Source organism: Numida meleagris, chromosome 1, assembly GCF_002078875.1.
Source record: "Numida meleagris isolate 19003 breed g44 Domestic line chromosome 1, NumMel1.0, whole genome shotgun sequence".
NCBI classification, from domain to species: domain Eukaryota; kingdom Metazoa; phylum Chordata; class Aves; order Galliformes; family Numididae; genus Numida; species Numida meleagris.
The window spans coordinates 29,730,016-29,802,104 of record NC_034409.1 but is presented as its reverse complement, the minus strand read 5'-3'; the positions used below and the strand labels follow the sequence as shown (position 1 = coordinate 29,802,104).

The 72,089-nt window shown below is 38.9% G+C and overlaps 2 protein-coding genes across 4 annotated transcripts in view; both read left to right on the top strand.

Annotated features, from left to right (window-relative positions):
* The window catches only part of YAF2 (YY1 associated factor 2), a gene marked incomplete at its 5' end in the record, with an annotated part of 33,545 nt that extends 18,009 nt beyond the window's left edge, over positions 1-15,536 (top strand). Inside the window, 2 exon segments of the mRNA XM_021384961.1 lie at positions 4,262-4,414; positions 7,059-15,536. Of these exon segments, the coding sequence (XP_021240636.1) occupies positions 4,262-4,414; positions 7,059-7,296 (391 nt within the window). The 3' untranslated portion in view covers positions 7,297-15,536.
* On the top strand, positions 22,197-52,794 carry GXYLT1 (glucoside xylosyltransferase 1). Of its 3 annotated transcripts, none has more exons than XM_021384958.1 (8): positions 22,197-22,485; positions 29,975-30,067; positions 36,945-37,119; positions 38,021-38,146; positions 38,959-39,210; positions 48,700-48,823; positions 49,146-49,318; positions 50,780-52,794. In XM_021384958.1, the coding sequence occupies exons 1-8, from the start codon at positions 22,289-22,291 to the stop codon at positions 50,939-50,941; spliced, it is 1,302 nt and encodes a 433-aa protein (XP_021240633.1). In that variant the 5' UTR covers positions 22,197-22,288; the 3' UTR covers positions 50,942-52,794. The 3 variants fall into 3 exon arrangements, with proteins under 3 accessions (XP_021240633.1, XP_021240634.1, XP_021240635.1); XM_021384960.1 differs by lacking the exon at positions 22,197-22,485 and adding an exon at positions 24,911-25,461; XM_021384959.1 differs by lacking the exon at positions 29,975-30,067 and having other exon boundaries at positions 22,198-22,485.

Here is a 72,089-nt window from a genome sequence, read left to right as displayed (position 1 = left end):
TCACAGTTTGTCCTCTCTAGAGCTACTTTGACTGAAAAGTACCTCAGGTCTGTCAGAATTGGAGTCGTGCTCTGAGTAGTGCCAAAGACTGCTTTATGGACTCCTCTTGGCTGTAGAAGCAGCACTGTGCAAGCGTGGTTGTGCTCTGCCTAAAATAAATTTGTAGAATCATAGAATAATCTGAGTTGGAAGGGACCTACAAGGATCAAGTGCAACTGCTGGCTTCACCCAAAAATCAAACCCTATATCTGAGAGTGTTGTCCAAATGCTCCTTAAACTCCAGCAGCTCAGTGCCATCCCTGCTGCCCTGGGCTGAACAGACTCAGGGACCTCAGCCACGTACATCTTGCCCTTTAGAACCTTCACTATCTCCACAGCCCTCCTTTGGATGCTCTCTAATAGTTTTATGTTATTCTTACATTGTGATGTCCCGAACTGCACGCGGTGCTTGAGGTGAGATTGCACAGACCCCAGGATACTTCAGCATTAACCCAGCATTGTTGTCCCGTGGCATGTTTGATGTACAACCTAGATGACTGAGAGTTTACTGCACTTGTGCTGCAGAAGTTATTACATTGTACAGAGCTATTTTTCAATTTGTTTTCAAAGCTGACCTGCTTTGCTGTACTTGGACCAAGTTTCTCGCCTTTTCCAAAGGGTCAGCATTCTTTTTACACAGATTGTTGATGGCTGTCCGGTGAAGGAAATTAAGGAAGATGTCCCAAATGACTTACAAGCAGCGAGGCACTGTGTGGAGCCCTGGAAAAGGAAACGACTTGGGGCAAGAGCTTCAGATGTGATGCGGGTCTAATGTGCTGCGTATATTCTTGGATGAAAATTTTTCATCTCTAGGCTTGTGAGCTCTATGGTATAAAGCGCTGTGTGTTTTTTCCTCCTTCGTTTTTCTTTTAAATATGCCAACAACGGAAACGAGCCCATTTCTGCCTTTGGGAGAATCTGTGCTGAATACATTTCTGCACAGAAATCCTAAAGACGCAATTCTCTGCAGCTTCTGTAAATGTATCACCTAAAACAGCAGCAAAATCAAATCCTGTAAAATAAAATGTAGTCACCATGAAATTCACCCCAGCTGGGAAGGACTGTTAGCTCTCTGTTTTTGTAACAGTGTATACCTCTGCTGATTAGTGTTCCACATACGACAACCAAAGTGAATTATTAAATAAAAATGCACCATTTTGAGGGGCTGACCGTATATCTAAACAAACAAGATGTGTTGTATTTATGAACCCTTTTGCCTGCAGTTTTGGATTGTTCAGTTGTGAAGTTGCTCCCAGTGGGAGAGGCAAAAACGTGATAATCTTAGTACAGAAGTTTATAGAGCTTCTTTATGAAAGCCAGTTAGCTCAGGTGCTCTTGAACATGCTCACAAAGCAAATTACCATAAGTATATTGATAGTTTAAAAGGCAGACTTAGCACTTAGCTGTAACAGCCTATTACAAGGAGTCTTTACTGTTTTTGAAATCCAGTAATTGAAATTGTTGTATTTTGGCAAATTACCAAAATCAATTTCCTGTTACAGGAATAGATTTTCATATGTTTGACTTCCCTGCAAGAAACGCTTTCTCAGTGTAAGTTCTTTCATGTTTGAATGACATGGTTCAGCTACGACTAAATCTCAAACAGTTCTATTGGTTTGAAATTCCATGAGTGGTGAGGTTACTTTCTGAAGCCTGCGTGCCTTGCAGTGCTCAGCTGCGTTTCAGTGGCCCCCCTCTGAGTACCTAAGGAGGGGGAAGGGAAGGAAGGAGCCTTGAAAGATGAAATCACTGTTGAGAGATGTGAATTTGTTCTTTTCTGTAGCGGTTTTATTTTTTTTTTATTATTTTTTGTCTTAGTTGACTTATGTTCCTTGTGGCAGAGATCTTCTTTTTATTTTTTTTCTCTCTGTATCGTTTTATGGTACTAGGTACTAGATAAATGAAGTTCTAAACTTAATTTCCCAACTGTACTCTAACAGAAATATTTTATGTAGGTTGCTCTGAAAGTAATGTTTTCTATTTATTTCCATGGAAAGTCCAACAGATACAAAGAACCCAGTAATGCTGTTTGGTAGAACAAATTCTCAGCTACAGAAGGCTGTTTTTCAAGATAGTCACCACCATTAACTATGCATGTTTGCCAGTGATGAACAAGAGTCTGCATACTGTGCTGATAAAAATCTGCATGGCTATCTGGAACATGGCTTGTCTTTCACATCATTGTCGCCACTGCTGAAATAGGCAACTCACCACCTTACTGTGCTCGCATCTGCTGTTTGGTCTCCATAAACATTCTGCAAGTGCCATTGAATTTCATTCTGCCATTTTTTCCACGTAGAGGAATTCAGTGACACACCTTTGCTTCATCTGCACTTCCATGTCAGACTACATTGTGTCAGACTGCCTCTGCCGCGCAGAAACAAAATGTGCTGGAATATTGATGGGAAGGTTCAACCTCTACTGCCATACCACCAGCATCTGCCTCTGATGTTGTGAGCCAATATAACAAAATAGGAGGCATTACTATCAGAGCAGCCCTAGTTGTATGCCCTCTGTGATGGAAATTGCTCCAAATTGAGAACTTGTGGAATCGATTTTTTTTTTCCTCTTCCCCCCTCTTTATGAAGTTTCTATGATCATGGTGTTGTCCACAACTCTGGGCAATAATTAATTCTGCATCGAGAAATCCACTACTGTCTTATTTAGGTAACACGTCAGATTATTCCCTCAGGTCGCTGTGCAGTATTGGTGTGATTGTCACCCGGCCATCATGAGAAGTAGCGATTCACTTATCCATCTCCTGGAGCAGTCTTTCAATCAAGAGAGATGATAATTTTGTTTCTACATCACAAGTGTTTTCCACCTGAAGTGATAAGTTTGTGCATCAACTACAGCTCTGTTCTTCCTGTTTTCTTATGAATTACCATGACAGAAGTTGAAACAGTTCTGAGGCAAGTTTTCTTGAAAATGTCCTGTGTGCTGACTTGTTACAGCCCATTGGATCATTTCACTGATTTTGGTCTCAATACAGTGAGTGGTTTTCAAGGTACCACTTGCAGTACTCACCTGAAAAGCATATACTCTTAAGTTTGATAGCTGACGTAAACTGGCTTTTTGTCATTAAGTAATCCATTGCTCATCTTTTTGTCTCTGTGAGTTAGTGTGGACTTAGTTCACGAGTGGGTATTTAGTTTTTGCTCTGAAGTTCTGTTGCGTTGATGTTTTTCATAGATTTTTTGCTTTAATTCATTGAGAACTTGTATCTTCAAAATCTATATAGAATAACAAAACTCATTTTTATGCCAGGATGTGAAATTTCTTAATTAGAGAATCTCAAAATAAAGCAATATACTTGAATTCTAAGTACTAGAATGTTTCATTTCAGGTTAGAATTCTCCTGTTCCAATACAAAATATAATAAAAATGAACCAGGTTCAAAATAATACTTCAAAAAAAATAAAATAAAATAAAAACAGTAAACTTCCGAAATTATTTTGCCTGCTGCTCGTCTTCTCCCTTAGTTTTTAATTTGCATCAAAGTTTTGAAAAGAAACCTGTGTTGTGTGTCCTGATGGAACGTGGTCAGATGCTTCTGATATCGGCTTTTGGAGTACACATGTTCTGACAGCTATAAGTACTTCAATACATTTTTTTTTTCTGTGAAGAACTTGATAAAAAATACACAACAGGATTTGTCATTGTCATTGCCTTCAGGGAATTTGTTTGAGTTGAAACACTGGAGTTCTGGTCTGTAAGGCCAACAGTGGATTTAGCTGTGATACCTGAAAGGTCAAGTTTTTCCATTTTGAGATATGGATTGTGTGCTTCGGTACTGCAGTACACTCAAAACGTGCTTCCTCTTCATTTGAGGGGACTGGGAGTGGGTGCTGAAGTACTCCTCCAGAAAGCTTCATGGTTTGGAGCTCATTCCATGCAAGTCTGGATATAACACTTAGGAGAAGAATGCACATTGTAAACTCTTGTCTCTAAAACCTTAAAAAACAAAAACAAAGCGAACCTCAACTGCTGTATTTATGGATAATGCAAGTGAATCAAAAGGCCATTATGGGATTAATTTTGATATGCTATGTTAATGAAGTACTGTCAGCTATATATATATATTATTTTGTTGGTGGTGGTGGTTGTTTTTTTTAAATTGAGTGTTAATGTTAATAACTGCAGTATAGAAAGTTTTAGACTATTGTTGTAAAGTCTAAGCTTTATGTGTATATACATACATTGTGTATATATGTGCACACAGGAAACCTCGACCCGTCTCTCAGCTGGTTGCACAGCAGGTTCCTCAGCAATTCGTGCCCCCTACACAGTCAAAGAAAGAGAAAAAAGACAAAGTAGAAAAGGAAAAAAGTGAAAAGGAAGCAACTAGCAAAAAGAACAGTCATAAGAAAACCAGGTAAAAATTTTAGCAACTTTTGCTGTATTGGTAAAACATAGTAAGAAAAGAAAATATGAAAATAAATGTTCTGCAATTTTACTGCTTTGTAAGTCCTGTGGCATACTCTTTCAACAATAATGCTAAATTTTTGAAGTTCCATTGTTGTAGGATGCCTATTATGCACAAACTGCACTTGCAGTTTGTAATTTTAACCAGAAGATGGAGACCAGCTGGATTTAGAAAGAGTGGGGTAGTTTTTTTAAGGGATTCAACTGTGTTTTTCACACCGCATAAAATTGTAGATGTTCAAAACATGATTGCTAGGCTCAGGAAGAGATAGGGAACTGGAGGGACTAATTATCATGGAGAATATTGCCGGGGGAGGCAGGAAGAGTGGAGAAGAAATGGGGGTAAAAGGAGACAGGGGGAAGAGAGACGGAGGGAGAGACTGTACCGCATTGCAAGAGAGTGGGAAGGTGACATAGTTACAAAGAGATTTTGAAAGGCTGAACTTGGGTAGAAATTAATGCGACAGGGTAAGATATGTATATTACCTAGTGATAGAAATCCCAGTGCTGCATGTGGGACACTGAAGGAAAGTCTCGGACTCTTGGAATGGAAAACACAAAACATTACAGTACAGGCAAGCCATTGTAAAAGCCTTGTTCTTAACCAGAAGGCTCCAAAGTGGGAAACAAAAGCAGCAAATTTAGCCCCTAAACCATCACAGCCTAAGCATAACATTATTGCAGCAGAAATGTGGTGCCAGAAAGCTCAGCAGTATACAAGACATGTAGTCTAATCAAAAGTGGGAGGAACTATTGATTTTTTTGGAAGCATTCCAGAATAGTCCGGCCAAAGAAGATCCTTTGGGATTAGTTATGCAGAGAAGTAGCAGATGCTTCTCTTGTGCCTGAAATAGGATCATCAGGATCAGAAGTAGCGAGAGATTGTGAGTCAGGAGAGAACAGTCTTTAAAATAGTTACGGTTAGGATTAAGGAGACTGAGACGTTCCAGCAGGAAGAATGCGTAATACATTTACATTTTTCTCTAATACTCAAATGTACTATCTATCTTACCACATGTAATTGCAGCACTTCAGTTAAGGAGTACCTAAAATTAAAATAGTAAGTTTTTATGAAGCTAATTAAATATTATAAATGGAAATAATCATTATTGGATTGCGGTAGTACATGAAAAATGCAAAAGGGAGGTAGGGAGAGAAAACACTTAAAAAATAAATAACTAAAAAATCTTGGATGAAATACTGGTATGGAGATTTGCATTAAGAATGGCTATTGGAAAAAATACTTAAGCACTTCAGACAATTCAATTTTTCACAGATTTGATTCACTAGATACAAATGCTTAATTAGTTTAAGCAGATTCCTTCAATATCCTTTTGGGAAGAGGATATCCTTTTCTCATTGCCTGAAAACTTGTTTATTATTACTGGAAACAATCATAAAATCTGAACGTACACTAAATATGATTAATAAGCTTTAGGCATATCGCTTATGCAGGTTGATAATGCTGAACTCTTCTCTCTGTTCCCATGCTACAGAGCAGCAGCTTCTCAGTTCTTTTAGATTCTTCAGCCACGCTACTTCAGCCCCAAGGGAACAAGATGTCAAATCCTTGCTCTATTCTAGCGGAGGAAAAGCAGGAGGTGTTTCAGCTGAAGTGGCTGGGAACCAATTCTACTTCAAACAAAGTCAGATGATAGGGTAAAGGTTAGGACTTTGCAGTTAGCGCACCTGCTAACATATGATGTCATATGAATTTGTTTTATTGCAGCTTGAGCTGGTGAAAGCTGTGGAGTCAGTTAAGTGCATAAAGCTATGCTATTCAAAATTGCTTGTATAAATTCACCTGTCTCATGACAGTTTGCCACGGTAGTCAAAGGAAAATTGTGAATTTAAAGTCCTTTATGCTCATCACTAGCAAAAATGTGACGGCGGAATATCAGTCAGTGTTCTTTTATGACTCTCCATGTTGTGAAAACCAAATAATCGAAAGAATAGATGAAGAGACTTAATTTATCTATGCTGTATGATTACTGAGCTCTTTGCATATCTTAAATCACAGCATGTGTTAGGGATGCCTGAATTATTCTGTGAAGGCCAGTATAAATACTGCACTAGCAGTCTTAGTGAGATTTTTAAATGAAATACAACTGCTGCACTTCTGGAATGTGAAATTTGTAGCTAAAACTGTATTGGTGGATTCAAAAGGCGCAGGTGAGCTTTTCGGACACCAGCATCGTCATTACTGGTCATTTGCTACCTAGAATCTGGGTCAGATTTATAACTTCTTCCAGCCTCAATAATGAAAACCATAATTGAACAATAATTATTAAACCTTCACCCGTGCAACATGTGCAACTGTAACACAGTTAAAATATTCACATGGTAAATTTTCATATAATCTTAGCAGAAGGTGGAAAAGGAGTTATTTTCACCTATTTAAAACTTCAACTAGTGGGAAATACTCTACCGTAAACGCTTGTGCTACATTGTCATCTTATGTGTTAATGTGTTCCACAAAGCAGTGTTACGCAGATGTTACTTGTATGTTCTCCAGAGATCCTAGTAAGAGGGAGAAAGATAAAATAATGAGATGATGTGTGTGTTTCTAATATGATTTGTTATGCTTTATTTAGGCCACGATTGAAAAATGTGGATCGAAGTAGTGCTCAGCATTTGGAAGTTACCGTCGGAGATCTGACGGTCATAATTACAGACTTTAAGGAGAAAACTAAGTCACCACCTGCTTCCAGTGCTGCTTCTGCAGATCAACACAGTCAGAGTGGCTCTAGCTCTGATAACACAGAGAGGGGAATGTCCAGGTCATCTTCACCCAGAGGAGAAGCGTCATCACTGAATGGGGAATCTCATTAAAGTTTATTTCCTCCAGTTTCTTTAGTCTCTTCTCTTTGAAACATGCAAATACATAACTTCTGCCACCTGTTACCACATTTTCATGACAGATTATCCGTGCACAATTGGTATGTTTACTGAAACATAATTTATGCAGTTTAGGAAGAAGAAAAACAAGTCCAGTGGTAGAAATAATTTAAATGCAATCTAAAAATGCTTACGAAGCATTTTCAGACCAACCGTTTAATTTTTGTGTGTAAAGGTGCCATGAAAATGTGGTTTGAATGTTCATACACAGTGTTATTGGTAAGTCCATTTTCACTTTTAGTTTAGTGAATTCTAACAACTCTTGGAGTCTCTACTATTGGCATGTACTGAATTTAAGTTTTTATAACATAGTTCAAGCTGCCTAAATATGTATTATCTGAGAATTGTGAAACATAGTTATATGTATGCAAGTCAAAGATCAACTTAATCAACTATTGCTGCAACAGAATTTTCATAATAATTATCTTAAAAACACCTGCTGGTACTTGGTGTGGTTAAATAGGAAAAATGTTATTAAATAAAACATTTGTATGAATTTTTGCCAATGTTTGACACATTTTACTAGATTACTGTTAATGAATTATGTTAATGGTTTTACCAATATTTTTTCACACTTAAAACACTTATTGAAATGTTTACAAGCAAATACAAAAAAAAAATTAGAAAATACATTCTAAACGTCGATTGGTTAATTCTGCAATTCAGGAAAAGTAGTACATTGTCACTATACACTGGTATTCTATGTTGAACCTCAGATGACTAAGCCTTTGGCAAAACTAACATTTGGAAATGCAAAAGTTTGATAAAGCTTTAAAAATAACTGAAGTACAGTTTTTGTTTGTGCTTAGTGCTCTTCTCTTGCCCCAGATTTACCTAGCATTATATAATCAGTTACCATTTCATTACAGAAATACCAGATGTTGCGTAAGAATAAAGAAATAACGATACTATTTTTTTTTAATTTTGGATCAACTTCTTTTGATTTTGATTTGGCCTATTATAAAGTATTATGTCATAAATCATGTATAAATACCCCACAGTATCCTACTTTATGGCATAAACTGTCAATATTTTATGCACTTAGCAATATACTGATACAGAGCAGAACTATTTGCAGTCCCATCTGGTATTATGTAAAATTACCAATAAAATATTTTTGTGAATACAGATTTTTGCATTTTTGTTTACAGCCAATAAGTGTTTTGATATACACACATTCAATCCATGTATAGATTTAAATTATAGATTCAGGTTGAGTACAAAAGTCCATTTAGCTCCTTTCAGTGAGATAGTCCACTTACACTCCTGTGATTCTTCTGTTTTTTTTTTACATTCAAAATATATAATTTTAAGCCCATGTGAAAGTTGGATGGACCTTTTTTGTTAGTGAATCCTAAATTATTCCCAACATGTGGTACATCTTCCTAACAGCTAAAATAATGGATTTTTGTAGCCCCTGACAATTGTGATGTTTGGTGGTTTCTTGTAGTAATGTATTTTTCTGTTTTTAATGCAGTACTTCTACAGGCACAATAGTACTGTTCTATTTTGTAAGATGCTAGTTGTGAAATACAGTTAGTTGCATAAAATGAAAGTCTGATGTGATATCTGAGAACATACATACCTCATTCCTTGGTGTTGCTGTTTAAACTTTTTAGACATCAAATGTTAATTATAGGCTATTTCAGGTAGATAACTACTGACCTGTTTATTATGTATTCTGCTTTATCTTACTAAATAGGATGTCTGTTCATTGCAATTACTTGGCCAAATCTTAGTATCTTTAAAAAGAAAAAAAAAAAAAAAAGAAAAAAAAAAAAGCATTTCAAGGTTCTTAAATGTTTTGGGGGCTGGGCTGTTGTTCTGAATAACATATACTAGTTTTTAGAAGAAAAATACATGCTTCTCAAATTTATTTTTTTATGTTTTATTTTTAGGTGGGACTATTTGCAGAATATACTGGTGTAATGGATTACAAGAGAACTGAAACTGTTTAAAGTAAGCAGTTTAATGATAGAATCACATTGCAAGATGTTTCATGAAATGTGTTTCTAGTTTAAAGTGTAATGAATGCTAACACATTTCAGTATTCCTTGCAAACAAATAATAATCTATTACCAGTACTTCACTAAATGGGATATTTATTTTCATTTAACATTATGTGAATAAACCACCCAGCACTACCAACAAGAGGTCTCTTTGTATCTTCGGAAATAAGTAGCCATTTGGTTTGGAAGGAAGGGAGGATGGAGGGGACTTTACTATGTTTCAACTGTCTCTAGAGAATAATCTCATGAATATGGTACAAGTGTAGTTACAATCAAAAAGAATGCAGAAAAGTCTTACGGAAATCACCGTTCTTTATGGAATGAGATGTAGAAAAGCAATTTGTGACTACAGATATAACAGATGAAAGGCAGGACAGCTAGGATCTAAAATCTGAGCTGTGGTGGTTCTAACTGAAATACTGCATAGCCAGTGTTTAAGTTGCAATGATGCCTGTTTTGGCATTAAACAAAGTTAAGATAATTTTTTGTCTGTGATTAAAGGGATGTGACAAGACTGACAACAGAGTAGACAAAATCCTAAGTAGAATATGGCAATTTGTTCATAATGTTCTAATTTAAATGAACTTCACTTTCTTAATTTCTAAGTAATTTTGACTTGTAGTAATCCTAAGATGCTTTTCAAAGTGTAAATATATTTAAAAGCATCTTTAGTCCATTTATAAAAAGTGAAAATTTAATGTTGTAATGTATTTTGATTAGCTAATTTACTCTGTGACTGTTCTCTCCATAAGAATTGTTGTTTGTAAAATTCTGTATATGCACCAGTCTTCAACAGCCATACATTCTGGGTTGCTTACGAAGTAATGATGCAACAAAGGCAAGCGTGATAATGTTCCATGTAAATGAGTTCCTTTATGTGATGATTGTCTGGCTTCAGAAAGGAATAGGGGAAGGAAATGGGGAAAAATGGCCAATAATTAATTCACTGATAAAGTGTATAATAGTCTGGTCTTTAATCTTCTTAACTTTACCGCTAACTGTAGGTGGTGTAAGGAAAAGATACACTGTTAGTAGGCAGATCTTTTAATCTCTTCTGAAGTTAAGTTTGCATCTTGGAAAGAAACAAAACTTGTTCTGCTTAGTAGTAGATCAAGGTAGGCTGTATGAGGTATTGATTCTAACAGCAGTTATAACAAAACCAAACAAAGAGAACCCTTCACCTCTCAAACATTCTCACTATTAAAAGTCTCTAAATTAAGGCTGCAGTTTTAAATTTAAGTTTTAAACTATTTAAAGCTTCTCTAGATATTCCCTGTTTTGTGGCAGATTGTAAAATCTCAAAAACCGTTTGGGTTTTATAATCTGTGCACTTTTAAAAATACTATGGATAGGATATTTTTTGGTATCCATATGAGACAGAATACTTTTTGTAATTTGTTTCCACCAGTTCTTTAGAGTGGTCAGGCAAATCTTCTAGACTCGATATGTGTATGGCTCTGCATCTTAGGTTCTTCAGTTTTTTTCTCTTCTGTCTCAAAAGCACGATGGTTTTCCATATTATGCTGATTGACTATTGCTTTGTTATACAGGAGGAATTTGGCGTGGAATTGTCTATTGTGTACTTCTATGTACATCCAGCGTTCTTTAACCATATCTGAATCCTCTTCTCTGTCACATACCTTTAGTTGACTCTGCTGCCTGTTAGGGAGTCTGGGTGTGCTTCCCTTCAAATATCAGAAACCATGTGGAAAAGGAAGTACGACTTAGAGTTTCTCCTCCAGCAACAGCAAGCACTGTACTTGTAAGTTTGTCCTGTACTAACTCAGGAATAAGGTAGATAAGATAGAAAGTGAATGCTGTTTTTGGCGGTGGACCAGTCAAATATATTTTGCAAACACATTCCTCTATCTTAATGTTAAGATTTGGGTGTGCTGGAAGTACCGTTTGAGCTTTTGAAGGTTTTTCTTGCCTGAATTCTGCCGCCAACTTATGACAAAGCAATCTTAGTTTGAAAGAGTATAACCTCATAAACGAGCAAAAGCTGTACCATAAAATCAGTCAAACTTTGTTGGTTGTCTTTCGTACTGCCAAAATTCTAACAGGGAGATAGAGATTTTTCTAAGATACTGAGTTTAGTTCAATGTCTAAAAAAAATTAATGCTTTAATAAGAATTCACAGGATTTAACTATTAAAATAAAAATGTACTTCACAAATTAATCACATATCAATACTTCACAGGAATTATTGTAACTTCCTTTCTAGATGGGTATGAATGGAGTAAATGGTGCAACAGCAAAGGATATAGCTGTACCCTTGCTAGTAAATGGTACTATCCAACAGAAAGTGACTTGCCTTAGACTTTGTGCAGGAAGATTGTGTTATGTCTGTGTACAAAGCCTAGGAGTCCGTGTGTATCCCTCTCTGCCTAAAGTATACCACTGGTTTCAAACAGTGAAAGAAAATGCATCCAACAAAATAAATCAGCTACACGTCCTGGAGTCTTATTTATGCAGGAGCTGTGTACAGTTGTTGTTTAACCATACAGGTGAAAAATACCTCCTCCGTATAATGCCTAATCCCTCAGAAGTTGGTTTCCATCCTAATCTAGCCCCTTTTATTATGGGATATATATCAATGTCATCCAAAATAACTTCCTCTGTCCACTGATGCAGGGAATTGTTACGAGCAGGCAGTTCAATGTGCACAAGAAGTTTTAGCTTTACTTTTAAGGAATTAAATATGAAAGATGAACGTCAGAAGCTCCATAGCTCAAATTAGTATTGGTAAGTGTAGTCACAATTGATTGGTGTGTCATTTTGTGTTTGTAAAAGACAAAATGATCATCTAACCTAATCACTCCTTTTTCCCATATGTTTGAAAAGAAAATGACCACCAGAAATGATACTTTTCTGGTAACAAAAATGTAGTGAATGGTTCCAAGATCCTTTTTTTTATTATTATTATTTTTGTGGAGAATATGGTATGTCTTGATGGAGATAGGAATATCCAAGCAAGAAGTCCTTCAGGAATATGTTTCAAGATCTGGCCCAGGTGGAAAAGTTACATCTTTAATTACACCAGTCTCTGTTTATAAATTCTGATTTTAGTTGAAGTGCTTGCAAGGTGAACAAGCTCCCTTAAACTTAACATCTTAAATGTTTCTTTAGACCAGCTGAGCTCTAATTTACAGTGGACATGCTGAGAAGACAACTAAAGAAAAGAGCACATTAATCTATTTTTGCATTACCTGCTAACTGCATACTCTTAATGTTCCTTGTGTGAAGAAGCGAAAGTGTAAGCAGAATGTATGTAAGCAGCACTAATAGAATCTGACTCTATACCCCCTTCTCAAGCTCACTGGAGTCTACAGGCTGCAAATTCTTCTGTTTCAAAGGTAGTCACAGGCACTCGGTCACTAAAAAAGGGTGGAGCTGTTCAGTCACTTAGCATCAGTTAGTTAAGCAAAGTCAGTGGTCAGGCCAATATTCTACTTTCTGAACATCCACTTTGGGACTAAAGGGATCTAATTTGTGATTGATATGCATCCAATACATAACTGCCATCCCTGAACCTGAAATAATCTATGTCAAGCTGATTATTGTTTGCAGAGAATAAATCAAAATGCTTCAATGCAAAGCCCAGTTGTTGATGGCACAGATCTCTAAGCAAAAAAAAATTTGCCATCTGACTGATCATCTCTTGCTGTAACAGCCTTCAGCTGTGAATTAATCTAAGCAAGGAAAATCTCTTAAGATTACATGTGTTTGTTGAGTCTCATTAGTCTCACCTTTAAACAGAATGCAGAATTCTGATTCCTTCTGTCTTTATTTTCATTGAGGTACATCTACAGGGTAATTGGATGCAGTGAGTTTGAAATAATTTAATATGCTGACTTTTCTAAGTAGGAAATTTGACTGCTATTCACAGTTCTTCAGTGGTATGTTGGTTTCTGTAAAACTAGCAATATTATGTGGAGCTTGGAGGTCATCTATCAGTATTGTCAGTCATCCATGGTTCTACATAATTGACTTACTGCAGATATTTTTTGCTGAACAAATTTACGCTGATCCTAAACTATTTAAGCATTCTGGTGGAAGTAGCTGGCTTTCTGGGATGCCAATTACTGGTCGTCACAAGTATATTTCCGTGAAGGGTCTGATTCTACTGTGAGGCTTCCAAATGCAGAAGAATAAGCTAAATGCTTTTCCACTGATGGAGGTGTAATGCTGCTAGGTAACTAGATCTGAAGTTTTTTTGCAAGGTTCAAGAAAATACTCTTGGTGCTGGCTGGAGATAGAGATCTCTGGATGAGCATGCGCAGACACTGAGGACTACATTTCCCACAGAAATTGAGCAGGCAGCATCAGTTTCTAAAATGCAAAACAATTTCCAGCAAAAAGACTGAGAGTAATAGGAAAAATGGGGAAAAAAAATGTTCAGAATAATACCTAGAAAAGCTACTACATAATGGCTTCTTCTTGAGTACAGTGTTTTCTTCTACGTGTACAGTATTGGAGGTAGGGAGTATCTCACACTTTGTGTGTTTTCTTTATGGCTCTTGATACCTGTTGGTTCAGTGACTTTCAGCCAAAAGACAGATAATAGGTTTTTGTGAATTTCATGATTCTCTCTTCTCTCTTGGGTACAGATCATGTATGGTAGGGGCAGTCATTCTGGTTAAAGAGCTGATGAGGAACAAAATAGCTTCCTCTTCTACATTTAGATACTGCACAGTTTTAAAGGGTTTGATTCCTGGGCTACTAGAAGAGGGATAACTTTGTGTTTGAAAGGTAGTAAGGATCCAGACTAGAATGGATGTGGCTCCTGAAAAGAGTTTTGTGGCTGGTAGTTCATATGGCTGTTTTCAGTGATTAATCTACACTTTAGCCAGTTAATCTTGATGTGTTGATAGGGCACCCTCACAGACAGATCAAAACTACCAACAGCACTGTCAGATGCTCTTAACATTTATTAAGTGCCTTATACAGAGCATCAATGAGGCAATGATTCAATTGGAACAAAGTTTGTAAGAGATTTACTCCTCTGGATGGAGTCACAAGTTGTCGGTTGTAACGAAGGTGATGTTCGTGGTTATAACGCTAGAATCTTATGTTTTATTGCTCATACAAATACCTAATAAGAAACAGTCCAGAAATTTCAGAGGCTTTCAATTCGTGAAACGTGTTCTTTGGAGGAGATTTTTTTTTCCTTGTGGTCAGCTGTGATAGTCTGCTTGGAATATCACAGAAGTGAATAAAACTTGAATATTTCTGGATGCTTTCACACTTCTCAATTTCCCAATCGAGAGTAGTACTACCTTTCTTGGGAAGGGGTACATAAGTTGGTTTTATTCATAGGATTTGTGTTTATCTAATATTGTTTTTAAGGGTTTTATTGTCAGAAAAAGGGCTTGTTATTTTGAAAATAAAAATCTTACCTGCCAGGTGTCTTCCCCAAAATGAGTAAGTGCCTTTTCTGTTCTGACTCTTAGAAGTATTTACGTTGTCAGATTGAATCTGAATGTCCTGGATAAACCAAGAACTAAGTACCAAGTGTTACCAATGGTTTGAAATCCTTTCACTGAAAGAGCAAGAGACAGAATGTAAGCCACTTGAATTATTTTGAGACCTGATGTTATCAGAAGTTTTATAACTGCATATGAATAGTATACTTCTAAGAACAATGTAACTTTTCAGGAACTTGATATTGATTAGGAAATAAATATTTATTAAAGTAAGTATATTAAATAAATATTTATTTACCAATTTAAGTAAGAGAAAATTTTACACCATGGGGGCAGCTGTCTTGCTGTGAGCAGTCCTGACTACTTAATGGAAAGTAAACTGAGGCCCTGAACTCCGACTGTGAAAGAGTGCATTTGGTGAGATATTGGGACTGTGAATCTTAGGTCTACGTTCTAAGAAAGTAATTCTTCCCACCTAAGTTTTAACCAATTCTCAAGCAGGAAAGAAGGCATGAGCAGATGTCAGTAAGAGGCCCTCTGGTATTATTGGTGCTGCTTCCTATCTCTAGAGGATTTTTTTTTTTTTTTAATCTTTGCTCAGGACTGGTACAGCTGAAAGTATATTTTCCCTTCATTCTTAAGCCTAGATTTTGAATGGAGTTTCTCTGAGACACTTTTGTAGTGAAATCGTATTCCCTACGAACATTGAAGACAAAAATAAACATCTCTGTGAACAAAAGATTGTGTGTGGTTGTAATTTTTTAAAATATATAATTTTATGATAATTCTAAAGGTACTCTAAAGCCAAATGTAACCATTATACTGGTCTGCACTTAGAAGGTAACAGTCAGAAAATACAGCGTACATCCTGAGATGCCGCACAATTTCTGTCTGGTAAACTAAGTTTGGTCCCAGTGAAATGCTCCTTTAAATAACCATGGCAATGCAGTGCCGTTAGCCAAAGTGTGTGTATAGTAACGTGGTAAGACGCTGCCTTAAACTGGCCTCTTCCTGACTTCAGTTCAAAGACAACATTAAAGGAGTTAAAATTCTGAAAGCTGAGGGGAAGGGGCGAGAAAGAAAGAAACAGTAGGAATCCGCGCAAAGATGGTTTTCCAGAATAAGTGCCACATAGTCAGTGATAATGGAGCTGTTTAAAAGTGAATCGTTCTATCGCTATTTCACAGCTTTTGATAAACATACTCTTAGTTTCAAATGAGCATAAATGGATGTGTTTGAAGCCCGCTGTAGTGACACACATTTAAATAAGTTCTGCAGGAATAAAGTAATACTTCTTGCCTGCAAAGAATCTAACAAGAAGGTACTTCCAGTGAAAGTGCTTCTGTGTACACTATATTCAGTCTTGGCTGGCAGTGGTGATGCTCGGGGTAAGTCATGATAAATAATAAATTGTACAGAACTCTTCTCTGAAAGTGTTGCTTGAACTGGCTAAGAAGTAGTGCAAGAAATATAGGTGGGCAACTTGGGAATAAGCTGTAGCAGATCGTCAGATAAGGAATCTATTCCCAAAAGGCCAGGTGGGTTCTGCTAACTTACTGGCATGGGTGATTAATTAGCTCTTGGAGCTGTGATGGAAATTGAGGTTCTCTGTTGAGTGCTCCTTACAAGGCAAGGAACTATGAAAGCATTCATTGTATATACAGCTATTCTTTTTTTTTTTTTTTTTTTTTTAAAGAAATTCTAAAAAACAAAAGGGTCTGTATAGGTTATCTCAAGTTATCTTCAGGCTACATTCAGTTCCAGTGTTGAATTGTCTAGACTGTTTGTCATTTCTGTTGCTTTGCAGCAAGAGGCTGAGATCCTACGAGCCACCGTTGAAAGAAGCTGGTTCCCTCATAAATGGTTTCCCATTTGTGTAGCGGTTGACGGAGTTGTTGGCCCTGGATATATACGCTCATCCTCACTCCATGTAGGCAGTATGTGGGGCTGATGCATCCTCAAGTGCAGAAGGCTTGTAATGTCATCTTGTGAGTTCTGGGTATAATCCCAAAGTCCAGGCAGCATGTGGTAGCAAAACGTTGACATAAATACCAAGATTTGTATTAGCAAAAATACCAACTTATACAAAGGGCAGCAATCTTCAATGCATTTGAGATGAAATTGGTATCTGATATCAGAATAGGGCTATTATCACTAATTAAAGGACTCTAATTTAGTCTATTTACTTGTCTATTTTAGAAGAACAGAAGGCATTCAAAGGAGGAGACCAAGTTTTAAAGCCCTTCTATTCATTTTTGTTCCCTCTGTTGACTGTTTAGTAAGTCCACTACACAATTACGGATCTGATGATCAAAACAAATTTCATAAATTCCACACACATGTTTTGGCAGCCATGGGTGATAACAACATTCTGTTTGTGCCTGGACATAGCTTAGTACAGTCTCCAGTTTTATTTTACCCTTTCTTGACCTGAAAGAAAGTAAGAGTAGAAGATACAGATATAATCTGACTTTGAATAATTTTAGCAGTAAAGCAGCCCCTGGTGAACAGGATGTGAAGAGAGAGGTACATTAGGAATTTATTGGCATATCCCTCCATTAGTTTCAGTGTTAAACTCTACTTGCAGAGGAATGGGATGTTGAGCAAATTAAAAAGATAAGAAGTTGGCTTGGCCAGAAATTGACTTTTGATTTTTGAACAGAGGCAAATGGCTACCCTATCTGGCTCACTGCTTATGTATCTGGCTTGCAGTACTGATTTTCAGAGCCCGTGGCAACAATCCTAAGCTTCTGTTTCCTCTTCGTAGTGCAGCTGGTGGTTGCCATCTAACTTTTTTTTTTCATGTTGGCTGTTTGCTAGATGCAGTTTCATTCTCCTAGCCATGGCCACGCAGGCTTTTCTATGTCATTAAAATGTATAAAATACATTTATGTCAAATATGAAAAAATAAAGAAGCAGCGGTTTCCAGTCTGTAGTCCAAGGATCTCACGAGTTAATGTGTTCCTTCTGTAAAGGAGCCCTCAAAAAGAAGAGTAGGATGAGTGTGATTATTATAAGTAGCATTAAATTCACTGTGTAGAGTCTGCACTGTTACTGTAAAGTGGAAAATGTGGAAAATACCTCTCAAGATTAATTTCAAATTAGTTGATGTACTTCATCTTAAAAATTGAGTCATAAAACCATAACACAAAGTTGCTATTGTGTGTGATTAGTTAGTCAATATTTATTCCATTGCAAGAAAAAAAATGCTGTTGGATTGTGGAAGACACTGATGGAGGTGTCAAGTGACTCAAAGCACTTGGCGCTGTATCAAAACATAGCAGGACAAGTTAAGGGCTTTTAAACTGGAATAATTTCATATGAACAAAGAAAGAAACACAGCCATAAAGCCAGGCCAACCTGCCTTATTTCTGTATTTTGGTATATGGTACATAAGTAGTATGACTCTTTCCAGGAGTATTTTAAACGCAAATAGCTGTTCCAGATGGTTCTTGGAGAATTTTAGGTACGGCAAAAGCCCAACAGTGAGAATCCTCTTTGGACTCATCTTTTGGATTTCCCTATTTGGAAAACATTACAGAAAAAAAAAATCTTCGACATAGAAAAATACATAAAAAGAAAATTCTGTCTACGCTTTTAGAAAGTATTCTTTCTGCTTTTTTAATGTAGGGGAGCACTAAAAATTGTACTAGGTTACATATATAGATGCATGCTTATTTATTTATTTAAAACAAGGAAATTGAGCAAAGAATACAAGTATTTTGTAACTTACAACTTTTCCCAGAAGACTTTACATAAATTGTAATACTGATAAAATAATAATACTTTATTGAAATTGGAAGGAACTAGGGAATTTTATAAAGCATCGCACCACTTCCCAATTTGCTTGCAATTGAGTTTACTTAATTTTGTGTACTGTTGTCCTCAGGTATGTATAATCCTGATACCAAAAGTAGCTACAAAAATATTGTAAGCTTCTTCTTACAGGATAAGCTGGTTAGATGAACTGCAGTGCAAAATAAGGAGAACTAAAAAGAGATGGAATGGGTGAACACAGTAATATTCTAGCAATCAATAAAAAATTAATGTTGAGAAATTTTATTAACTTTTATTTATTTGGGCTGCTGTAGGGAAATTCAAAGAGTAGATACAGTAAGAGTGGAAGGCAGCTGTACCAAACTAAATCCTTGCCTTAAAAATGAATTTGAAGGGAAGAAAAACGATGTCTGGCAGCAGCAGCAAAGGGACACTGCTCCAAGAAGTCTGCTGATGCCATATGCACAACACGTGGCAGAAAGCAGTTCCTCCTTGCTCACCAGCCTTACAATCCATCATAGCAAAGTGTTGACACTGCAGGTTGTAGGAAAGGGCATGTGAACATCAAAGGAAATGTCTTTGCCTTTGAAAAACCCTCAACTGGTCTGCACGCTTGGCAGCACTGACACGAATCTGTCAGCGCAAAATCTTATTGCTTTGCCAACTTAACTAATGTTTTAACTTCCAGAAAGTACAAAACCAGATGAAATGCTACAACCGCATCTGATTAGGACTGGGCTTTTTAATTAGCAGAAAGTTTGTATGGAAATTGATTTCTCTCTTTGTTCTCTGAGTTGCATCAGATAATCCCCTTCCATAATTGTGAATTATATCTGTATTTCAGTTGATCTAATTTATCTCTTGATCTGATGCATAGTTAGGATTTTGGTTTAATTTTATGGCAGGTACTGACTGATTGCTTTTATGGCCTCTGAACACACTAAAGAGAAGCATAAGGTATTTATTCTTTTAAACAATGGATTATCCTAAATACTTAATACCAGTAGTTTGCTAAGCTTTCTGTTTTCTGGATTTCAGTTCTTTTCTGAACATAATAAATAGAAACCTTTAAGAAACAAAAGTTACTGTGGCTAAGTAACTTTCGATTCCATTCGGGAAAAGGGCTTAAAGATTTAGAATTGGTAATAAATGGAGATAACCTTGTATCTAATTGTGTTTTTTCTTGTTTTAACAATAAAAGACTAGTAAATGTTATAGCACAGTGTTATATATCGTTCATTTATTATGATGAGTAATAAAGGTATATAAATATTTATTCTTAAAGAATTTTGAAGGCTACATTAGCTAATTGTGTAACTATCAACACTGCTTTTTCTTAGTGATAGAACCCAGGTATGACATTTCAGTCTCTTTGACTTATCTTTGGTATTCACAAGGCCGAGTTTGTAGCAAGAAGCATTTTGCCTTTTACCAGACCTACTGATAGATTAAATTGACAGGTTCTGCAGTGTGAAAAGGGCTTTTGTGTGTGGAAGTTTATCTGTCCTTTTGTGTTTTTTTTTTTTTCCTACCCAGTTGCTTCAGATATCGTAACAAAAGATACCAACTTTTTCCCTGGCCTTGCCTCAACTATATTTTTAGACCATGGAGATACATTCTCACTCATTTATTATTCAGGTATTCCTGGACAGCATGAAATGAAGAGAATCCTACAAATTCTTATTTGTGAAATGCTATGATTGATAATCCAAAAGGATTTTTTTCTCCCTATCTCATTTCTCCTCAGCACTCCTTATTTTCTCTTTTCTTGTCTAAAATATACTTTCTTCTTCCGACACGTGAAAGCACTGCTGCTGCCCAGCTGCTGCGTTCATTCTCAGTCCCTTTGTAACACCCCATAGACCTCATTTTTCCTGACTTGAACACTCCTCAATTCAGAAGGCAAGTGTCACACTGCAGTGGGGACTGACCCGTCTTCTCTTTTGTGCTCACTGCCAGCAAAGGCTCCTTTGTATCTCCCACTCTGACTCATACATTGCTATGAATTTGCCTTTAAAATTGTCCACCTCCCACCATGTATCTCAGATTTCTGATTATTTTCTTCAACTATCAGTGAAATATAGCATCATCCCCTTCTCTTTTTCTTTCTTATGCATACTTTGATCTCTTGTATTAAACAGTAAAGCTCTTCTCAGCATTAAGGGCAAGAAGTCAGGGCTTTGTTTATCCATGAAAAATGTTATTTATGACCTGCCATAGGGACTTGTTCGTATGTGCAGGGGGTTGTGAAATGGGACAGTGGGTGAATTCATGACACCAGCCAGCATGCGGATATGCAATGAGAGCAGTGAGCCAGGTTTAGATCACAAGCACACACAGAGAGAAGCTGGCAGAATGGCAGAGTTCATCCCCCATGATAGTAAGCCTGGAGGGACAGAAAATGGGAAAGCCCAGCCGCAATGTCAAGTGGCACATTCAGAACTGGATTTTTTTCTGTCGTGCATGATAGCACATGGACCTCAGTAGCATAAATTTCCCTTAGTTTGTTAAGCAAATTCTTTCTAGAGAGTCCTTTTACAACTTCTTCCTCATTTTGTCAATGACTTTCCCAATGAGTCCATCCCTCTTGAGGTCCCTGCTAGCATTCTGCCATTTTGGCCCTGGATTTTGCCACTGTGCCCTTGCTTCGCAGAAGGCCAATGGCACCCCGGGTGCATTATCACCACCAGGCTGAGGGAGTGATCCTTCCCCTCTGCTCCACACTGGTGAAGTCACATCTGAGGAGCTGGATCCAGTTCTGACCCCTCACACCAATACAGGGGAGACCTAGGCATATTGAGCCCAGTGAAGGGCTATGAGGATGAGGAAGGACCTGGAGCACCTCTCCTGTGAGGAAAGGCTGAGAGAGCTGGTAACTCAGCCTGGAGAAGAGGAGGCTCCGGGGAGTCTCAACAATGTCCATAAATAACTGAGAGTGTAAAGATTGAGCCAGGCTCTTGTCAGCGGTGCTCAGTGCCAAGACAGGAGGCAATGGGCACAAACAGGAATGCAGGAGGTTCCCTCTGAACACCAGGCAGCACTTCTGTGCAGTGCAGGTGATGGAGCAGTGGCACAGGCTGCCCAGAGGCTGTGGGGCCTCCTCCTTGGAGATCTCCAGCAGCCGCATGGACGTGGGCCTGGGCATCCTGCTCTGGATGCCCCTGCTGAGCGGGGGCTGGGGCAGATGGACCCTGCAGTGCCTTCAGCCTCAACCACTCCATGACCTCATGAGTTCCCATCATTGCTCCTCACCCTCCCTGGGTCTTCAGTTCTCTTAGGTTCTACTTCTTCCTCAGTCTCCATTTCCCTCCTTGCATTTCCCAGTGACCCTCCTGATACCTGTACTCAAAACACAGCAGCATATCCAGTATTTCATGAGAGCCACCTTTTTTCCTCACACCTTGTTTTTTGCGGCAGGACAATTTTGGCACTACATCTCCTCCAGCTACCGGAGTTGCCATTTGACTTTCTTTTAAACGGAGCCAAACCCCCCGCCAAACTCCAACCGAGCTTCCACAGACGCTCACTAGGACGCACGCCAGCAGCGCACCACTTCCTCCTCCCGCCTCGTGGCTCGCCCCGCCCCGCCCCCCAGGTCCCGCCCCCGCATGCCGGGGCTCGCTCTGCCGCCGCGTCGACTGGGGCTCGCGCTGCCGGTTGGGCCCCGGCTGCCGCCCGGCGCCGCCGCCGGGGCCGAAGCCGCGGCGTTGGAGGATGCGGCGGTTCGCGCGAGTGGCGCTCCTGTGCCTGGGCTGCGGCGTCTGCTCGCTGCTCTACGGCGTCAGCCAGCTCGCTCTGTCCCTGGAGCAAGAGGCCGGCGGCGCCCGGCAGCGGCAGGCCCGGGACTCGGCCGCACCCGGCGGCGGGCGGCAGGCGGGGAGCGCGGGCCGAGGCGAGGAGGGGGCCGGCAGGTACGGGCCGGGGCCGCGGGTTCCCCGCATTCCTACCGAGGGGGCGCGGGGCGCGCTGCTCTCCGGCCGCGGGCGGCCCCGAGTGCTCGGAGCCCGGGCCGGGAGCGGCCTCCCGAGGGGTGCGGGGTGAGGCGGGCTGTGCCGTGCTCCGAGCTGGGGTGCCGGTGAGCGGCTATTCGGCTCTGGAGCGGCGGCGGGTAACTTTGTGAATAGTTCTACCAGCTTCAAGATTCAGTACCAGCTCTCCTGTCGCACCTCTGTTCTTTGTGTTAGCGTGAACAGGGTCGTGAAGCTGTATGAAAGCTCATGTTTTCCCTTTCCGTGCTTTCCCACCCCGCCTGGTCACACTGAGGTCCCTGCAGACGGGTTCGGCGGCGGAGCCATGTGGCTGTGCAGAGCGCGAGCAGCCCGGGTGCACAGCGCTGGCACTGAGCGCACGATTCGCTGTGAGAAGAGGGAGTTTAGTCAAGCTTTACAAAAGCCTCTCCTAGGCTGAAGCTGTAGGAAAAATTAGGCCCGAGCCTTTCTGGGCCAGCCTGGCCTGTGTAAGTCCCAGGGCAGCTCAGGGCAGTGTGATTTGGTGGGCTGAGGCTGCCCGCCTTCCTAGTCTGACACTTCACACACCTGGCTGCCGGCCTGCTTGAGAACTGTGCTAGTTCTAAAGAACGTGGTAATTGTAAAGAAAAGCTAGCTTTAGCGGTTTTATATAACATTCAATAAGTTTAATAAGTCAGTCTTAAATAGAAATAGGAAGGAAGAGGTGTTTGATATAACTTGTATTAGTAAACTTTGGCGTTACTTTCAGGTGCGTCGTGGTCCTGCTTTTAGCAGAACAACCACATCCGTTTTAAAGCAAGACTTACTTCTTTGTTAACGTTTGTAGTAATACAAAGATACCGATGGAGAACTCCAGTGAGGTGCAAGAAGCTTCTGCTTGCTGCATTAGGGTGGAATGAGATAGAAATCTGCTCTGTGTTGCAATGCAGAAAAGCCTCGCAGACTGAGGAAGTTATCTTCAAAAAGTTTAAGCGCCATAAATAATTCACAGGTGTATACTTTCATGGAGATATACCTCTTTGCAATATCAGATGACATCCGTGCGAATTCTTTGCCTACAAACTAATGCCAAAATAAAGGCTCTGGGTGAGCATCTACCCATTGTGAGTTGTTGGAGTTTCTCTGCTGTGTCTGCAAAACTCAGGGGCAGGTCAGAGCCTTAGCACTTAGTCTGCTAAAGGCCTGTAATAAGAGAGTTTAAGTGACTCTTTAAGGAAAAATTCCATCCTGTGGCAGTAAAGGAATGCCCCACTGAATCGTCCTTTAGATGCTTATTTCAGTCATTCTCAGGTATTTAATCATGTCGTGTTCTTGTGTGTAATCGATGAACACATCTTCATGAATGTGTTGGCGGTGGTCAGATCTTATACGTCAGCTGTTTCTGTAGTGGAGATGGAGGTTGATAGCCACAAAGCTGCTTGATGCCCATTACTGGTGTCTTGCGATCATGCCCAATACTAAAGGGTTGTAATAGCCTTATGGAACAAATCATGTTCAGGGAACCTTTTAATCCTTCCTGAAGTTTAATGCTTCTTATGCATTTGTGGGAACTCTCAGCAATGAGGTACTTCAGCTGTTTTTACTGTTAGCTGTAAAATGCAGTTTAGCGAAGCAAATGTATCTATCATCTGAAGGCATTTATGCACTCAGCAGTGCTTTCGTCTTCTCTAAGCTGAATAGAGTTTTCCCAAATAATCTAGTTTAGTATATGACATAAAAGCAGAAGGAGCTCAGTCATATTTTGCAGTGGAAGGAAAAAATTAAAGATTTCTGGTGGTTTTCAGAAGCTTGCGAACATGAGAAGTGCAAGCTTCGAATAAAGCTTCAGATTACCACACCTGCCAGAATTTCGCAATAATGCTGATGCTTCTCAGTAGAGAATCTTTAATTAGAAAGGAAGTACCGTGTTGAAACTTGAATGACAAGTTGAGGCAAGATCCTCCAATAGACATAATAATTCAAGGGAGATCGCTGGGTAATCACTTCGGTAATGAGCTGTTTGTTTCAAGGGCTGCGTTAGCCGGAGGAACAAGATGACTACAGACTAAAAGCTGCATCTTGAAACTTGGTATAAAGAGCTGCAAAGCTTTTTTATGAAAACAACAACAAAAAAACACAACCCAGTGAGGCTGTGGGTGCCCCCTCCCTGGAAGCATTCAAGTCCAGGCTGGATGGGGTTCTGAGCAACCTGGTCTAGTGGGAGGTGTCCCTGCCTACAGCAGGGGGGTTGGAACTGGATGATCTTTAAGGTCCCTTCCAACCCAAACCATTCTATGATTCTAAAGTGTTTTGAGAGTTTTAGGTAAATCCTGAAATTGGGTCTTAGCTGTGAAGAAAGATTACCACTGATGGTGAATTGTCCTCCTGCTTCTCCATTCCAGTGTGAGAAGAAACAGTGAATAGTAAATACTGTCATATGTAACAGCTAAGTGAACAACGGATCTGAACCTGGAGAAAGGGGGTATTGAAGTGTCCACATTCTGAAGATACAAAGTTGGTCAAAAGCCAGTGTACGAAGTCAGCCTTTTTTAATTTGTTATTATGATTTGTGGATGAGGATGAAAGCTGTGGGGAAAAAAAAAGGGAAAAAAAGTGGATAAGTGCACATTTGCAATGTCTGTCATAATTAGTATTATAATCTGCTGTCTGTGGAGTGTCTTTTCAAGTCAGCTCTCTTGCATGTGCTTTCGGATCATTTAATTAGCAGACTGTACCTGTGCATATGAGAAGTGAATCTTTGTTTGATTTTTATCAATATTGCCACCAGTTAAGCAGATAATCTTCATCTTTCCATTCAGGTCCAAAAGGAGTGCTGTTCTGAAGGCAAGTTTGTGAAACAGAGCAGGAATCCATCAGTAGTCAGCTCCATGAATTCAACGAGGTCAATGAACGTGACCCTATTAAACATTAAAAAAAAATGTAAACATTTTTCCATTGTACTCTAGTGTAGCACTGTTATGAAGCTAGCAATGTTCTGTCTATGTATGTAGCTGTCACTGTTCTGTGATACATACCTGATAGCAGACTGTATCTTTTTCTTGCTGTATGACTAGACTGGCAAAGAGAGAGGTAAGTGGATTTCAGTGTGTGGAAAAGTGTAAGAGGTATACCCACAAGCTTAGGCAGCAGAGTAGGATGGCAGCAGTGGGTAGGCAGATGCTTTGGTCTGTGTGAGAACTTAGCCAGCAGTTTCACCAGAACACTCCTCGGCTGCTCTTGTGCCTTGAGGAATTACTTGGTCTAGAAACATTTCAAAATGCGAGCAAAACTTTTAAAAGGGTGAAACGTGGAATAATTTGAAGTTGAAGCTTCATTTAAAAAAAAATAAATTGGCTGAGTTTGTCAAACGGCAAAGCTAACTAACAAATATTACTTTACACAGACATGTTATAAGTTAATGGGTTATTGCCAGGGTTGTCCTGTGTTGCATGCTTAACGTGTGCTGTTAAAATACGTTGGAACAAAGAATAAGTTCAGGAAAAGCTATTCAGAAGAATCAGGACTTCTCAGAGTGTTTCCGTGTTGAATTGGGAAACTCGTTGTTTCCTAACTTTTTGCTCCTGTGTGAGCAGGAAGGAAATAAAAACGTGGCCTTCCTGTTTTGCTGCAGCAGTCTCTCTGGGTTAGTCGATGTTTGCTGTTGATTAGATTTAGCTTGTTAGTGCAGTGCTAACAGCAGTACAGCAGTCATGACCCAAGTTAGGTGACTGCAACCCTGAGTTGCTGTGCTGCTAAGTTCTGTGAACTTACAGCAATATAAAAGAAAGTGTCTGTGCTGGAAAGCCTGGATGAAAGCCATGTTCTCCCTTAACAGTAAGCTCACCAGTGTACTTAACAAAATGATTTTTTTTATCACTAATTTCTGGGAGACTCCTTATGATTGGAACTTCACGGGGCCTCTGTCTTGGTGTGAGTAATGCTTTGCTATATATTTTGCACATAAATTTGGAATTGTCCCAAATCCTTCCCAGGTCATAACATAGACACTTCCACTGTGTCTATAAGACTGAAGTTTTTATTATCCATTTTTTGTTGAAGCTAAATTACCCTTTAGAGGTCTTAAATGGCTTGCTGTCTAAAGGAGAGGTACCTTGAATTGACACAGATGCAATGTATTTTAAAACTCTGTATTTCATTGTTTTGGTATTTTTGGCAGTGGTTGGTGTTAGGACTTGTCCAACGCAGCAGTCTGATGGAGGGGTGGCTGCTGCAGCTCCCATCCCTGAGGGCAGCCGGTAGCAGAGCTCAGCACTTATTCCCAGCAGGGACACAAGCCCATACTACATATGTACACATGTGGCTGGCTACAGACATCAACATGGAGAAAACAGCACTTGTGGAAGCACGAACAGCACAGGTGGCCTGATCTTAGTCCCTTCTCTGCTTGATGAGCATGAAAGCCTCTTAGTAAAAAGTGTATAAACGAACTCAGCACAGGTCCTTCTAATCACTAGCCTTAGATGCTTGGTCTGTGCAGGAGCTGGTGCTGACCCTCTGGTCTCCTCCCTACTGCTGGCCTGGCTGTGCACACCCATAAGGCTGGCAGGTCTGCTTTGGTTGTTGGTACTCAGAGCTCCGCAGTATACATATGCATGCACAGCTGTGGGGCTGTGGATCCCTCCAGTCACTGGCCTTAGACTGTCTGGCAGCTGGGCTGCATGGTCTCCTAGTTGCTTCATGAAGGTGGGTGTCTCACTTGGCTGATTCCAGGCATATGACTGTATCATTTGCCAACCTCTAAACCTCTTTTGGACACTTTTAGAGCTGGCTGGTACCTCCTGGTTCTTTCAGCAACCGTCTCACACTTCGAGATCTCTGCAGCCTGGCTCAGCCTTACAGCCTCTCTGTTACCTGGCTGACAAGCCTATGACCCTGCTTGTCCGTGAGTCTGGCTTGGGACTTGCTAGTGACAGTGCCCCAGTATGCACACCCACACGCTGTGTGCACTCAGGTCAGGGCTCTCCAGTTTCTGGCACTGCAGACAAATGGGCTGCTGTGATTGGAGACTGCCTCTTGGACTTCCACGCATGCATGTGCACACAAAATAGAGCACCCCTTCACCCAGGAATACAGAAATAGTGTTTATTAAGGAGGCTGGTGATCAGGCTCACAACACGGCCAATTCTACTGACTGACAGCATGTTTATGTGTTACTGAACCCCCTTCTTTCTGTGTTTGCTTTCTCACTTCTCTCCGGTTCACCTTGATGCTTTGCTTTCCTTGTCTTTGGTCATTTCCCTGAGGCTCCCCAGCCCCTTACTGCAGTCTGTTTGGCACAACCCGAGAATACTCTTCGTCAGGTAGCCTGGAGCACTGCCTTTGCCCTGCGTAAGTGGCAGGGTTCCTTGGGCTGTCTGCCTTCTATCCTTTAATTAACCTTTAACCGCATAACCAGGAATGGAGGGGAGCAAACTATCCCCTAGTGCTGAAGATAAGTATTCCTGCCTGACCAGTACTCTCTCAGTGACTTGTTTGATGAACAGGCAGAACGCACCTCCTTTGCTTTATAAATCATGTGGGACACCTTATTTGTCATCCAAGCTTTTCTCATGTATTATTGTAGCTCTTAATTAAAAAAACAAACAAACTTCATGGATATAATTTCTGAATGATCTTGTCAATACCAAAAAATGTATTCCGTCAATTTCAGTCTCTTAATCCACAGTGTGTGGAAGCTGTAGGAACACGGCAATGTGTGATCAGTTGAGAGAGGCTTCTGTTTGCAGGAGACAAGTCTTAATGTTTGGTAAATCATGCATGCACCTCAGTAACACTTCTGTTTCAAACAAACAAAATTTGTGAATGAAATCGAAGGCTGACAACCTTATCATAATGCTAAATGGGATTTTGGAAAGGCCTAATGTGGCAGAGAAAGCACTTTGGCATTAATTCCAGTTTGCCTTTCGCCGTGGTAGACTGGGTAAGACAGTAGCTCTGGGCAGCTAAGAAAAACACAGCGCTTGTGACAGCTGGAAGAAGAATCCTTGTGATAATAATAATACAGTAATCTTCCAAACCAGAATACTGTTTTTGAGAATCTATTAATTTGTCCTCAGAATAATGAGAGGCAGTTACTACAGAAGGGTGTGCACTGGAGATCATGAAGATTGTTCTTCAGATAAGTGCAAGAACTTGATGTGCCGTGAAATTGTTGCTGTTTTTTTTTTTTTTAAAAAAAAAACAAAAAAACTTCAAGAGCCCCAAGGATGAATCTAGGTGGAGAGATATTTATTTGTGGAGATCATTCTGTTGTCATGAAATAGAATGATTCCTATAATCTTGCCAACACATGGATCCACAGGATATGAGGGTTTCCTGTGATCTCTACCAAAGACCTCAGCCCCGCCAACAATTAATGAGACTTTGTGTAACACTCCTGTGTGTTTATCAGCTCAATTTTCTGCAGTGTCAAGAAAAAAGATTATTCAGTTTGCCGTTTTTTGTTATTGCAGTAATCTTTTAAGTGCAATTTTCACAAGGCTTTGGCCTGTGTAGGTATCAGATAACCCAACCAAGATAGTGCTAATTCATTTCAAACTCACGAAACAAACTTCCAGTGCAGTTTTGAGCTGTAGTCTTTAAGCTTTCCACCGCTCAGCTTTTTCTGTGGTTTTGCTTCATGAATACTAGCTTTTAACAAAGATGAACACCACTGGCATTATGTTACCACGCATAATGATGAAGCATAGGAAGTCACCCAAGAGTGTGCACCTCTTGCTTTGCAATATTCCACATGCTCATTTAGGATTTTTAATCTTGATGTTGATTCCCTCACCAGAACCATGGAACATGCACTTCTATTGCTCTTTTAAAATACTTCCTACGATATTCTAGCATAAATTTAATAGCAGACCTTTTTAGCTGTTAGTGTAACACAAGTGAACAAATGACTGATCTTGGTATTAGTACAGAGAAGGAAGACTTGTCAGGTGTGGTGATTATTTCTGTATTGCAGTAACCTTTTGTAATGAAATTGGTGCTGAAAGTTCTGTTATTTTTTTTTCTGTAAGTTTTTCAGGTTTGCCCTGGAGAGTCATGGGTTAATAGGGATTGTGTTTAAATGGATAATATACACTTGAAAATGAAATGTTCCAACTTCTCTGCTTGCAGTAGACAGAGATGCTGCAGTGCTGAGGGATCTTTCCAGCTTTAAGTGTTGCCTTTCGCTCTGTCACCTATAGACTTGCGCTACGCAGGGAGCATAGAGTGACCTTCAGAAATCCCCCCCCTTTGTTTCTGATGGGACCATACTTCCTTAAAAGAATCCTTCTGGAATGGCACCTCCTCTTATATTATCCAAGCCTCATTATGTAGTGAGTCTTCTGCCAGGTGATTAACTGATCAAATTATGTTTGAGCTACAAAATAATCCTTATAACTTTGCCATATAATCAGTAACATTTATATAGGTTATTTTTGTCTTATCCTGTTAGGTGTAAGAATTTGTCTGTATCTTTCTGGAATTCCTATTGGATGCTGCCCTCTGATGTTTGTGGAGTGAACTGCTTTTGGGAAGCTGCTTTTAGGTAGGATCTATTATTAAATAGTTCTTTATTTTTTGATTGCAGACAAGTGCAGCTAATATAATAGTGTTTGTGACTATTTAGTAAGGTGACAAAGCAAAATATTTTGATTGCTTCACATACATTTCGCATATTTATGTTACAGTTGTCTTTGGACTTTCTCCTTCTGTTCTATGATATTTCCAAGCACTATTCATTGAAGAAATGTAATTACAAAGAATAGAATATATATTTTTTCAGTTATGTTGCTTTCTTAAATAAAGACTTGTTAACATTGGTAAAAAGTCTATCTGAATATAATCTTAAAAATTATTGGTGATTTATTTTTGACAAAACTTGGTGCATAGTAGTACTCATGATGTAACTTGCAATAAAAACTGGCAGGTATGTTTAGTGAAGTCCTGAGTTTTTCATTAAAACTCCACATTATAAAGAATATGAAGAAGATATTTAATCCAAAATTACTGAAACAACTACTTTAGAATGTAATTTAAAATACACTACATTAAAGCATATACTGCATCCTTATAGTTTTATCTTTACCAAGACATTTAAATGTTTTGATGTGGTTGTTCACATGCCTTAAAGCTGTCAGATTACAGTAGCAGCTTGTAAAGAAACTGAAGAAGCCTTAAGCTACTTGACAGGTATCTTCTCTAACCCACGTAGTTTTCCTCAGTACATAAATTTGATTTTAAGTTAATTTTTCTTATATTTAGAATTCAAATGATCATCCACTGAGATGGTTCTTTTCCTTTTTGTCTAAAAGCTTTTTTTTTTTTCTAAAGAAGAAAAGGAAAAAAAATGTTTAGCTTCACAAGACTTAAAATACTATTGAAAATTATGATAGTGGGAAAGATTGTATCTAGGTCACTCCTAGAGTAATGCCTCTTATTTATTTCCATGGAAACTACAACAGATACAAAGAGCACAATAACACTGTTTGACAGAGCAAATTCTCAGCTACAAAATGTTTTTCAGTGTTGTCACCACCATTAACTATGCATTTTCATCAGCAGTGAAGAAGAGTCTACGTGCTGCACCTATAAAAAATCTGCACCAGCGGAGGTTACCCACTGTCACTGTTGCCACTGCTGAAAAACACACCACCCTCTGCCCGTGTGTGCTCACATTCACTGTTTGGTCTCCATAAACATTCAGCAGGAATTGATGAATGTCAGTGGGTGCCATTTTTTTCTGCACAGAGGAATTCTGTGACGCACCCCTGCTTCACATGCACTTCCATGTCAGACCCCATTGTGTCAGACTGCCCCTCTGCTGCCATCTGTCACACGGCAACAACATGTAAAGGAATATTGGTGGGAAGGTTCAGCCTCTACTCCCACACCACAAACATCTGCCTCTGACACTGTGGGCAGTGGAGTACCCACATAAACTGGGACTGCTGAGTCTTTTCCCCTCCTCTAAGATGCCAGTGTGTCATCTTCCTTTGGCACAAGGATTCATCTGAGTTTCCTTCAGCTATCTGAATGAACTCAGTTCACATATTTTCCCCTTCAGGTTAGCCTTCTGGGAGTTTAACATCATGAAGCTTAGCACTAGGTGTTATCAATGCTGTTGTCGTGGGGGGTGTAGTGGCTTAGCCTGTGCTATTTGGAGAGATGGGATGTAATGTAACCTCACTGATCCGTGGAGAGCTGAGCCTGTCTAACTGTTGTGCACTGCTGAAATAGGAGAGTGTCACACTGCCTTCTGACCCCTTTGCCCATGATAACATCCCCAAACACTCTACACGACATTGTAACACATCAAACAGCAAAAAATTTCCAGATCTTCTGCCAGGCACAAGTTAAGTAGTGGGAACTTGGAACCAGAAATAGAGAAGTACTATGCAGTTCCTTTGTGTGTACATTAAGCTATAATGTATGTATATATCTACATATAATCTATTCTATTATATATATTATATATTCTATTATATATTTATACACACATATTCCATTAACAGTGCTGTATGTGGCTGAGAAGGCACATCTGTTGAGGTATGCATTGATTATGGCCTCACGGGGCTAGTGCACTTTCTTTCATGGTGAATCCTAATACGTGCAAAATCTTGTGTGGATAGATTTTTGAAGCTGAAAGTAAAAATACTACTTGAATGTGGAAAGATTATGTGATGATGTTCAAGTTAATAATTTCATGTTTCAAATATTTCAATATTTCATAATTTCAAATATTAATGAAATAGATTATTTAATCAACACGTTGAGTGAATCCCCATATGTTCTGCTGGTGCTTGTTGAATTCCTCAGTGAGCCTGTCCTAACTTCAGTGGACCCTGCTGCTTCCCCAAACTTTTACTACTTCTGTGTTTAGTGTGTTCAGTTGGTTTCAGGGAGCTGCAGTGGTACCAGAATTTTGGCTTACACAAAAGAGAGGCAGGGGAGATGGCAGAGAGGAGAGGAAAGTGCTCCCTCTTTGGATGGCAGCAAGCTGTTACAGTGGCTCAGCACAGCCTGCTGCATAAGCTTCATTGCCTTGTACGCACTGGGGTGTCACGGAATGTAGCTGCAGTTCAGTTTCAGCTTTGGGTATGAGTTGTAGTTTTGTTTCTCTCTCAGATAAAATCAGTGCATTATCTGAAGTGCATTGATAAGTTGGAGAGTTCAGACCTTTAATACCGTTAGCATTTTTTTTTTGACGTTGAATCTGCAGGTGATAGATATTTCCATGAGAGAAAGAACTTGGTGTAGGCATTTTTGAAATGTAGCTTGCTGCATCATTTTTCTCTGAGTAACTGTATGTGTTCAAAGCAAGGAGTGACAACAAATGTTGTGTGGATTTATAAGACTCATGTTTGAACAATAGAAGTGTTGGAGACTCATACAGGCTTGGAAATTGTAAGGAGGTGTTCACGGGGAGCTCAGTCTGACTCACGCTATGGCTTATTCAACCTTGCTTGCCATCAGTGAGCTCTGAGCAGGTAATAGAATCACCAAGGTTGGAAAAGACCTCCAAGATCATCCAGTCGAACCATCCACCTACCACCAATAATTCCCACTAAACCGTTGCTTCTAAGTGTGCTTTAACTTACATTGCCTATTAAAAAAAAATACGTTTCACTTGTTTTGGGTGCATTGAGGTCCTGGTGGCGTGGATAAATTAAGCCAAATTGTGACAGTCCTGAAAAAGAGGATTTTTTTTTTAAACTAGTTAGCTAATTGGAGGATGAGGCTTCTGAATTCTGTAGTAGAGTTGTGAATGACTAATATATTGTAACTTCAAACCTAATCTACCAATTGAGTTTGTAATTGAACAGATGACATTTAGACACTATATGCAGTGGTATCATTAGCATACTTAGGCTGTAATCAGAGCTTATTTTGTATGTTTTTAATTCAGTGCTGTAGTAGAAAATTGAGTAAGAACTAGAATGTTCATCACTTCCATACGCGGATAATTTTAGTAGTTACCTTGATCCTACTTTTTGTAATTGTGGGAATGATTTCCCAGTTGCATTTTAATCAGTGCAGACTTTGCTGCCTTCTGCTTTTTTTTTTTCTCTAGTGAGTAAAGGCTGCTGGGTCAGGCTCCTTAATGTTCCATTGATTTAGATCAAGCACAAAGCGTTAAAAGAAGGAAAAGTGTGATAAGTAGCCATCTGTATTCTATTTACATATCTATCATTTGATCTTCTGAGACATGTTATGGTGGCAGACTTGAAATTATACGGGTTGCTTATATGAAGATATTCTTCATATTCTAAAAAACACAATTTGCATTTTCATAGAATCATAGAATTCTTGGATTTGGAAGAGATCTCTGAAGGCCATCTAGTCCAATTCCCCTGCAATGCACAGGGACACCACATCTAGATCAGGTTGCCCAGGGCTTCATCCAGCCTCACCTTGAAAGTCTCCAGGGACGGGTCGGGACATCCACCACATCTCTGGGCAACCTGTTACAGTGCCTCACCACCCTCACTGTAGGAGATTTTTTCCTTATATCTAACCTAAATCTACCCTCTTTGAGCTTTTGCATGTTAATTAACAGAAAGCTTACATAGGGAAAATGTTTGCACTGATAATGTTGCTTTTTATACTGAAAAAGAAAATGCTTTTTCAATAGGCTCTTGTTTGTTCTTTTTCTAAGTGTAAGCAACTTTCACTTTTTCACACAATTTTTTCAGAGTTGAAAAAATGTTTTTTAAGCAGAGATGTAAGAAAATCGAACTCATGAGGTCATACGCTCATAAAACAGACTAGATGTGGGCAAAATTACTGCAAAAGCATTACAGCAAACATTTTTTGTTGAAGTGTTCTTTTATTTGATGTGTTCTTTTATTTACAACATGACTAGATGTAGAAAAATTGTTTTTGAATCTCAGTGTTGTGTTTTAGGGCTGCTTTGGTGTAATATTCATCATACTTTATTCATGGAAAGCTGTGTGTTACATGTGGTTCAGGAACTTGGCTTTCAGCTATGCAGTTTGTATAGGTGGTGCCATTATTTATCACATGACCTTGCAATATCAGTGTAGGCTCTCATGACTTTGGGGCTTAATTATTGTAATTCCCTTTTCAGTGGATTAGTGATGAGGCTAATCTGCTGCTTGCAGCTTGTTCAGACTGCAGTGGTGTATTTGTGGATTTCAGCTACCCTCATCACATTCAGCTTGCTTTGCATCAGCTGCTTACTACATGGTGTAATGTTTAGATTAGCTTTAGGTATAAAGGTCTGAATGGGCATGCCTCGGTTATATTTAAAGGTTATGTTTTTTTTTCCTCTTTTAAACTGAACTAGTATTTCAGGTTTTGCTTCAGGACTTCTGAAAGAATTTAGTCCTTGGATTGAATCTTCCAAATGTCTGTGTTTGTGCCCAGTGGGTTTAAACTGTCATTAAAACTGAAAGAGAATAGTGTGACCCAGGGACTAGCCAGTAAGTAGCTAAGAAGTAAACGGCTGATGTTAATAGAAAAGCACTAGGATATCCTTGACATCTACATGGGACTAACAGATCTAACGTGATCTTTGAGATACCTTGTCCTTCAGGACTGCTCCTGAAGGTCCAGGTGAGCTATTCTGGAGCATATTAAGTGGCACTATGTTAAACAACTGAATCAAGCCCTAGGTATTTACTCTGAACTAAGGTGATTGTTGTCTGGGCTCCATTGCCTTCTCATCAGATCTCTATTAGTTTTAATGGGAGCTAAGACGCAATCTCATATGCCAGCATCTTCATTTAGATGTCCAGTTTTGGATCTGAATACTACCTGTGAGGTCATTCATCCATCCATGTGATTTTTAATACAGTCCCAAACCTTGAATTAATATTGACTATATGTTCTAAGTTTTGAAGTTTTATCCCTCTTACATCCCTGGGTTGTTGGATTTTAGTAGTTTCAGGACTTCTGAACCATTTCAAAGCTTGGAATGTTTTGTTTAGTTTTAAATGCAAACGTTATTTATGGCACCAAACTTATGCAGTTTTGCAGCAATGTTATTGCTTGTATTTGCTTCATAGAACTCAAAATAATGTGTGTTGATCTTTTATAACTTAAAGGAAAAAAGGCATATTTACATAGTATATTTTGATAGCTTACAGGAAAAGATGTATGTGTTTAAATATGTTTTAGTTGTGTAAATTAGGTAGAGATTATGTCTAAAAATCATATCTGTTCATTTGTGTTTTGGAGTGTCTCTATCTTTGGCAAGTGTCTAAGAATGGGTGAGTATTTCTCTGCTGTTGCTAGTTCAGGAAAGACTTTTCTGACTTCTGAGAATTCTTTATTTTCATAACTTGGAAAGCTGTGAGAGCTTCAGATGCTCTTAGTTTTATTAGCCCTTCTCTTCCCTTAGCCTGATGTGAATAGCTCAAGTGTAGAATATTGTTATAAAGGTTGGCTTTGAGCTGACATACACTTAAAACCTTTGAAAGCTTTTCTTACTGGTTAAGTACATGAAATCCAAACAAAAGAGAACAGTTGTAGATCTAGTATGCCTGCAGCGTTTGCTGCCAAGCTAACGGTTTTACTTGATGATAATTCTAGCCTCTTGTGTTAAAGTGATGAAATAATATACCCTGCCTAAGTGGCAGGCACTTTTCGCTGTAATTGTTGGACAAGGGAGAAATGAATTCCCAGGCTCTGCACCTTGCAGTGCTTTAGCCCCAGAGATGTGAGCAGTGCATGTGATTGAGGTGCCTAAGGGATTTGTCAGCACCGCTGGGAGCACCAGGACATCCCACGCAGTTGCTTGAGCTCTTAGCTTCCCCACCTTCCAAACCACGTTGCACACCCGGAGGATGGAAGGGCGGGAGAAATCTTTCTACATTTTGCCAATGCTTGGGTGAAGCTCTGAAGCATGGTTTTGATGTAAGAATCTACTGGAGCAGAGAAGGGACAAAACACAAGTGGATCACTCAAAAACATTTGTTAATGAAACTTTTAAAAAGTAGTGATAGTTCACTTTTGTTATCACCTCTACCATATATATCATATTTACATATCTGTACTAAGTATAGGGAATGGGGAGAAAATTAGTAACTTGTGTAGACCTAAAGCCTGTTGCATTTTGATGCAACTTAATGCAGTCTTTCTTTTAATCTAGCTATTTTGATGGAATTCTTTACTAGTAAAGAACAGCAAGATTATTAAGGAAAACCTTTTTTTTTTTTTTTTGGTCTAGTTTCTGTGTAGCTCTTCTCTGTCCTCGTGGGCTGTGGTGGTGGGAGTGGGGAAGAGAGAGAAATTCAGGTTTAACTTAGATCTATGTACAAAGTGTAATGCGATTGTTTTGTATGTTCTGTTTAAGTTATCCATTATTGGCTATTTTTTAAAATTATATTCTGCAGAAAATAGAGCTTTTGTTTAAGCCTTTGCTAGGAATAATGTCAAATGAAAAATCTTTTTTGTATCAGATACGATCATATGAAAACACAGCCTTCTGAGACAATGCATCTCGCAGTGGTTGCCTGTGGTGAAAGACTGGAAGAAACTGTTACTATGTTGAGGTCAGCCATTATCTTCAGCATCAAACCTCTCCAGTTTCATATTTTTGCTGAGGATCAATTACATAAGAGCTTCAAAGACAGAGTAAGTACCCAAAACATTCAGTTAATAAATGTGTAGTACAATTGGAGTCATACTTAACAATATCTCCACTACTTGGGTGGCAGTTGGATATAGTGGCAGAAATAAAGAAGTTTAAGGTAATATGCAAGCCTTTCCTGATGTTGGATGGGGATTTTTCAGTTTTCCTCCTTTTAAAAAAGTCAGTTGCTGATACTGAAGCTTTTCATGGAGACAGACCCAAACTTCATGATTTGTCACCTGGAATCCGTTAAATACAAACCTGATGTTCTGACCACAAACTGGTTTTAACGTGTGATCTTGAATGCAGTTGATTTTACAAGAAAAAATGAAGGTCTGTTCTATCCCTGTGGTTACTTTCTGAGTCAGCTTTATTTTGTCTAAGCAAAGGGAAACCTCATTCTGTGAAGATGTTGGATGTGGTTATGTCTAATTTTAGCAACTTCCAGTTAATGGATATAACATTGGCTGGAGTGACGGTATTAGAAGCTGACTGGTATATACCTTTGGAGAGTTTTACTATTTTTGTGCTCAAAACATCATACTTTAGGTAATTGTGGCAAAATTAGGTAAGGTTATTTTAAATTGGAAAAGATTTCACTGATGTTTTTCCTGTGAAATTAGTTAAGGGGAAAAATGTCTGATGTATTTACTTTCTGTAAATACTAATGGATTTTACTTGCTTTTTTGTATGTGATCTGGTATGATGTTTTCTTCATTGTGTCCTGCAAGTGCCACTTTTTGTTTAAGTATTTTGAGTAGTTGACAGATTTTTGTAGTTCAGGAAACATTTCTGTTTTGAAAGAGAAGAGTTGCGGTTGTGTTCAATTATTAGTTTAAAGGGGATATGATTCCCTTTAAAATTGAAGTTGTGTAATTTTTGTGATCTCTCCTTTTCATCTAGCTTGATGACTTCCCATATGAAGGAAAAATTAATTACACATTATATCCAATAACATTTCCATCGGAGGGTGCGAAAGAATGGAAGAAGTTGTTTAAACCATGTGCTTCACAAAGGCTATTCTTGCCAGTAAGTTTATTGTGTTACAAGACAATACAGAAGCATCAAGCACTTCACTAATCTTATTTCTGCTTAGTTTTAAATAAAGAACCACTGCTCCTAAAAGTCACTTACGACATCCTAAAAAACCTCTAAGTTTACCAGTAATGCACCCTGGAATACAATTCCTTTTCTCAGTTGCTGCGTTATGTAATTATATCCTTGGTGATTACTATAGGTTGGTTATGTCATCCTCTCAGAGGTAAGAAGGATTTATCATGCATCTCATTTGGAAAGTTTCCTGCTTGCATGGGTCTGAGAGGAATGAAACAAGAAATAGCCTATTGTTACCAGAGTGTTTTGTGCAGCCTTTTATTTGTTCATCTAAGACTTCAGTAATCGTACTTCGTGCTAGATGAATTGTAGCAGTGGCAGCCATCTCCCTAATACTGTCACTTAAGGGGTTTCCTTATGCTTTCCACATTGTTTGATTAATTGTATATCAAAGCAACAGAAGGGCTGGAAGTTAGGAGATTCCGTTATTGTAGTGTTTCACCTGGCCCACAGCCCTCTTCTGAGGAGACTCAGGATATAAAATACAAACATTGGCTTTGAGCCATTGTGTTATTGTTGTGCATTGAACCTCTGTTTCAGTCTGCAGAAATTCTCCAAAAAGAGAAGAGGAAATAAAAGGTTTTTTTGACTGCAAACTAAAGTGAAGTCTGAAGTGAATTTATTTGTATGTGTCAAAAATATATTAAAGTATAAATTGCCATAGTTTCTGTTTTACTAAGAGAAGCTTAATTAGTTAAGTTTGGTTTTAAACTTTTTTTCCCTCACAGTTAATCCTCAAAGATGTGGATTCGCTGTTGTATGTTGATACTGACATACTGTTTCTGAGACCCGTTGATGATATTTGGTCTTTTCTGAGAAAGTTCAACTCCACACAAATTGCTGCAATGGCACCAGAACATGAAGAGCCTCGTATCGGGTGGTATAATCGCTTTGCTCGACATCCCTACTATGGAGTGACTGGGATAAACTCCGGAGTTATGTTAATGAATATGACACGTATCAGAAGAAAGTATTTCAAGGTATGTATATTGCATTTATTGCCGTTTGTTTTCATACATCTTTTAATTCCAATCCCGTTACAAATTCATCTGGGACAGTATTTTTCACCCCAAATTCATCTGGGGCAAATACTTTTCTTGTAACTGGAACAGTGATCTGAAAATAAGCCGTGCTTAAAGCAGTATCTAAAGATTTGAAAGTCCTGATTTGTAAGTCTGCTTGATTGTTCTAATGTTTTTTTTCTGGAATGTGTCTGCATACAATCTGTTGCTTTGAATTATGTTCATCAGTACATAGTTTACTGTTTTTCTTCAGTGCAAAGCTTTCAGAAAACAGTTCACGTGTACTGTAAACTAACTTTAAGAATGTGTGTATGTAGTAATATGACCAGGAGGTGGTGCTAAAACATTTAGTAACTTATTTTAACTGTACTGTTTCTAAATTTTGATCTTTGGAAGTTTAACCAGATGATAATCAAGTACCTTTGATTTACTTTGCATTCTTAGTTTCTGTAGAGAGAGAATTACGTCATGGAAATATTTATTAAAGCAACATACCCAGTACAAGCAGTGGTCATTGCTTCTCAGATTTTTTCCTGTATGCTTGAAACACAAGTACAAAAAGCAGTGTTGTGTGATGATGCTACTGTCTTACTTTACACTTAAAAAAACCCCACAGCAAACCACCCAAAAAACTAAAAACAACTACAAAAACAAAACTGCATGGAGATAGGAAGAAGTCTGATTAGGGAAAACAGTCATGCAGTCAAAAACTAGAGGAAGGTACACCTTAAGAGTGACAACTTTAACGACTCTATGATTCTAAATTTAAGTTGGAGAAGACCTCTAAGACCATCTAGTCAATGGTTGTCCAACCTTTTGGCTTGCCTGGGCCACACTGAGTGAAGAGGAATTGTCTTGGGCTGCATATACACGCGTCACTCCGAAAGTAATGCCTCATGTTTATTTCTGTGGGAACTGCAACAGATACGATAAGTACAATAACTGCTTGATAGAGCAAATTCTCAGCAACAAAACAGTGTTTTTCAACATAGTCACCGCCATTAGCTATGCATTTTCAGCAGCAATGAGCAAGAGGCTACTTGCCATGCTCATCAAAACCTACACCAGTGGAAAAGACCCACTGGCACTGTCACCACTGCTGAAATGCACCACTGTGCTCACGTCCACTGTTTGGTCTCCATAAACATTCAGCAAGCGTTGATGAATATCAATGGATGCAGGTTTTTTTTTTTTTTTTTTTTGCATGGAAGAATTAAATGACACATCTTTGTTTTATATGCACTTCCATGTCAGACACCATTTTGTCACACTGCTCTTCTGCTGCCATCTGTCTGACAGCAACAAAATGCAATGGGATACCGGCAGGAAGGTTCAGCCTTTACTGATGTACCACCAACATCTGCCTGTGATACTGTGGGCCAGCAGAATAGAATAGGAGACATTACTTCTGGAGCAGCTGTTGTAAAGTGTATGGAAAGAGCTACAAAAACATAAAACTGCTGGGATATTTGACCTTGTTTTAATGAAACTAATGCATCAGTTTCTGGTTTGATGGCAGTGGTTGCAATTCTTAGTGAGTTCTCCAAGTGCTGATCAGAACATATGAACAGCGTATGAAATGTTACTTTTCCTGTACTTCATCCTTGAAAACAGTTGTTCATGAATGTACATACTGCCAAAAAGTGATGAAATGAGTTAGGTGTGGCTGCAAAGCAAAGGACTTTTTTTAAGAGAGGTCTTAGAGAAGTCTAGTAAAGAGACATGATCAAATTTTTGAGTTAGATATCTGATTGCAGCTCTATACGTTCAGTTTGAAAATTCGCAGATAATGTATTTATGTTGACTGAAAGTGGAGTCACAAACATGAACTGATGATTTTTTCGTAACCTTGAAGCCTATTCTCAAATTCCTGTATCAAAACTGAAAGCACAGCTGCATGTTTTTTGCCGTTCACTGGACTGTGTTTTGCCAGTGTATCAAAATGCATACAGTTATTTGCCGTAACTTGAGTTAGCACTGCAGCGTGCCCTCCCTGTGCCATGATTTGAGCCCAGACAGTGCTGATCGCGCACCAGTGTTTGGGTGTTATGAGTCATGGGTGCACACCTGGCCAGTTGATGGGGAAGGGCTGCCACCAGGGGTTGGCCACATTATGAGCTGTGCCAGGCTGTGTGTGGTCCATGGGCTGTAGGTTGGACATGCCTGCTCTAGTCCAGCCTTTCACCTGTCACCAGTGTTGCCCACTAAACCTTCTTCCTTAGTACCACATCTATATATTTCTTGAACACCTCCAGCAATGATGACTCCACCGCCTCCCTGGGCAGCCCGTTCCAGTGCCTGACCACTCTCTAGGAGCTTTTCCTAATATCCAACCTGAGCTTCCCCTGGCAGAACTTGAGGCCATTCCCTCTCATCCTATTGCTAGTTAAAAGCGGGGCCAGAAGTGGGATTTGGACCCATGTCTCTATTTGGAGACCAGAATACCCAACTGCCAGAGGAAGGCTTGGAGCGCCTTCAGTCTGGCACCTTAGACTACTCAGACATCCTGACACTGCACACTTGCTGTAGTTGTTACTTTCTTCCTCATCTCCAATTTAAGAAATGTTTAGCTTCCATTGTTAAAGTGCTTGCAATGCCTTTTGATTATGAAAATACGGAGAATATAAGAAAAATAAAGAATAGACCATTTTAGATGAAGTATGAAGTTACAGTAGCTGTAGTATGTAGCTGTAAGGTAGCTGTAACTTTCCTGTGCTGTAACTGTAGCTAGCTGTATCTCTTGCTTGATACGGAAGTAAAAAGAAAAAAAAAAGAGTTTTGTATACCTTTTCAGTATGCAGTTTTTAACATGGTGGCTGAGAACTTGAGAACTTGTTTCTTGCATTAAATCTTTTTCCTTCCATTTCTGTGCTTCTTTTTCCCTCTGCTTTTCTCACTGCTGTTTTTGTTTTGTTTTGTTTTTTTAAAGTCTGATTATCTTGAGCAAGAGAAAGATCTAATGTTTGGTTGCGTGATGTTGTAACATACATGGGATCTATGGCTCAGCTTCTAATGCTGTATTTTGATATGCCTTCCTTGATTTAAAATGTTGTCTCTGTATAATTCAGATTTTTGTATAAAAAATGAACATCTGTGGATATTCATTCCCTGTGTTTTAATTCTATTGTATATGCCTGACAAGTGTAATAGTTGCTATTTGTTCAAGCTGTGAATTTGCAGGGATAGATACTCTCTCCAAAGTGTACGACTTGCGAAGACTTCACTTTAGACCTCATTGCCCACGGCCAGCTTACGTATCAGCGGATACTGTTTGGTACTGGAAGGCTCAGAATTGTTTCAGGAGGGTCAGTACCTCATGATTTCTAACCCATGCTGCTGACTTAGTGCTACCACCTTTTGAGCACACTGGAGAGGTGTCCTGTGGTATCAGACTTGGTGACAGCATGCTCAGCTCAGTAGGAATGGTTTGAAGATATCTAGAGAGCTACATCTGAAACTTAAGTATGACAGTGCTCAGTCATTTTCCTTTCTTTTCAAAGGCAGTGAAGCCTGGGGAACATCTAAGCTGGAAATGAGTTTCTGTTATACAGTATTGATGATTGAGATCTTGGCATAGAGAGCGCTCAGATTTGGAACCATTAAATTTTTGCTGCCATGCCACCTACAGTGTGGTCCAGCAAGCTTGTGGAGTATCACAGGGCCTTGAGATGCAGAGGCTTTGTTACAGACACTGCTGTTCACAGTGCCTTACAAAAGCTCTGTTTTCATCTTCAGGTACCTTGTACGTCTTATAAGGAGAATTGCTTGATCTGAAAAATTGTAGGCTGTACAGCAAAACTTTGAAAAGAATTTAGCGGAGTTGAGACAGTACATGGTAGGCCTGAGTGTATGGCTTTGCTTGTTACTGATAGCAAAGGAGCTCCTAGTCTCAAGCCTTTAAAAGAGAGGGAAAATAATTCAGGGGTAAGATCTGTACTAATACCCCTTGCCAGCAGCAACAGCATATGCAAGTGTAAGGTATTGCACTTGGATTGAGGCAATCCCAGATACAAGTACGGACTGGGAGAATTCTTTGAGAGCAGCCCTGTGGAGAAGGAATTCTGGGGTCTGGTGGATGAAAAACTGGACATGAGTCAACAGTGTCTCAGTGTGCTTGCAGCCCAGAAAGCAAACTGAATCCTGGGCTGCATCAAAAGAGGAGTGGCCAGCGTGGAGAGGGAGGTGATTGTCCCACTCTGCTCTGCCCTCGTGAGGCCCCACCTGGAGTACAGCATGCAGGCCAGAGGCCCCTAGCACAAGAAAGATGTGGATCTGTTGGAGTGGGTCTAGAGGAGGGCCACGAAGATGATCAGAGGGCTGGAGCACCTCTCCTGTGAAAGAACGGTTGAGGGAGCTGGGCTTGTTTAGCCTGAAGAAGAGAAGGCTCTGGGGAGACCTCATTGTTGCCTTCCAGTACTTAAAGGGAGCTTGTGAACAGGAGAGTGACCAACTTTTTACATGGTCAGACAGCGATAGAACAAGGGGGAACAGTTTTAAAGAAGAGAGAAGATTTAGGTTAGATGCTAAGGGGAAATTTTTTTCCTCAGAGAGTGGTGAGGCACCAGAACAGGTTGCCAGGAGAAGCTGTGGATGCCCCATCCCTGGAGGCATTCAAGGCCAGGGTGGATGGGACTCTGGGCAGCCTGAGCTGGTGGCTGGCAACACTGCCCAGGACAGGAGGTTGGGAGTAGGTGATCTTGAAAGTCCCTTCCAACCCAAGCCATTCTATGATTCTTTGCTTTTGAACCTTACAAGTATCATCCCATGTTGCGTCCTGTTTCTTACCTACTCTAGTTAGAACTAGAAAATACTAAATTTTCTTATAGGATGGTTAGAATTTGTTTATATTCTTTCAGCAGAATCAACAAAGACCTCAAGTATGCATAAGGTTTTGTAAGTTTTGTCTTCAAAAATCTGCCTTAGACTTTTTTCATATCTGAATAGTGGAAATTCTAAGTCAGGATATTCCTCCAATGTGATAGATTGGAATATTTGGCTTCTTTCGCTATTGTAGTTTCTTTAGACTAAAATTAAAAACTTTGTTGCTTGAGACTTTTAAGCATCTTCCTTGATTTGTAAAAGTTATGAGGAAGCAGAAATTGAGTAAAATTAAATTAAAAAAGAGAACTGGTCACATTAGCCAATGGTGCTAAAAGATTTTCTGCTATCCAGCACTCACCTAGGTAGTAGAAAAGATGTAGTTTACTGTCTCAGTCAAGGATTAAGTCATCTTTTATTCACTTAGTTATCTTAGTTATTCTAAACTCAGTGTTCTCAGGACTATCAGATTCTATTCATTTTAGACAAACATCCTAGCTACTTGGCTATGGTGTCTAACAGCTCTTGGTTCTACTGCCTTATTTCTCTCTTGGGTGTTTTATGAGACCGTGTGCATATATACAGTACAAATAAATGCACTGCTTATATACACTTGCATACACATGAATGTAGTGTGATTATTTTACATTGCATAGCTGAAGATAAGACTAAAAGTGGTAAAGAAACTTCGGATGGATAGTTCCTGCCTGTCATTTTCTTTGCAAAGCAGAAGTTAAGAATGGGAATGTAAAACGTAGAAGAATATTTAGGAGATGGAAGAGTTATTTCGTGTGACTTTTAATATTTGTTTACACATAGTGGATTTGTATACGTTTGATAAATGTAATCTTTCTGGATTTCAGTAAGGCCTTTGATACTGTCCCTCACCGTATCCTTCTGGACAGACTGTCCACCTCTGAGATGAGTAGGTTAATGCTGCACTGGTGTCAACGGTTTTATGATGTGGAATACCAATAACCAAAAATCACAAAACCATGACAACTGGGTGATAAAATGTCTGAATGGCAGAGCTCAAAGGGTTGTGGTAAATGTGTTTTCATCTGACTGTTGGGCATTCAGCAGTGGTGTTCTCCAGGGCTTAGTTCTAGGGCCAGTTTTGTTTAACATTCTTATCCATGACCTGGATGCAGAAGTGGAATGCATTCATAGCAAGTTTGCTAATGGTACTAAACTGGGAGGTGCTAGTGAGTTACTAGAGGGGTGGGGTGATCTTAGAAAGTCCCTCACAATGGATCCATTCTATAGACATAGACACTTTTAAACTGGAAGGGAAGTAGCAAATACTACAGCGATATGGTGTTTTAACAAAATGTCCCAGACAAGTGTGGCTGTATGAAAAGAGAGCAATGACCTTTTTCAAATACATAAGGTAACTTAGGTGTTGCTATACTTAGCATTATATGTAATGCTAAAGACATAATCAGCCATGGAAAGGAACAAGCTTGTACAAAATCAAACAAGCCCCAAGCAAAATAACTCTAGATAGTATATACAAAGGCGAGGTTCATGGGTATTCTTTAGACAAAAAGCAGAGAATTTGTAAGACCTAAGCACAATTTCTGTGATCATTCAGCATGGCTTAAGGCTATAGTTCTGAGAAACACAGTAAACTCTTTTCAGTAGGTTTTTGCTTCTTTTCTTGATTGTTTTGTCCTAACCTCTGTCGTTTGTTGGACCTTTCCATGAACCAATTAAATTTGATAGAGAAAACCTTCTGCTGGTTTGGTGAAGTAAATCAGGTCACAAATAGTAACAACAATAATAATAAAACTTCAGAGGTTAAGCACTGCACTATTTGAGGCAGAACAGGATGGATTCATGTAACCAGAAGGAGAACTTCCTCTCATATGGCATTAATGAAATTATAAATTGGTCAATGATTTGTGAATCTGCAGCTGCAGTTTCTTTAGATAATACTGTATGACATGAGTATGTTTCCTGAACTTTATGTTCTCTTAGTATTAAGAGGAAGTTTAATACTAGATTGCTACAGACTGAGTATGACAGCTTTACTGACATCAGCCTTAGCTAGACAGAAGTCTTCTGGGAGCCTTTCTGAATCAGCCATGACCAAGCTGTTGAAAGCAAAGCAGCTAACTCCAAAATACTCAAAAGAACATCTCAGTGTTCGTAGGTATATTTTGTTCATAAGTACCATAGAATCACAGAATAGTCTGAGTTGGAAGGGACCCACAAGTGTCATGGAGTCCCAGTTTGTGGCTCCACACAGGAACACTCAAAATTCATAATCATTTTGTTCCGTTCAAAAAAGCTGGGATCTGGAAGGTTGATAGAGCCTGTCTGTAACAGCTTGACAGCATGTTAGAATACCACAAAATGTTTTGTTTGCTTTTTCTTAAATCTCTTCAACCTTTTTGGTAGTTTGTTGGATATTGGAATTATGGTTTATATTTTAGAATCTTTTAATGATAATGATGGTTACTTCTTTCATATTCAGCTGGGTAAACGTTTTGTTTCTCACTCTGACCTCACTACAAGTTATAGTAGAATTTTGCAGAAGGAGGTTATAAAATTCAATTCAAGAAATTCAAGCAATTTTTCCTACAAGTGATTCTTACACTGGTTTCACTGTACATCAATGCTAATAAATTAATATATTAACTTCTTTATTTATGCAAAGGTTATTGAAACATTAGAATTTCCAATTCCTAAATCTAATAGCACTATTTGTCAAGTAGTATCGCTTCTGGACATCTGGCAATGTGATGTATGCTGTTACCTGCTTTTTATCTCCTTGGGATATACTCTGCATTTCAGTGTTATTAAATAACTATGCAAGCTAAATGAAAATTATATGAATTAATGGTTTTGACAATTTAAAGTAATATCCTTATGGGTTGCTCTAAGTCGTCTAAAAATATTTTTATTTTTTATTTCTTCATACTCTCTTACTATGATTCACATAATAACAGAATTAAATTAGCTCATTGTTCCTGATTCTTAGCATTGAGTACGAGTTTAAACCTTTGATCAATATTTTGTGGACGGCAAAGTCCAAGTGAGGCAGTAATCTTTATACGTGGTGTTTCAGTCTAATTGATTTGCTTTTTGGAAGGTTTTTGCCTGTATTTTCTTCTGTTTAATCACATTGCACCGAGCCTAATTATAATTCTTGGTAGAGAAGAATTCTCTTGTGCATTTCTCATGCCTGATCTTGTCAAATACTTGGAAGCAGCCATAGTCATAAATTTTTAAGGCCAGAAGGGACCGTGCTATCGTTCAGTTTGGCTTCTTACATAATATAAGCTATAGATCTTTTTTTTGTATTAATTCCTGTCTGAAAACTGATTGTATTTCGTCTTTTTTTTTAATCTTCCATTCCAAAAGCCCTCCATATTTGATGGCTGACTTGATTTGAGGAAAGACGAAAAACAGAGCTGTTGCTGCATCATGTGCTTTCTAGTTTGTTAGAGGAAAGCTTGTGGGGGAAAGCTTTTGATGGTATAGTTCTAAAACTGTATGTTGTACTCCAGGTAATCTTTTCTGTTTCATAATGTGGTGTTTTTGTATACAAATTCCAAACAATGCTGAAGTTCAATTTAAAAAAAGAAAAACTTGGTTATTAAGAATCACAAGGCCAATCCTATACTTGTTCAGGAATTTTCTCTCTTAGGGATGTCTTGTTATTGCATCCTCTCTCTCTGAACTAAAATAGGCACAGAGTGAGCAACCTTGTTCCTTTTCTGTTCTAGCTGAGTTTAAATGTGCTATAAAGATAAGACAATGGCTTTAGAATGTATATGACCTGTTATGCTGCACATAATAACCTCTTTGTGCTAATGTGAAGTTCAGCACAGGCCAGCTTACTCCAAGCAACTTCTCCTCAGCTGGGCCTTAGAAGAACTTCTTTTTCCTCTGAACTGTAATTTTGCTTAATCAAGAATTTGTGAAATAAGTAACAGCTGTTGGTTTAGTCATGCTGCATGTTGCTAGTGAAAAGTTGTGCCTTTGCTGTGGAAGTAAAAAAAAACAGATTCAACTCAAGGAAAATTCTTTCAAAAACTTTTGAAGAATGTATGTGTTTAATAGCTAATCCTTTTTTCTATGTGTGTTTGGGAATATTAAGGGAATATTAAATAATTAATTTTACATTGATCCGTTTTGAAATTTTTAAAGATAACTTTAAAACCTGTGTATTCTCTCAGCATTTTTATTAAGCCCAAGAAATTGCTTGAAGTGTGGAGGTTTAAGCAGTGCCAATGTATTTGGCACACATGATTCAAATCTGTCTTTGTATTGAATTCTACTGCTGTACGAAATCCAGTAAGAGAAAAAATAACTTGTTATTTCTTAGAAGACATTTTAAAAGGAAATCTTGAGGACAATTCTATATGGCAGGAGTAGGAGATGCATATGATTTTGATTATAGTAAGATAATTAAATAAGAAATAAAGCATATTGGAAATGTCCATAGCTGTACTTTTCTTCAATGCAGTCCTTTTTTCAAAAGGAATAAATATCTAAACATGTATAAAGCATTTGAGATTTGTGGCTTTGAAAAGCAAATGATGTGATCCTATAGAGCATTTCCTTCTTCGTAAGCATAAACCTGAATGGGGAAATCTTTTGCTTTGTTTTGTCTAATAGAATGATATGACAACAGTGCGGTTACGGTGGGGAGAAATTCTTATGCCTCTGCTGAAGAAGTACAAGTTAAACATAACGTGGGGTGATCAAGATCTGTTGAACATTATGTTTTTTCACAACCCAGGTAAATCCACATTGATTTTAAGTCTAACATGACAAAGTTGATGTTTTGTATGATGCTCAGAAATCCAGAAAAATAATTTAGCCAACTTTTCAGTGGAAGAATTCAAGAGACTTTTTATGGTTGTTTTCTTTTCCTCTTCTAAGAAACAGTTTCTACACTGGTAAGCAAAACTGAAGTGTGCTAGAGTTTGATTTGTTGTTAGGTTTTGAAACAACTGTACAGAAATTCATGAAGCGGTATTAACGTAAAATGAGAAATATGAGTGCATCTCCTGAAACAATTTTGATATTTAATTGAATTCTTATTTTTTATTTCTGCATAGAAAGTCTGTATATCTTTCCTTGCCAATGGAATTATCGGCCTGACCACTGCATTTATGGAAGCAATTGTAAGGAAGCTGAAGATGAAGGTATATTTATTCTTCATGGAAACAGAGGTGTCTACCATGATGATAAACAACCAACTTTCAGGGCCATGTATGAAGCAATAAAAAATGTAAGTGTGTTCAGCATTTAATTGTGCAAAATTTGTCTTTATTGCAACAAAGTAATTTGTTTCCCTTTCAAGTAACTTTTAGGCATTTCACCAATTTTTGGTTTGCTATTTGTATAGACTTCCAGTTTATTCATTTTGTGATTAACGTCATCTGAAATGTTGTATAGACTGTATGTAGGTTATGATTCTGAAACGTTGCCTATATCTGCATCATGTTTATTTGAAGAACTGTTCCTATCCTCTTAATAAGTACATCTTGTAAACTATATTTGTATAGACATATGGAGACCACTGAAGCTTAACTTTTCTGGAGGTTTTAAAATGAAGAAGAAAAAATGTTTTTCCTCCCGAGGTTTGCATATACTTATTGCAACATTTTAACATTCAATGGTAGCTGGATTTGGAGGGTAGAAAATACTTTTTATGCAGTATTTTGAACTTTGTTAGAGATTCAGGTTATAAATATGTTGCTGTTCATTTAAATACTAAGTACAATGACTTATTTTCATTCTGCAAATAAGTCATCTAATAAACTATTTATCATTGCATTGGTATACTCACTGAAGTGCTGTAAAATTTAGCACTGATGCACATTTTAATGTAGCAGACTATTGTGTGCATATAACCTTCAAAAATCAATAGTATATTTTAATGGTGCTTTATTACATGTTGTCAAGTGGATATAAAAATGAGGAAAAGTACTTTTGGGGGTCTGAGAATACATTGCAGGGAAAGTGAATGTGTTTCCATAAAAGTACAATTTCTTTGTTTCCTTTGAGCGTTGTCAAAAACAGAAGAAAAAATTACTTCTTTTTATTTACGACCCCATTTGCCTTATGTATATGTCAGAGAAAGTGTACGAAACACTGCTGATCCAGTGGTAATAAGGTGAACAAAATTACGTGGCTTTGAAATACTGTTTAGCATTCATTTGTTTGTAACAATATTGCAGTGTAGTATTAACGACTTCTTTATTTCATGTCCATGTTAAACACAGTATGTGCTTGACCATCATTCAGTTTAATGAAGCTTTCTGCTTTTGGTAGTCCTACTTTCTCCTCATACTGTTATTTTATTATACAGATTGGAAAGAGTTGTATTCCTTAAAAGTTTCGTGTCATTCAGGAAAGTTACTGGTCAACAAAGAAATAACCAGAAATCATTTTAAATAGGCATTTTTTTTTAAATTTAAAAATGTTATTTTAAATTTCCCACATGCTTCTCTGGGTATGTTCATTTGCTTATTTAAAAACAAACAAAAATTCACATGCGAGGCATACTATTGAAAGCGTTTGAGTATATTATGTAGTTTAGTGATTATTTTCTTGACAACATTCAGTAGTATATAAAAAACATATGTTGTTCAAAGCCATTTTTATAAAATTCTTTAGTAACTGAATAATGATGTGTGTCAGTCTTGTATTATTGACGTTACATCTTCTTTTCTTATACTCTTTACAGTATTCATTTGGAGATGATCTGGTTCATTCACTGTTGCAGCCCCTAGAACTGGAACTACAGAAAACAGTGCATACATACTGTGGGAGAGTGTACAAAGTGTTCATAAAGCAGCTAAAAAAAAGCATAAGAGACTTGTCTGTCAGAAGATCAAAGGGAAGTTGATTCAAACTGCAAGCTCTTAAATCAAGAGACTGAGTTAATGCACTGGTCAAAAAGTGCAACAACATGGCTTGAATTGGCTCTTAATGCGCCCAGATAAAAGTTTACTAGCGTCCATAAAAATGAAGAAAATATTCACGTAATGAAGAACAGGAACTCTTTTTTTCCTGCAAAGGTGACTTTTTGCTCTTTTGAAGGTTAATCACTGCTACTGTTGGATCTGATGATTTAGGTGCTACTGATTTCTATGGTCAGTAGGTTTAGTCTACGTAATTCAGTTATTTCTAATGACAAAACAAGGGAGAAATGAAGATGGCTCTATTTGGAAGTGTACCTCGTTGTCTAAAATTCTTTTAAACTGTGAATTTAGCAATAACTGAGTCAGCAGCACTAACCTCACTTTAAAGGTGTGACCACAAAGTTGTTTACAAGTGCAGAAAATACTCTGTTTTCAAAGAAATACGATATAATCATTGACAATCTGTATGTGCCTTTATATATTCATCTCTTATACATATTGGGTTACTGTTTTGACAATCTTGTGCTTACCTTAGGTGTAAACTGCACACTGTAAATGTAATTTTCTTATAAATGATTAGCTCATATGAGATACTAGTTTTCTGTCTGTAGGTAGCGAGACTTTTTTAAAATACCAGCATTTGTTGCAGTGATGCTGAGCCCTCTTGCCCAAATGATGTAGCAGAGTTGAGGGGTTCTGTATTTTTGCAACAATTCAATATGAAGATATTTTTCATAGAATACTTTAAAAAAAAAAATGTTTTGCAGCTTTATAAGGTGTTTTGGAAGTAGAAAAAAATGGTAAATGGTGGAAAGCTGGCTCTGTATTTTCTTACTAAGAATCGTTACATGATGATTATTACGGAGTATTTAGAACTTAAAATTGAAGAGCTGTAGTAAAAGTTCTGATGTTTCATCAGACTGTATATTAGATGTTTTAAAATAGTTTTGGGCCAGACCCTTGACTGCATGATTATATTAATATTGATAGAGTGTTAGTGATTTACAACAGTTAAGGATTAAGCTTTCTGTAGGTATCTTGGTGGAAAAAAGAAATAATGTTCTGTTTATGTAAGGCATTTTTTTAAAAAACAGAAAAACATGGGAAAAAAAAAGGCTGACTAATAATGTGGCAGTAAAATTTTATTTAAACGTGCATGGAATTAAACGTATTTTTAAGTATACTTGAATTGAACTCTAAATAACCCGAGATGAAGCCTTTATAAAGTGAGTTTTCAGATTCCAGAAAAGCTCCTGTGTGATGAACCTTGGAGGATCCACTTGCTGACTTGTGCCTTCATCCTGACTCCATTTTAGAAGCTTAATTTTTGTGGCTCTTTCTTTGACAAAGGCAGACTGGCTTGGAATCTCAGATCCACGTAAGCTTTAGCAGTACAGAAGCACACTCCATTGTAAGCAGAGTTTGTGTTCTGCACCTACCCTCCCTGCTGGCTCAGGGTGTAAATCTGTGGAATGCTAAATAGAAAGTCTGCTTCACATGTAATTTGTTTGTTTTCCTTGCTGTATGTAACCTTTTGAAGTCTGAGAATCTGGAAATCTCTGCGAAGGTGAATACTGTTATTGACTGATTTAACAGTATGCAGTGCATTATTTTTTTACATAAATACAAATTTTATATCAATTTGTCATCGGTTTTTTTTTTTTTTTTTTTACTTATACTGTCTGTGTTTACAAATTCTTTCCCTTGGCTTATTTCTTTTCTGCTTGTCTTGAGAAACTTTCAGTTTGGAATTGATTTTTAGTGTGGTGTATGCATGCAAGGGCACTATTTGAAACCCAGTGAACCATTTTGGAAAATAAATATAACGTGAACGTGAGCAGCAATCCTTCCAATTACATTTCAGTTTGCGGGATTAGAGCAAAAAGATTGATAATGAAACTAATTGTAGGATAAGAATTCTTACCTGCTTATTTCAGAAGACATTTATCTAGCATATTATAAACAGCAGAATATACTGTGTTATGCCATAGTCTTTTTTAAATGTTCAGAATACATATTTTCAAGCCTCTTGCCCTCAACTCTCTGTTTCTAAATAACACACGTGAACACTTTAGAAAACATCAAAAAAGACCAGAAGTGCTGATAGCTTACATTAACTCTCCAGAGTATTTGTTGTTTTGAATTTTATTTCAATTCTGTTGTGACTATTTCTTAAGTTTCAAAAGATAACTGCCTTTTAAAACCTTTGGAGATGGTTAAGGGGACTGGAAAATGAATTACTATGGCAGAAACCAGTTGTATTTCAGAAGTATTTCAGTACTTGGTTTGTAAGGTTATATACATGTAAGTGTAGAAACCTGTATCTAGCCTCTAAGTCTTTACTGATGCCTAATTTTAGAAGCATTGCTTTTTCTGCAGACATAGTAAGTAATCAATGAAATAGGGCCAGTCAAATTATAGGACTTAGAAATGCCATTCTTGTTTTATTAGAGAAAGTATTTAAATTAATAGGTTTCATAGAAAAAAAATGTAAACATGCATGTTCAGGTTAAATTGAGATAACTTCATCATACTTGATTTCTCTTTTTATTACGGTACCCAGATTAAACTTCCTGTCTAGATAGCATGGAATAAGAAATAACTGCAAGGAGAAAGGAAGGATCTACTTGGATTGTTTAGAAACGGAACACAGGAAGCAAAGATAGTGTAATGAAATACCTGTATGTGATTGGGCTCCTTTGTTTGGAATGAAAACAGGTTAGAACTAAGGCTGCTTATTCACTGCCATTTACAGATGTGATGGTATTTGTTGTGGAATTTGTCATGGGCTGAAACCAAGGGATAAAATCAGTCTTCCACTTTTCTATCTTACTTGTAGGAAAACATTAGACTTATGAGGGGATCTCCAAACAGACAGACATATCTAAAATCTCCATTACCTAGTAGTCTTAAATTCTTTTTCATTGCCTAGTTTCTGTTTCAAATTAAAAGATATTCAACTGTCAAGCAGTTTTAACAATATTTGTCTAACTGCATAAAATATTTTAAAATATTTTTGGCACAGGTGGTATACTCTTATATATTGTAAATTAGTGTATAGACTACTTGTCTCCAATTATTTATTCAAAATGGATAATTTATTTAAAAACAGTATTTTCACTTCCTCTGCTGTGGTATCTGATGTGATTATCATAGTGGGTTTTCCTGCCCACTTCACTGCTTTCTACAAGGATGGAACTTGGAACAGGTCCAGTTATTTTCTATATTAAAATAAGTTGCTGAGAACTATAACATGAGGGTATGGCTTTTTCTTTATTAGTATGAAGTAGATTCTTCTGTAGCATAGTACAAGGATGAAGGAAAGGGAAGATATATATTTTTTAACCATGCATCTTGGAACAGATCTCAGATGTTTGGACTTCATCACTATCAACTTTAGCACTTCTTCCCATGCACAGAAAAGCTTAGATGTTATGTCATAACTCATTTTCAGAAGGAACCTTATGTGTGTTTCTAATCTCTTTGGATATCTTCATTTTACTTTTCCAGGTGCTGTTTTAGGAGTGCCAGACTTGTAAGATGCAGGCATATTTTTTCCCTAAGCATTAGAAGTCTCTGAGACTCATGGCTGCCTGTTGCGCTAATAATCTCGAATTCCCTGTTCTTTCCTCTGTGCTATTTTCCACAGATTATTTATTGATTTGTTTGTCATTTTACTTACTTGTGATCGTTTTGTGCTTTAGGCTTTTGTAAGGTCATGGAATACAAATACAGAACGTGCCTACATCTCCCTCACCTCTTCTGTCATCAAACACTAATTTCTAAAAAACTACTTTGTATTAATAAAAATGTTAAACCATCTGAGATGAGCAATTTATTAGAATGGCCTAATGCATTTTCTATTCCTTTCATATGACGGAAGGTCACTTTATCTCCCCATTTTTATTTTAGGTCTTGTAATATCATAAAATTATAATCTGGATACAACAGGTTCATTCTTTTTAATGTCCGTATCTTATGAATCTTAATGTTCTGCCTGTCATGTGTGGACATATTTTACAAGAGCAGTTCACATTAAATCAATTTCTAATGTTCATTTGAATTGCTTTAAATATAAAAATAGATGTAGAAGTTATCCTGAAATGCAAATCTTTGTGGTTGAGTTAATGAGTATTTAGGGCGTGTTTTTTCAGGCTTCCAAGTAAATGAAATCAATATAATCAATTTTAACTCCTGATTTGAAACTAGAAAGTTTAAAGCTGATGTCTTAACCTTTTAGTGCTAACCTACTGAATCTCGCTGAACAGTTGGTGTGTAGGGGATGTTCTGCTTTCCTGTGCAACTTCAGAAGTATGAGGTAGTGCAGTTTCTGAGTAGTCACTAGCACTGGTATTTTGTCATTCATAAGTATTCCCTTATATTTTACTGTTTTTTATTTTTGTGCCATAGTTAATGTGACCCAAGGTGAGCCAGGATTGCAAATGTAAACCGAAGAAATAACACCTATTTTTGCTACCTAGCACCAGGGACCTATGCTCTGTATTTGTCTTCTGGTTTACTACTCTAATAAGTAAACTTGACATTTTGCAGGGCATATTGCCCATCACGAGCAGTCAGCTTTCTTGTTTGCTGCCCTTGGCCTGCCTCCTCTGCCCCTCCACTTAGCATTGCTGCCTGTCCATTTGGTGAATTGGTGTCACCCTGTGTGTTCTCCTAATTATCTTTCTGGATCTTGGGAGCTGGGCATGAGATTGTTCATGACTGAATGCAGGTTTTAAACAGTGTTGTGTATTTCCTGGCTGTTGCTCTGAGAATAAGCTTAGTTTTCCCTTCAACATTACATAAGCTACTACAAAATGTGTTTTGTCTTCATTTTTCTCTATGGATATAGACTCTTCACTAGAGACATGCTTCAGGAAGAAAGCATGGCCAGTGCTGCTGGTATGATTCAAGTGAATCGATCTGAGCTGTTCTGCTTGCCTGAGGTGGATGGGCTCTGTGGGGCTTTGGAGCACTGCCTAAACAAAAGAGAAGTGCTGGGGAACCAGCGTGCAGCAAGGCAATGGATTCTGTCCTATTCTTGTGCGTGCTGGGCAGCCTCTGAGGGTGTGGGGTAAAAGAAGGCAATAGCAGTGCCTTCTACAGAGATACAAGTGCTATGGAGCAATAGACAATGACAGAAAAGAAAAACTAAGTCATCCCCTTCCAATAACAGCTCAAAGGGAAGTATGTTCTCTACCCAGAGGGATGCTGCTAACCCTTAAATGAGGGGGTGAGAAGGGGTGGATCCAGGCTCCACCCCTTGCAGTCACTCAGGTGCATTGCTTGCAGCTGAGCTCCCTGCGTTAGCCACGCCTTCTCACCTGGTGCTCAGCTGTTGGTTCGGGCTGTGACCTGGCAATTCCTGTGTAGAGGGAAACAGCGGTCTCCTTCCTCTTTTCTGTGCATATACAGAGAAAGAAAATTGACTTCCGATTTCAGAAAGCCCAAACAAAATTTTGGAGAGATTACAGAGCAGAATAGAGAGTGCACATTATTTAAAACTCTTTTAGCTGAAAATGTAATGGCTGTAAATAGCCCATTGAAACGTAAAAGCTTTTGAGAAGCACCTTCTTCACAGGTCCGTATAGACAGTGGGTAAAACTGGGCTATCCAAACCTGTTTTTACTGGTGTCAGCAAATCAAGAGTCTGTTATTCTGAACAACATTTGAAGTTTTTTCACTGGCACATTTGTGAGCATTTGAGGACACAAATATAACTTCATCCTTTAAACGGAACCGTTTGGCAGGACCATGCCTGACTGAAATACTGAGAATGCTGCTCAAGAAATCTGTATCAGCAGAAAGGAGATGCAGTGATGTGCAGCCTGTAACGAGAAGGGTAAGTACAGAACTTCTGACCTCCTCTAGAAAACATCAAAAATACTTGTTTAGTTTTACTCCTTCATGTTCCAGAAGCGTCTGGAAGTGCACTAGGGATTTCACTATCACTGTTGATTTAATACGAAAGTGCTCAGATACTGCAGTAGTGGATGGCAGCCTAAACCACGGATACATCGATTAATAGAGCTTAGCCTGGGGGTGTATATTAATTCATCAAGTCTGATCTCTCATATCACAAGCCATTAAATTTCACCGTTACCTCTGTACTGAACTCGGTAATTTGTTTGACTGGAGCATAACTTGTGTTCAGCTAAATCACACCTTTCAGGAAAATGCCCCATCTTAGTTTCAAGGCACGAAGAGTCAAACTGTCTTCCTTTGCCAGTTTGTTGCAGGGTTTCATCCCTCTCAGGGTCGTGAATGTGGCTCACTTCTCATTTGAATTTCACTGACGTTGGCTTCCAGCCATTGATTCTTTTTATGTTTCTCTCCCCTGGGTTAAAGAGCTCCTTAATATCCTGCAGTTCCCCCTCATGGAGGTACTTAGACATTGTAATCAAATCACTTCTCCGTTTCCTTTTGGATAAGTCAAACAAATTGAGATCATGAACTTTTGCTAAAGTGTGCGTCGTTCAAATTCTGTGGTTCTTTTTTCTGCCTTCCTCTATTATGAGGCAATAGGATGGGATATGGGATGTCAACGTAGTGAAAGTAAATGGAGGTAAAATCTTCCTGACTTTGTACAACGAGTGCTTATGTTATCTAACTTCTCACTCCTGGGATATGATCTACATTTCTAGATATGATGGCCTTTGTCTTTGCTGAATTTTGCAATGGTGCCATTTCACCACAGTAATACGGATTTGTCTGTGTGACGATGTTATCACAGTTTATCAGCTTGCAAGATGTTGTCTTCTGCAGATTTGGTCAGCCGTGAGTTTATAATTAATTCCAAACCAACAGCAAAAGCTTTTAATAGCATTACACCCTTTATAACATCGCTGACCACAACTCTCTGATAATGCTTTCCTGTCAAAGCTTATTTGTCGGGAGTGGTCAATTCATCTTGAAAGATTTTGATGCTTCTGCCTTTTCTCTGCATGGCAGAATTTCAGCTCTAAGGAGTAAAAGAATATATCCAGGAATAAAAGATTTATTTTCCTGAGAACCACATTGATTACTTCTTACTGTAGTATTTTCAGTTTCCATGCAATTTACTGTTAATTATGATGCAACTTTTATAAGAATTTCTATGTTGGAATGGTCTCATGGTCTGACTACAAGTAACACAGTCACTACCCATTTAGTACAGAACTAAAATTATTTAGTTTATCTTCCAGACTTTTCTGAGAACGTAAAGATTTATTGAAACTATTAACAGCAGCATTACTCAGGGTTTTCTTTTATATTTTCTTACTGTGAATGGCCCAGATCTGCTGATTTCAAAATATTTATAGTTGCTCAATGTTTGCTTAACTTTCTTCTGGCTTGCAAAGGGACTAGAAAGTAATTTCAACATTCTCATGTGATGCAAATATATTTTATCTCTGAATACAGAAGATATAACTGAGTGCTTTTGCATTATCAGCAACATTATCACCAGCAATAAAACCATTTTTATTTCTTTTGTTCTCATGCATTCCAAAAAAACCCAACGTTGTATCCTTAATTTGTCCTTAATGCGGTCATCTATAGGTTGTGGTAACTCCTACATCGTTTAGTCAGTTGTATTTCTTCCCTTTGTTACTTATAGCTGAAACTTCACTTGGAAGCATCTTCTTTGTGCCCCTCTGTAAGAGGCTTGTCTGCTAAATGGAGTCCTGGGCAAAGCTGAATTATCTGCAGTCTTTTCACCTGCAGATCTGGCAAAACTCTCATTAGCCCTTCGTTAGCTTCCGATCTTTTTGTGTTCACATAGAGAATAAGAAGCAGACTAACCAAATTGGCGTAGGAGATTTCCTCCAAGAGAATCAATGGATTTCACATCTGCTACGGTTTGTGCACAGAAAGGAGGGAGATGTGAAAGAAAGTAGAAGTGTTGCCTTGAAAAATGCTTGTTTCTAGTCAGTTTGTATCGGTAAGCACAAATGCCATAGTATCGTTGTAGAGCTAACCACTTGCAAGTGTATTGGAACGATATATTGTTGAAAACAGCAGGACATACCCCAGTCCTTTCTTCCCTTTGGGATCATGCTACGAGGTGCAGAAAGGCTGTGATATGGTATTAACTCAGGCAAAAAATGAATGCTCCTTCACCCATCTTCTTATATTTTGTGGGAAAGAAACAATTCCATGTACACAAGTGGGATGGTCAATACAAAGATGCAACAGAAGCAGAGCACTCATATCTCGGCTTCCCTTTCAATATCCCAATGGAGCCTAGGTGTGACAGAGAAAAAGTAACTTCTGAAACTCAAATGCCTGATGCTACCAAATGCTGCAAGATGTGAGATAGCTGGTCAGCTGAACGGGAAATATACATCCTACAGCCCAAGCAGCAGAGACTAAATGCAAGGTAGGAATATTACTAAAGCAGCTTTTAGAACTTCTAAAGCATCACAGAATCCCAGAGTGGCTGAGGCTGGCAGGGACCTCTAGGTCAGTCTGCCCCAGCCCCCGCTCAGCGGGGACACCCAGAGCAGGGTGCCCAGGCCCACGTCCAGGCGGCTGCTGGAGATCTCCAAGGAGCAGGCCCCACAGCCTCTGGGCAGCCTGTGCCACTGCTCCGTCACCTGCACTGCACAGAAGTGCTGCCTGGTGTTCAGAGGGAACCTCCTGCATTCCCGTTTGTGCCCATTGCTTCTTGTTATGAGGTGTCCAAACTGTTGAGAACCAAACCTTTCAGAGGGTGCCTGAAGCCCATTGCTTTCAGAGTGCAACAAGGAGAAATCTTGCTGACCAGTGTGGTACTTGCTTCAGCTTCTTGCTGTTTTTTTTTCCTGCTTAAAATTAGGAATACAATTATGATGTCTCAGCAGACTACTAGGAAATAAAAAGACTATGAGGTTTTGATGAATAGGCATCCTCTTTCCATGCAACTTATTCTACTGCAGTAGAGAGAAAAATCCTGAAAATAGCACAGTCTGAATGATTTCCACTGGCACCCTCCTGCTTTTGTCTGCATTGCCCTTATGGTCCAGTAGAAGACTATTTCTCACTGAGCAACTGCCTAAGTTGCAACCTCACATTAATACAGAGGTATGTGATTACTCCTGATGGTCCACCTATGGTTATATTGCATGACATGTTCTGCGGTTATGTGTAGTTGTCTCTGCTCTTACCATGTAAAAGTGAGCTACTGCTCAATTCTCTTTTTTTTTTTTTCTCACTTCAGTTATATTAAACTGATGATCAACATTTTGTAGTAGAAGAGGACCTTTCTTTGGCTACTCTTTCTAGAATATGCCAGGTACTGCGGTTCAAATATCCTTTGGTGCCATGTAATGAAGGAGTCTGTGCATGTATAAATGTTATTGAACCTTTTCTGAAGATGTAAATTGGATTCATATCATTGTGCTTCTCTGAAATGGGATGGACCTGCCATCTAAATGAAGATGGAAAATAGGGTTTTCCAGACTTCTGCAACATAATTAATCTCATCCTAAGGTAGACATTTGAATCAAATAAACTGTACTCTAAAAATGCTTATATTTCCCTATTGATACCAAGAGGCTAGGAAGCTTGCTCAGAAACAAGTGCTGTGCTGCAGACTCATAATGTGAGCTGAGGTGAATCCCAGCTGAAGCTGGATCCATTTAAGGTTTATTCCTTGTCATTCCAACTATTTTTAAATATGTCCAGGAATGAAACACGTTTCTTTGAAATTATTGCTGGAATAATTTAATTAGTAAGTGTTGGTTTAATTAGTAAGTGATTGGTTTAATTAGTAAGTGTTGGTTAATCTAAGAAAAATCACTGGATAGTGCATGTTTCTGTTTCCTTAACAGAGCAGGAATAAATCTTGTAATAGAGTGTCTGACGTGAGTGCAAATGTAATTTCAATTTTTTTTCCCCAACTAATGTATCTTAAAAGTCTACTCTGTTTTCTTGTGAATATTCTTGTTAACAAACTCTAAGCTGATCTGAGGACAATCAAAACAAATTAACTTCAGTCAAGTGACTGTTACAGTATCTTCACTCTGCACTTAGGAGGATGTTATCAGTTTGAAGTTTTCTGTTGATCTGTGAGTGATGATTACTCCAGCTACCGCTGCTCATCATCATTTCCAATTCTGGCTGCCAGTTTCAGTTTGCTAATTTATTTTTTTATCAGAAAAGAAGGCCTTTGTGCAACTCTTGCATGATTAAAAGTAAAGCTTGAACTTCAGATGTTGGAATATAGTCCTTCTGTCTTTCAAACTGGTTAGTAATTTTGTACTTCACTGCTTAAGTTACTTTCCTTTTGCTTGTGCTTTATGTGTGCTCATAAATACTGGTAGAGAGCAGCTTGAAAAAAACCTGCCAAATTATCATATTCAAGGTCTGGACTCATTTTCAGCATTGTTGAAAGTAACAGCATTCGCCATTTCCCACCTACTTACCATCTTGCTATCCAGGGCTGAAGAGAAGCTTGTATCAGATAAGCAGTAGAAGTAAATATTGTATCTCCTTTTCAGCTCATTGAAAGAGAGTAAATGTCAATGCCATTGGAGGGATTTATTGAGTAAGTGGCTCAAAGAACTTTAAATGAAAAACAAAAAGATAACAGTGAGATGAATGACTTCAAGTCATTCTTGTCCTGAAAAATTCTTGTTGATACAAAAATCAGTCAAGATAGTACCCACTTGATTTAATAATCACACGCTTCTGGTCAGCAGAGCTCCTTAAAATTAGAGATGGATCTACTGACAAGAGCATCCAAGGGCTTGTCAAAATTCCACAATGAGTTACACCCAGCTCACAGAAAACCTTTACAAGTTCATCATGGAGCATGTTCACCAGGGACACAGTAGTGCTGTTACCTGTTGTCAAGGTTCTTTCCTTTCTTTGTTTGATGGCCAGGCAGGAAAAGCAATCTTCTGTTGTTGCTGCTGTTGTTGAGGTAGCTTTAGAAGTCTTCTGCAGTCTTCATCTGTCCTATCTTTATCTTCAGAGTTGTAAATCTGGATGTGGTGTTGGCCAGAGTCAATCTCCCCAAAGGCTGTTTCAGTGCTCACAAAAATAGGCTTCATGTAGTAGCACTGGATGGCTTTATATACACAGCTTGCACGTTATGCTAGACATAACATCCAGACATGGCTTCATTCTGTTCCCTCGCCCTTTGAAGTATCACGTGTTGATGTCAATATTGATGTGGATATAGACAGAGGCTCCTTCCAGGGGTGCTTCAGTCAGAGTGTGGTCGCAGAGGATGTGGCTGGGTTGCAATTCCCACCACAGTGGGCATTTCCAGGGCATCCCTCTTCAGTCACTTTAAAGCCCAACACATTCACTTGATCACACACCAATACTTGAGTATAAAAGTCGTCAAAATATGAGCAGAGGGGGAGGCTTGTCCCTGAAACTCAAGCATCTCCATAATGTGGAAACTAATTTTAGATGGTCCAGAGTAGTTTTGTTCACTCACAGTAAGAAATGGCCATGTCAACAACCAGAAAGACACTGTCTGGTGCACAGAAGAAGTGGTCTGAGTTTGGGGGTTAGTATGTGGGCCGGGACCTGTAGTCCCCAGGGAAAACATCACCATATTAATTTAGGATATATGGAAAATCTAAAAAATTGGAACTTTGAAAAGTTATTTGGGGAATCATTTTTGTCTTTATGTCTGCATGTAGGAATGTTTTTGTTTTAATTTTCCATTGTTCTGTAGTCCATTTGCTTAAAGACATCTGCTCTTGCATTTCAAAATCCAGTACTGTGAAATCTGAATTCCAGGTCTGAGTTAAAAAGCTAAAAGGGAACTTGTGCCTAATCTCATATTTTAGATTTTTCTCAGATAAGGTTTTAGGATAAAGTCTTTACTGATGGTTGTTTGAATACCATTTGTCCTGAAGAATGGTCCTTCTGTGTTCCTTAGAATCAGAGGATCACCAAGGATGGAAAAGACCTCCAAGACCATCCAGTCCAACCATCCACCTATCACCAGTAATTCCCACTAAACCATGTCCATCAGTACAACATCTAAATGTTTCTTGAATAACTCCAGGGTCAGTGACTCCACCACCTCCCTGGGCAGCCCGTTCCAGCACCTGACCACTCTCTCAGAGAAGTATTTCCTAATGTTCAACCTGATGGTGGTTCTTCTCACCAGTTTGTACCACGAGAGAATTACGCCTTGTGCAAGGAGGATGAGGTGTTGAAAAGTCTTGGTGCTTAAGCATGGCCATACTTTTGCCACGGTGTGAATGTGAATAAAGGCTAAAACAAAGTCTGATTTGGAGATTAGAATAAAACACCTTGTGTTTGTTAATTAGTTAGTTTTCTCGGTAATATGCAGCAATTACATTTCACTGGAGCAGTTGCCAGGAATGTCTGTTTGGGTCTCTTTCTATGGGTCTGTCATGTGTCAGACTGCCTCTTTGTCACAGCCTCTGGCTTGATGTCTTGCTGCTTTGAATAACAGGGTTTGCTTGCTTTGTGTTTGTCAATAACGAAGTAGTCAAAAGTCACCTTTGGTACTTTCCTTAAAAGTAACTAATGTTTGGATGCTCTGGGCCTTTGAATCAATGGTTTTAAATCAATATTCTCTATATAAAGTTATTGTTTCTCCTCACCCTATGCATTGTAGACTGGAAATCAATGGATTTATTTGTGTATTTTACACAGCATTGGATAGGCAGAGATTAGGTGTTATGCCCTTTTGGGAAATGCACAAAGGAAATGAAGTGGCACTCTTCTTAATAAAACCTCAAGTAGCTATTACCATTTTCATACAGTTTTGTTCTTAAATATCTCTTGGGCACTAATTGAAAAGGAAACAGCTTTTTATTTTTCAGGACGTGGTGAAATCTTGAACACCAATTAAAATACGGAATGTTTTGGTGGTCTTTCATAATGTAATTGGTTCTGAGGACAGAAGGAGTTCACAAACTGCTTTGCATTTCTTTCACATTCAGTCTTAATTTTAAGAGACCATTACTGCTTACAGTAATCTAGGAGTCCTAGATTCAACAGAATCTCAGGGGAGAGAGAGCGCAACAGTGTGACTTTAATGGCTTCAGATGTATTTTTCTCCCAGGGATTTTGTTTTGCTTCTTAAATTTTGTTATATTAAGAGTACTACTACGAGCTGTGTTCTTTGAACTCCATTTCATCTGTACTTTTTAAGAGATGTTATTTGGCCTGAAACTGAGTTTTCTAAGAAAATACATATTAATTTTACATACCATTAGTTTCTTTTATTTCATGAAATTAACACATTCCTGTGGTTTGTAGTGAAATAGAAGGAACCTGAGCAAGTCTTTTGATGCCTAAAGCTTTCATTTCATTAAAAAAGGTTTTCACAGTGGTGGTTTTTGTTTTGTTTTTCTGAAAACATTTAGTAAAACGGTGTCCAATATCAGCTCATCAGCCACTCCAGTAAAGTGATGCAAACTAAGAAAAATGAAAACAATTACAATTCAGTGTCTATGAGAAATAGCAAGTCCCTAGCCCTCTGAATGAAGTTTACTTTGAGATAAAGTAGTGAGCAAAAACCAACACAGATATTAACATTCTGTGACTGTGTCTTTTGAAGTAGATGGTAACTTTACCTGTATCTTAGGTTGGAAAGGATATTATTGGGTAATTGTAAAGGGTGGCAAGTAATTTCTGTGCAAAACCCAACAGCAAGGAGAACAGCTCCTCTGTTTACGTCAGTAAGGAAAACAATAATGTATCTTTCACTTTGCGTTAGTATAAATTTAGGCCAAATACCAGGAAAAGAAATCACGTTCCTCTGAATTAACAAACCCAGGGAAGTCTCCCTATGAAGGCAGAGAGACAGAGGAATGCTGCAGTGTTCTGCTTCTGTGTTGTGGCGTGGCTCTTGATTTTAGGGTCAAATCTGACTGCTTTTTATTTCTTTTTAAATCCTGGTTATGTCTTTACTACATCCACTGATAGTTTGACTGTCAGTCTCCTCCAGACTGTGTCTCTTAGGGCTGCTCTTCCCTTTGGTCTCCTCTCAGATGCAGCTGCCCATTCCCCTGTCCCTGCTGATGTCCTTGGGGTGCTGCTGACACCCACTTTCAGGGTGGGCTCCTGGTGGGCTCCTCCTGGACTTTCGGAGGTGGCCGCCTGCACCCAGTGCTTTCCACCTGCCCTTCACCACCGTGTGCCTGTGATTGCTGCTCCTCAATTGTTTCAGCCTCTCCTCATGCCTTCTGCTGCTGCCAGTCCTTCATGGCAACAACCAGCAGGTAAATGGCATCTTGAGACAGCAGCAGCCCACGCAGTCCGAAAGAAATGGTAGCGATGTGAAAGCAGCTGAATCCAAAATGGGCTGGTGCTAGCAGCAACCTCTTGTGCAGACTTTTCTCTAAACCAGGCTAGGACTGCTTTTGATTCTGGGGTTTTACCCAGACAATTTGTAAACTGCACTGAGCTGTGAGGTGTGGGTCTCCTCGGACTTGTATTAGCACTACCTGTCTTGCTGATGGTTGATGTGAAATGAGTTATGCGAGGAACTCCGATTTCTTGTCAGAGGCCTGTAGAGGAACACAGGCAGTGATAAAGTACAGGTTTTTCCTCTGAGAGCAGGAGTCAGAAACACTGTGTACTCCCTTCGGCTGGTCAGTGCCATAAACTACTCGTACCCATCAAAGACCCGATTTAGTGCTCGGTGAAAGCAATCCAAACATCTCCACTGCTCTTAAGAGTAGAGAGAGGCTGGAGCAGCCTCTCCGGGAAGATTGCTGAAACCATGTTGAATGGGTTGCAGGAGCTCAGCAAGCAGAGGGCTGCCAGGAAAGTGACAGAGGCAGAGCAGCAATGGCATGAACTCATATATGATATGCACATCAAGCCTCCCATGTTCTCTGGCTCTGCAAAATGCTTGTAGTGGGTTTCTCCAGCTTTTCACAGGCAATTCCATTTTCTTAATAGCGACAGTAAAATGGTAGTAACTAAGCAAATTGTCTCAGTGCAGGCTGTTTTGGAGAGGGTTTCTCAATTGGCCAGCAGTGCTGACATCTGTCCCCGTGTGCTGGATATCGGCTTCCTGGGCTGGGTGGGTGGACAAATGACATTTCACAGTGAGGTTTGTAGTTGTAGTTCTGCTGCTCTCCTCCCTCAGATTGATGGGCTACTGCCCGCTCAGACCTGATATGCCTGACACGTCTGAATAGCCTGTTCACATATGATTTATTTCTGGATTCGTCTTCTGATAAAGGATCTGCTACTTTTGGTCTTAGTACTTCTTATACCCTCTGAATGTGTAGCACTCTCCTGGCTCATTTTTGGAAGTGTGCCCTGGTACAGTTCTGAGCGCTGACTGTGAACATGGCTGCTGTTCTGAGCTTGCTGCAGTCAGCGTTGGGGCTGGGGACAAAACCAATATTCTCTGAAATATCATGCTCTGTTTGGTTCAAGACATGGCTACAAATTTTTTTTCTTTGTGGGCTTTGGCATCTGGCTGGAGGGAATATCATGCCTCTTAGAGGAGTCTTGTTAGCCTACAAGGGTGAAACCTCTTTTAGTTTATTCCTTCCTCCCCTCCCCCGCAAACTTCAGAAAATCTTGTTTTGTTAGCTTAGATCCTCAGTTAGTAGGTTAGTCACTCAGTTCCCATGATAGTTTACTGAGAAGGGGATTCAGCACAGGAAGTTTTCCCAAAGAAGTCTCAAGCCAGTTCCTTTCACATATTTCCTCCAGCCAAAGGGTCTCCATACATGGCATGGACACACGTACCACCCGTGGTGCACGTGCAGGCTGGACGCAGCCTGATGCCAGTGCAGGAGCAGGTCACCAGCACTACTGCTGTGGGGATCCAGAAAGGTCCCTGTGAGCCCCAGGACACATCGTGTCAGATCCATTTGTATGGAAACATCTGGCGTATCCATGTGTGCTCAGCTCTCCTTGCAGTGCTCAAACCCAACCTGCAAGCTTTTGGCACTACCCTTACCTGTGTCACCTGGATGGCCTTTTAAGCAAAGGCTGGAACAAAAAAGACGTGTTGGATATTTAGTATTTTCCAGCACCACCACTCTGTAGTGTTTCTTCTTCACTTCTGACTGAGACATTTCCAAAGGAAATTTTCATTTTTCTTATAACCCTTGGTGTTTTGTGACTTTATCTTTTTCTGATTTGGTTGTTACTCCTTTGCTGTTTTCTTTTATATCCTTTTATCCCTTATAATTTGCCCTGGTCTCTTCTCTCTGTATGCTTACTGATGTTTGAGATCACTGAACAAGGCATGATTTGACCAAACTGACTCTTACTATGCTTCGTATCTTTACATTAGGATAATTTGTACTTGTGCATGATATCCTGACGTCCTTCTGAAATTCACTTCCTAAGGGATTTTCTGTAACTGATTTTTTTTTCTGTGTTTTCTCAAGTGTCATCCTTTTTACTTCATTCTGCCTGACATAGAATTGTGGAGAAGATAAGTTCATTCCCCCTGGAGAGAACATCTAGGGCAAAAAGGGGAGTGCATGGGGAAAGCAGGCCATGTGGTCACCTTGCTTCCAGCTTCTGCTTGGATGACTTTTTTAATTCCTCACCATCCAGTCAGTCTGAGAGGCTTGCCTCTTGCCTTCTTTCTTGCCCCTCCTGTGATGCTGTAATAAATATTTACTTCTTCTTTATTTGTATCACAAAGCCAGTTTGATATTTGTATGCAGGTCTTTGCAAGGGCCCTTCATAATTCCAGTGCTGTTCCTTATGCAAGGCTTTGCTCATCAGCACCCCGTCTTTGTAGCAGTCTTCTCCTCACACAAAAAATCCAAAGCTTCCTCAGTAATACTGTGTACACAGTCATATGCTAATCCCCAAGAGGCTCCTTATCCCATTAGGGCCCTTTCTTGTGAAGGAAAATTTTCTTAGCAGGCTGCAACAGCTGCTATGCTCATGCTTCACATCCACTACCAGTTCTTGGTCTCAGAGCTGCTGTGTATGGCAACTCTAGTGCTTGTTTAAGTAGCCCAGTGCTTAGTGGATGGGCTTTAGTGACTCTTCTGAGTGACAGATAAAGGCAGATGTTGCGGTCTCAGGACATTAGGCCTATGGACTGCTCTTCAGGTCTGAGGAAGGGACACCTTGCTCCTTGTTTGCATTTTGGGTTGGTGGTTTTGAACTCTACGGTCCTCAGAAGTAGCTTTTCCCTATCTGCTGGGGTGGCAGTCTTGATTGTGACAGCTGACAATCTGAAAAGTGATTTTTACTTTTCTACTTCTTGGACAGAGACCAATCTCTTTCTGTCACTCTCGTCCTTGCCAGCAGCTCACGCTGAACATGTCAGATGGCAGGTTACCCCCAGGCTTACTGGGCTCCTGTGGAGTCCCTGGCACCTCTTTCCCAACTCTCTCAGCCTCTGGAGAAGGAGGCAGGCATGCCCAAAACTTTGAGACCCCAACAAAGAAGAGGAACTTTCCTAAACAAAATCCTCTCCCGCAGTCTCATCTTTGAATGACTACCAATCCCTTTTAAGACATGAGGAAATAATTACACAGAGATACCGACAGTGGCCTCTCAGCAGAATCATTTTCCTTTTCCCTGAGGTGCAGGCCTCCTAACACATTTTCTGGCATTTTTTTTCCTCGATGGGACATCAGTACAGTGGCATAATGTACAATAACCGACAGATCATGTACTCCCCATCCTATAACTTCTGGTACAATTGCCCATGTGGAGAAAGACTTACAGGCTCTCTTAGTAGAAATAAAATAGAGGCAACATTACCTTAGTGGTTTGATTCTGCCTGTAATGTTGAGGCAGTCAGATTCTGTAGTTCTAAGAATCACAGCCATGCCTACCACTCCAAAGAAACAACGTGCCTCGCTTTATTTCTTCCCTGTGGCTTTTGATGACTATCTGAAGCTTGGCCCTTTGTTCCCCTCTCTAATTTTAGCTTGTGTCCATCTCCAGCTCACAGCGCTGTATGACAGCAGCCTTCCATATGTCCTATCTGTTTGGGAAGCTTGGGGTTTGGTCTGCAGTTTTCATTCCTGCTGTGTTCTGAAACGTCTGCATGGCTGTACAGCAGATGGTGCTCTGCTTCCCTTTCTTCTCGCACAGACTCCCGTCATTAGCTAAACTTTTCAAAAGCAGACAGAGGATTATTAATAATCTTCTCTGCACTGGCTGAGCAACTGGAGTTGCATATTTTCAGAGATGCTTTACTTTGCCGTAAACTGATTTTGTTTTAAGGAGCATGAAAGCATAAACTCTGTTTGTGGACTAATATACAACACTAATTTATTTTCCCCGTGCAGTTAGAGCAGAACACTGACTTATTAAGGGATACTTTCCACGTATGCAAAAACAGTATCTGTTTCAAATGGGTGATTCTGTACTAAAATGAATGAATGAATGATAAAAGAAAACGTAGGATGAATTGAAGTAATGCACTCGGTGGAACCAGTAGAACCTCTACAGTGAGGAGTTTCACAGCTTAATTAACCAAAATGTTTACCCAGCTACCTCAGGGTGGATGGAGCAAGAACACATTCTCTGGCTTATTGCTGAATTGTTGAATTCCTGCGTTAGCTCTTTTGGCAAAAGGAATGCTATTTTCTGACACTTACACAGTTAGGCCAGGCTTTCAGCGGGTTGTTTCACAAGTGATAGCTCTCAGACAACCAGAAGTGGTGTTGTAGAAGTCAAATCCATTTCAAGGATTTGGTGAGAAGCGCTGCTGTAAGCTTTGAAATATTGCAGACTGCAGTAATACCATAGTAATCTTCAACAGTATTAACAGCTTAAACAGACAAGCCTGTATAAATTGGCTTAAAACCAATCAGGGAGCAGAACTTCACTAATTCAAACTAATAACTCTGTGAGCTGTATTGTGGATTATTGGATGTTGCAAATTAGGAGGCAAAAGCATGATGCAAAGCTCATAGAAATCAAAGTAAAACTTCCATTGACGTTACTGTGCTTACATTATCCCCTTATATGAATTTCTGTAACAAAGATATCAAGGATACGGAAGCACAAGAGGTATCTTATTTATTTTGACTATTTAGTTTTGTTTTCAATCATTTATAATACTACCCATTTCACTGTGATGTATTGTGCCTGATAAAAAATGTATTTCTCTTTATGTGATGGTAGATCTAAGAACATCAGGCATTGATCTGAGCCCATAGTAGACGTTGTACAAAGGCATACCAGAAGGACAGTCCCTGACCTTAATGCTCGGCATCTTGCCAGTGTGAGGCTGTCATAGGAGCGGTCTGCTGCTATCAGTTCTTTTCTGTTGTGGTGTGAGTTACGTATGGTATTTCTGATAGGAATCTCCATATTTATAATTCAAAATGAAAAGAAATGTATCTACACCCTTAATAAGATAATTAATAATTTTATTCAGAATCATGGAGTGAGTTAACAATGAAAAGGTAAAGGAAAATTCTATTTCTGTTACAGTGTCTTGATAAGTACTCTTCAGCATACCACTGTTTTTAAATATATCCAATGTAAATATCTGCCATAGAAGATTTTATTTCTAAAAATAAATGCATCCTTTTATCTTTCCAAGGATAAGGTGGTATGGAGATCATCATTAAGAGAGCAAACAAAGTTTAATTTTGTCTCCTCAAGGCTCTGAAATAAAGTAGAATTTCTGGCTTGGAAAGTGATTTTTCCCAAGTTGTTATCTATGAAATTTATCTTCTGGTTGCTGAAAGTGAAATACTACATATACAGCCATTGGGCCATGCATTTTATCCCTCAATCAGAGCTAGAAGGAGATTACTGTAAGAAGTAAAAAAAAAAAAAAAGGGAGAGACACTTTTCTTCCCCATTTCCGCATGTTTTTTGTGTGTGGACTATTAATAATGAACTGAAATGTTATATCTGTGTATAACTTCCACAGAGTGGGGAGATGGACAGCTAACTTGGGCAGCTCTGCTTCAGGTGAGGTCAATCCAGATCAGTAGGAGAGGGAACATGGGGAAACAAATGGGGCATTTCAGAGCAGGGGAGGTGGCAGGAATGAACTTGGCATCAGGTTCACTGATAGGTGTTCTGAACTCTAAGTGAAAGGGCCCTACCCCCTGCCTTGACTTCACTGAAACTGGCTGAAATGCTGAACAATGTTACTGTATATATATCACATGTATGAGCTGGACCATTGCAGCACTCAAAGAATGGAGTGAGTGGTTTCTCTGCCTCCCACTAACAAAATTTTTGTGGATAGAGAGAACAGAAATCTGACTCCCTTTGAGGCCCCACGGAATTCAGTGTGGATAGGTTTCAATCCAGTACAAAGTGCTGATAACTCTATTCCTTCCTCCTTGGTTGATCTGATGGAAATTAACTTTCAGCATTCGCATCTTATCAAATCATGACCTCGAGTCATGTGCAAGCATGAAACAGATGACACCATATTCAATAAATACACACTTGGTAGTAACTTTCAGATTATGTTAGCTGAGTTCACACAGTGTTAGTCAAATCCCCATCATTAGGAAATGGTATCACGTAAGAAAGCTGATAATAGGATACAAAGATCCTAATACGATTAGATGATGGCTTGTTAATGGGAATTTTTTTTTGTCGCAACCAGTGCCTTTCAGTTTGTTCTAATAAAGATGATCTCTCTGATGGGGGACGATAATGTAATGAAAACTTAGGAATGGCATAAAAAATTAAACAGAAGAAGCAGCAGTACAATCAATAACTTTGTAGATCCAGGTTGATTCCATTTTAAATGTGTCTTTTGGAAAAAAAAGAAGGCAATCTTAAGGCAGAGCCCATGGACCTGCCATGACAACAAAATCACTGCGCACTGCCTACCTATCAAAGTCCCACTTGGCTCCTACAGGCTTACAATGGCTTTCTTCCAAGGCAGTGCTAAAATCAAAGCAAGGCTTTATACTGGAAGCTTTGTGCCCTTTGGAGCAAGAGCAGTGGCTGGCAGCCTGACCGCACTCCTGGCCGTGGCAAAGTGTCAGAGGCTTAACTGGAGACTTTTATAGTTGATGAGAAAAACACTGAAGTGTTAAGATTTTTTTATTCTTTTCTTTTCCTGTGGATTGGAAGGCATTTTCCCACCAAGTCTGTTTATCTGAACTGACCAATGTCAGCATACCTCTTATCACCATTTTCACGTTACCTAAATGAGAACAGCTCAACGTTTCTCTGGCTTGCCTGCCTTTGTTTCAAGTATAAATAGCCAAATAAACACCAAAAGGACAGACTTTATTA

Coding starts and splice junctions, on each gene's coding strand:
- GXYLT1 (XM_021384958.1), top strand. CDS start 22,289: ATGCGGCGGTTCGCGCGAGTGGCGCTCCTGTGCCTGGGCTGCGGCGTC. Junction 38,147..38,958: donor CACAAAGGCTATTCTTGCCA/GTAAGTTTATTG, acceptor TTTCCCTCACAG/TTAATCCTCAAAGATGTGGA. Junction 48,824..49,145: donor TATGTTTTTTCACAACCCAG/GTAAATCCACAT, acceptor ATTTCTGCATAG/AAAGTCTGTATATCTTTCCT.